The sequence below is a fragment of the Mobula birostris genome, chromosome 30 (assembly GCF_030028105.1).
Source record: "Mobula birostris isolate sMobBir1 chromosome 30, sMobBir1.hap1, whole genome shotgun sequence".
Lineage (NCBI taxonomy): Eukaryota > Metazoa > Chordata > Chondrichthyes > Myliobatiformes > Myliobatidae > Mobula > Mobula birostris.
This window is the reverse complement of record NC_092399.1, coordinates 2,513,571-2,580,919: the sequence shown is the minus strand read 5'-3', so window position 1 is coordinate 2,580,919 and position 67,349 is coordinate 2,513,571. Positions and strand designations below refer to the sequence as shown.

General features: G+C 44.4%; 1 protein-coding gene and 1 long non-coding RNA gene across 5 annotated transcripts; one reads left to right on the top strand and one right to left on the bottom strand.

Moving 5' to 3' along the window:
• Positions 1–6,902: 6,902 nt before the first annotated feature.
• On the bottom strand, positions 6,903–35,565 carry LOC140190414 (regulator of G-protein signaling rgs-2-like). Of its 4 annotated transcripts, none has more exons than XM_072246975.1 (5): positions 35,186–35,565; positions 26,268–26,395; positions 23,916–24,005; positions 16,620–16,854; positions 6,903–7,718 (listed from the first exon to the last, which is right to left on the bottom strand). In XM_072246975.1, the coding sequence occupies exons 2-5, from the start codon at positions 26,390–26,392 to the stop codon at positions 7,680–7,682; spliced, it is 489 nt and encodes a 162-aa protein (XP_072103076.1). In that variant the 5' UTR covers positions 26,393–26,395; positions 35,186–35,565; the 3' UTR covers positions 6,903–7,679. The 4 variants fall into 4 exon arrangements, with proteins under 4 accessions (XP_072103076.1, XP_072103074.1, XP_072103075.1 ...); XM_072246973.1 differs by lacking the exon at positions 6,903–7,718 and adding an exon at positions 7,725–10,666; XM_072246974.1 differs by lacking the exon at positions 6,903–7,718 and adding an exon at positions 7,725–10,666 and having other exon boundaries at positions 26,268–26,397; positions 35,225–35,565.
• Positions 34,372–45,258, top strand: LOC140190416 (uncharacterized). The gene is made up of 3 exons (XR_011883604.1): positions 34,372–34,419; positions 43,120–43,195; positions 45,069–45,258. It is a non-coding gene; the product is annotated as an uncharacterized lncRNA (long non-coding RNA).
• The last annotated feature ends 22,091 nt before the right edge of the window (positions 45,259–67,349 follow it).

The window sequence follows — 67,349 nt, the reverse complement described above, 5'->3', positions numbered from 1 at the left end:
AAAATTAGATAAGTAGTGCAAAAAAAGAGGAAAATAATACTGAGGTACTGAGTTAGTGTTCATGAGTTCACTATCCATTCAGAAATCTGACAGCGGAGGGGAAGAAACAGTTCCTGAAACATTGAGTGTGTGTCTTAGTCTCTTGTACCTCTTCCATGATGGTAACAATGAGAAGAGGGCACGTCCTGGGTAATGGGGATCCTTAATGATCGATGCCACCTTTTTGAGGCATTGCTTTTTAAAGGTATCTTCGATGCTGGGGAGGCTAATGCCTACGATGGAGCTGGCTTAATTTGCGATTTTCTGCAGCTTATTCCGATCCATTGCGGTGGTCCCTCTATACCAGATGGTCTTACCGATGTTGAGTGCAAAGGCAAAGTCATTGCTGTGACGCTACTCAACCAGCCGATCCATCTTGCTCCTGTACGCCTCCTCGTCACCATCTGAAACTCTGCCAACTATAGTTGTGTCATTGGCAAAGTTATAGATGGCGTTTGTGCTGTGCCTGGCCAAACAATTGTGGGTATAGAATTTAATTGAATTGACTTTGAGCAGTGGGCTAATCATTGCATACTTGAGGTGCACCAGTGTTAACTGACAGTGAGGAGGAGATGATATTTCCAGTTTGCACAAACTGTGAGGAAATCAAGGATCCAGTTGCAGAGGGAGGTACAGAGTCCCAGTTTTTGGAACTGAGGGTGTGTGATGGTGTTGAATACTGAGCCATAATCAATAAACAGCAGCCTGGTGTAGGTACTGCTATTGTCCAGGTAATCCAAGGCTGAGTGGAGGGCCAGTGAGACTGCATTCACGTCAGATCAATTATGGTGATAGGCAAATTGCAGCGGGTCCAGGTCCTTGCTTAGCGCTAAGTTTATTCTAGACATGACCAACCTCTCAAAGCACTTCATGAGCATAGATGTGAGTGCAATTGGGTGATAGTCATTAAGGCAGCTCACCTTGATCTTCTTAGACACTGGTATGATTTGCTGCCCTTTTGGAGATGGGAACCTCCAACTGCAGCAGTAAGAGAAGATGTTTTTGAACTTTCCTGCTAGTTGATTGGCATGCGTTTTCAGAGCCCTACCAGGTACACCTTCAGGCCTCGACACCTTGTGAGGGTTCACCCACTTGAGAGATGTTCTAACACTGACCTCGGGACAGACATCACGAGGTCACCAGATACTGCAGGAATTTGTATAGATGTAGTTTTACTCTCCCTTTCAAAACAAGCATAAAAGGCATTGAGCTTAGCTGGGAGTGAAGCATCACAGACTTTCATGGTATTAGGTTTCACTTTGTAAGAAGTAATGGCCTGCAAACCCTGCCCAAGCTGACGTGCATCTGATTCAGTCTTTAACCTCAATCAGAATTGCATTTTCATGCTTAAAATTGCCTGCCGTAGTTCTTAGCTGGACTTCTGGCATAGCTCTAGATGCGTGGTCTTAGTTCGTAGTTCTTAGCTGGACTTCTAGCATAGTTCTAGATCCGTGGTCTTGAATGCCACAGATTCAGCCCTCAGCAGACTATGCTTTTCCTGGTTCATCCACAACCTTTGGTTTGGGTATGTCCTGTACGTTCTCGAAGGCACAGACTCATCCACACAGGTCTTGATGAAGTCGGTGACAACTGTGGCTTCCTCCAGACTGAGGTTTCTTTCAGATGTTCCAGTTTCCCATATTGCAAAGGTAGTTGGGTTGGCAGGGGTTGTTGGTGCCAGTCAATTATCCCTAGTGGATGGTAGAATCTGGGATTAGTGTGAGTAGGGGGTTGGTCATTTGCATGGAGCGATGGGCTGAAGGGCCTGTTTCTGTGTTTTGTGACTCTGACATGTCCTCACACCATGGCCAAGTGTTGATATATGGCAAAGGGTGGCCATTTGACCCATCTTATGTATGTTGGTGTTTATGTTCCATGAGTTTCTTACAATTCTGTTTCATTTTACCTTCCAGAATAAACCTCCATTCTCTTCTTCCTTATCTAATTTACCATTTTAACACATTTAAAAAGTTTGTCAACAGAATTACCCCTCATCCATAATGTTGACAAGCAACGTGACAGATTGCAACATCAAAACAGCGAGCTGCTGGTCTCCCGCTCCCATTCGTTGAAGGAGTGATATCGCTCACTCCCTCGCTAGTGAGAGTCAGTGAGTCTGAGTGTTGGGATGGACAGTAGTTTTCTGATGGACTCTAGATCATGATCTCTTTGGGGGCTTTACTGTTGCTTTCATGGAGGGGGGTGGGAGGTCAGTGCTTTGCTGGAGCAAGTGGAGGGGGGGGAGAGTTGTTCTTTTCGCTGCTGCTTATGTGTGAGGGGAGGAGGGGTCTTTGAGGTTCTAACATTTCTGTTATCCATTCTCTTTTTTTCCTATTTTGTGTATGTCTGTGAAGAGTAAGAGTTTCAGATTGTATACTATATACATCCTCTGATATTAAATTGAACCATTTGAACCATTTAAATTCATTCCTGAATGGTCAAGTGTTGATTTTGTGCTAATGGTTCCAGACGTTTCATCCTCAGGGTGTCTACAAGCCTTATTAGAATTCTGTACAGTTCTTTTGTGCTTAATGGAATATAAATATCAGCATGTGCTGGGTGGAAAGATAAATTCATGCAATCTATATTCCATGAGCTAATCCACTCAAAGAGTATAGATCTACCTGACATGTCATCATTCTTGTCCCAAACATCAATCCATTCAAACCTTTGTTAAAGCCTCTAACAGAGATGAGTACTTCTTCTTTGGGCACATGTCTAAACTGTTATGATTTAAACATCTTCATAAAGGATGTGGAAATAAAGAACGGAGACATTTGAGAAGAAAATGTTTTAGATTGGAGTCCAGCCAGCTAACAACCTGGAGGCGTTTAAATGTGCAAGACTCCAGGATTGAAAGAGTACAGCGTTTGAGGAATTGTATTGCGTATATCATGTATTGTGTAAACCTATCATGATGATAAATGAGACAAGTAAGAATTTGAAAGCAACTACCACCACCCCCCACTCTCTGTTTTCTGCAGGGATCACTCCCTCCATGTTTCCCTTGTCCATTCATCCCTCCCTACTAATCATCCTCCTGGTATGTATCCCTGCAAGTGAGAGAAGTACTACACCTGTCCTTTCACCTCCTCTCTCACCTCCATTCAGGGCTCCAAACAGTCCTTCCAGCTGAGAAAACACTTCACGGGCAAATCTGCTGGGATTGCCTATTGCGTCCAGTGCTCATGATGTGGCCTTCTCTACATTGGTGAGACTCTACGTAAATTGGGAGACTGCTTTGTCGAGCACCTCCACTCCAGCTGCCAAAAGCAGAACTTCCCGGTAGCCAACCATTTTAATTCCTATCCCCATTCCTGTTCCAACATGTCAGTCCATGTCTTTCTCTCTTGTGCCATGATGAGGCACCCTCAGGGTGGAGCAGCAACACCTTATATTCCATCTGGGTAGCCTCCAACCTGTTGGCATGAACATTGATTTCTCTTTCCAGTAATTTTTTTTCTATTTTTTATTTTTTTCTTTACCCATTTGCCTTCCCTCTTCAATGGTTCAATGGTTCCATTTAATATTAGATAATATATGCAATACACAACCTGAAGTTCTTACTCTCCGCAGACATCCTTGAAACAGAAGAAAACCAACAAAGAATGAACGACAGAAAAAAATGTAAGAACCCCAAAGCCCCAGGTCCCCTCCCACACACAAGCAGCATAAAACCTTCTCTCTCTCCCTCCCCCCCCCCAGTTAATCTAGCATAAAGCATCAGCATACTCACCACCTACCATGCAATCAACAGCAAAGCCCCCAAAAAGAGACCATGGTCTACAGTACATCAACTGTTCACTCCAATATTTTCCACATCCCACAGGAACTATCTCCCACTAACAGGGGAGAGACAGGTAGTGCTCCTTCCACAGCGAGAGAGGAGACAACAGTTGGTATTTCAATGTTACGGTCAGTTTGAAGTGTTTCTTTTAGTTTCTAGTTACCCAACTTGAGAATCTTCTTCTATTCCCTGCACAGGCCTCTTGCTTTTTCTCCTCACCAGCCTATCACCTCCCCCTGATGCCCCTCCTTCTTCCCTTTCTCCCATGGTTTACCCTCATCCCTTATCAGAGTCTAACTTCTCCAGCCCTTTACCTTTCCCACCCACTTGGCTTCACCTATCACCTTTAAGCTATCTTCCTCCCCCTCCCCCAACCTTTCTATTATGGCATGCTTGTTCTTCCTTTCCTGATGAAGGGTCTCAGCCCTTACCTCAAACAATCTAACAAGAGGGGGTCATCACTTCCCTGGCTATAAGTTGACTCATTATAGAGCCTAAAGACCGAGGGTAAGAATGACCTTATATAGCGCTCCTTGGAGCAGCTCGGTTGTCTCATTCTATTACTAGAAGTGCTCCTCTGTTCAGCCAAAATGGCACACAGAGGGTGAGAAACATTGCCTAGAATTGCCAGGATTTTCTGTAGGATCCGTTGTTCTACCACAATCTCCAGCGTGTCCAATTTGACTCCAATAACAGAACCAACCTTTCTTGTCAGTTTATCGAGCCTGTTGACATCACCTGTGTTGATGCCATTGCCCCAGCAGACCACCGCATAGAAGATTGTACTGGTGGCTACAGACTGTTGGAACATGTGAAGGAGAGGCCTGCATATTCCAATGGACCTCTGTCTCCTCAGGAAGTAAATATGACTCTGGCCTTCTTCTACACAACCTCTGTGTTGGTGCTCCACTCAAGCCTGTCATACAGGTCCACTCCAAGGTACTTGTAGGTCCTCACCATCAATAGTAACAGGGAACTGTGCAGACATAGTCTTCCTAAAGTCCAGCACCATTTCCTTTCTCTTACTGATGCTGAGCTGCAGATGATTCAGCTTGCACCATTTGACAAAGCCTTCCCTTAGGGCCCTGTTTGCATCCTCCCATCCTCCCTTTATACACCCAACTATTGCTGAGTTATCAGAGAATTTCTGCAGATGACCTGACTCTAAAGTCCAACGTATACAGGGCAAACTGGAAGGGAGCCAATGCAGTTCCCTGTGGGGGCCCCAGTGCAGCTTATAGCCATGTCTGACACACAGTTCTGAAGCCGCACAAACTGTGGTCTGTCAGTCAGCTCGTCCGTTATCCAGGATACAATGGAAGTGCCAACCTGCATTGAATGGCGCTTTTCCCCCAGTGACGAGGGTTGTATGGTATTGAAGGCATTAGAAAAATCAGAAAATTTGATCCTCACAGTGCTGCTCTGCTTATCCAAATGGGAGTAGGCTCTGTTCAGCGGGTAGATGACAACATCATTGACTCCAATGTGCTCCTGGTAGGCAAACTGCAGGGGATCAAGGGCTGACCTGACCAGTGTCTGAGTTTTCCCAGAGCCCTTCTCACCTGCGCAGCACACCCCTTCAGGACTCTGGGGTTCACACCACCCAGTCCCAATGCTTTGCCATGTCTGAGTTTTCCCAGAGCCCTTCCCACCTGTGCAGCACACTCCTTCAGGACGCTGGGGTTCACACCATCCAGTCCCAATGCTTTGTCCCAGAGCCCTTCTCACCTGCTCAGTGGTGAAGGTGAGTCTATGATGACTGGGGAGTTGGTAGAAGGTGGGGCCTGGGGGGAGGTTAGGATCAGGGTGATAGCAGTTGGTATGTGGAGCCATGGGTGGAAGGTGCTGGGCAAGGAGGGGGTGTAGACAGTGGTAGCCGGTGTTGTTCATCCAAATACTCAACTGGAAAGGGGAGAGGGGAGGAAGGGAGGTGTTGGTGTTGAGGGAGCATTGGGTGCCTTGGCATCTAGACTGGTGTGCTGAGGGGTTGTGAACAGGAGGGAAATTGTCAAACCTATTGAAGAATTGGTTTAACTCGTTAGCCCATTCAGGGCTGCATCCCAAGTCTCTACAGCTAAGCTGATTAAAGCCAGTGATGTTCTTCATGGCTCTCCACACCTCCCGTGTGCTACTCAGCCCAAGCTTGTTCTCCAGCTCTCTCCTGTATTCCTCTTTAGCCACTTTGATCTCCTCCTTTAGCTCCCTCTGAACATGTTCCAGTTCCTCTGCCTCCTGTTCTAAAGGCAAACAAGAGAAAATCTGCAGATGCTGGAAATCCTGCCGAAGGGTTTCGGCTCGAAACATGGACTGTACTTTTTTTCCATAGATGCTGCCTGGCCGGCTGAGTTCCTCCAGCATTTTGTGGGTGTTGCTGCTGAGCTAAAGGCTCTCTTTTTGTGGTTAAGAAGAGCCTTTAGGTCACTGGTGACCCATGGTTTGTGTTAGGGAAGCAGCGAACAGTCCTTGATGGTATTGCAGTGTCCACACAGAAGATGATGTAGCCAGTGATGCAATCAGTAAGTCCATTAATGTCCTCCCCATATGGTTCACAAAGCACATTCCAGTCAGTAACCGCAAAGCAGCCCTTCAAGGCCTCGATATTCTCTGGAGACCGTTTGGTGATTCCTAGCTGTTGCTGTACTTTGGGCTTATACAGGGGCATGAGGTGAACCAGGTTATGATCTGATCTTCCAAGTGGGGGCAGGTGCTGCCTAAGCTGCTGAGTTCCTCCAGCATTTTGTGTGAGCTGCTCTGGATTTCCAGCATCCACATTCTCTTGCATTTATGATTTGAAAACAATGTACTTTTTAACTGAGGGTGTTGCTGGATGTAGTGATCATGCTCCAATCTACTGGAGGAACTCAGGAGTTGCACAGCATCTGTGAGAGGAAAGGTTTCCGACCCCTGAGTTCCTCCAATAGATTGTATGTTACTCCAGATTCCAGCATCTGTAGACTCTTGTCTCTAATAATCTTGCAAATTTGCCTTGGTCCTGAGTGTCCAAGGACAGACAGGAGTGGAGGACCTTCACTGCTGCCCTATATGCCAACGGCGTAACAAGCAGTAAGTAAGTAAGTCAAAATATTTAATACAAAGATTTGCACATCGATAGTACAATGGGTGCAGATGTTTCTCTATTCAAATGTACAAAATCTTCACACCGTTGCAGCCATTAGTTAATATAACTCTGTATCTGTAATCAGTAGACGTAGAGTCATAGAGTAGTACAGCACAGAAACAGGCCCTTCAGCCCATCCAGTCTGTGCCAAACTGTTACTCTGCTAGTCCCGTTGACCCACACCTGAACCACAGCCATTTTTACCCCTCCCATCCATGTACTTACCCAAACTTCTCTTCAATGTTTAGTTCCTCACTCTCTCCACCCTCTAAGTGAAGAAGTTCCTCATCAGGTTCTCCTTCAATATTTCATTTCTCACCCTTAACCCATGGCCTCTGGTTGTACTCCCACGCAACCTCGGTGGAAAAAGCCTGATTATATTCACACTATCTGTACCCCTAATAACTTTGTATACCCTTAGTGCTCTTTTAGAAATGTTTTAGCTTTTTCTCTTCCCTGTACAGTCCATTTATTTTTGTCCGCCCAGCATGCTTTTTGTATATATCCTGCTTTGTTGCATTTTCTGCAAGTTTCACCTTTAAACCTGCATTTGTTTTATGTATGTGGGCCCCTGCCACAATGGTAACACAATTTGTTTTGCCAGGCCAGCTTCTGTTTAGATGCAGCAATTTTATTCATGCTCACTTTCATTCCTGACTGCAACTCAATTGGTCTCTGTCTGCTGTTTCCATTGATACAGCGATTCCAACTGCATTTTTAAATGTAAGTTGTGCTTCAGTTGAGATCCATTTTCGAATGTTTAGTTTGTGGAATCTGAAAAGAGAACAATTTCTTAGTGTATCATTAAGACCATGACCGAACTGACAATGCTCAGACAATCTCTTCAATTCAGTCACATACACTGAAATGGACTCCTCTTCCTTTTGATTCCACTTACGAAATCTAAAGCATTCTGCAATCTACAATAGCTTTCCAAATGTTCCTGCATTACTTTTACAAAGCTCATTTCTGATGGAGCAATCAAACTTCGAAGCACACGGTTTGCCTTTAAACCCAATGAACACAGCAAAATTGGCACTCGCTTCTCATTGCTTATTTCACTTGCTTCAAAATACCATTCCTATAGTTCAGTATACATGAGCCAATTACCCATTGTGTAATAAAACTCGTCAATCTTTCCGATGTAGCCAGCATTTCTGCTTATTTAATGATTGTTATCATCCAGTACTCACTCTTTATGAACCCTGAGTTCTTCCTTTTTCTAACTTTTTATAAACTCAATCATGTCTTCCCTTCTGAAGAACATATGCTTTTTGTAACTTGGCTGTTCCTCGCTGTGTTGTATTTTAGTTTGAACGTCTCACTGCTCCTTAACAGATCAGTAGTTGTGTTGGGTTAGTTTTAAAAATACCTCATCACCAATGTTATGCTTTGTAAATTAAAAACATTAAATTAATTCAAAAGAAGGTCAGGAGTTTGAAGTGCAAGTGTAATCTCGTATTTACTTTAAGCGAAGTGCGCACATGAAATGTGATGTTGTATGCATTTAACGTATTTTTACATATAACTTGCAATCAATTATTTAAACAAACAAGACTGCTTAATTGACCAATATATATACAGGATTACTCAAATGTAACTGAAATATTAAGTACACAACAATATTGAAAGTGATTCATTTTTCCCAGACTCTTTTTGAGGATTGGTAAGTAGGTGTGATCGAGGCAGGTTGACACTGGATCATGGTCTATGGATGATTCATGTCATCTTCTTGTATGTTTCAGTAAACGAGTCACCGTTGTAGCTTCAGTGAGAATCATCATTCACTACTGAAGACTGAAGCAGAGATGGGAGCGGAGAGAGGGAAGGGGAGGCAAGGAAGGCCTGGAAATATGAGGTTGTGTTCAAAGAGCTAACACTAAGCCCAGGCTGCAAGCTGAGAGAATGCATCTTCTGGGGCAGCACCATAGTGAATTGGTTAGCATAATGTTACACAGTGCCAGTAAGCACCGATCAACGCTTGTTTCCCATTGCTGCCCAGCACAACCTTCGCTGATTTGATTTAATGCAAGTGACACATTTCATTGTGTATGTTTCAATTTATGTGTGATGAATAACGATAATCCCTAATCTCATCTCTTCTGTTCCTGGTTGCCATCTCCCTCCTGTCTCTGCTGCTGGGCTGAGGGTCTGGTCAGATCTCAGGCTGGAGGAGAGCCAGAGATGCAAATATTCTCCTCTGCCCCACTGTGGATCTGTGAATAAGGGAACTTAAGGAGCACAAGGTGGTTGAAAGCTTAGGTAGAGTAGATAGCCAGAGACTTTTTTCCCAGGGCAGAAACATTAAGATGATCAGAGGAAAGTATAGATAGATAGATAGATATACTTCCCAAGGGATATGGGGGATATTAGAGGTAGGTTCCTTACACAGAGACTGTATGGAACGCTCTCCAGGGATGGTGGTAGAGACAGTTGCAATAGAGACATTTAAGAAAGTCTTGGATAGAAAAGTGGCAGGTTATGTAGGAAGGAAGGGTTAGATTGATCTAAGCATAGATTTAATGTTGGCACAACATCGTGGGCTGAAGGGGAAATTCTAAGATTGTGTTGGTGAACCATGGTGATGTGTTGCAGGCCTGTACTGTGCTGTAATGTTCTATGTTCTATGTCTTTATATCAATAAGCACTACCCATTCCAGTTGCTATCGATAACAGATAATACCTCAGCATTCAAAGTCATTCATTGTGCCAGGGATTTTAGGAAATTGGGGTTTCTCTTCTCCTGTGGGTGGTACCATTTCATGTCCTTTATGTATCCGCAAACAAAAAGAACCAATCAGCAGTCTGCACGCAGTATCTGCATTTTGAAAGCATATTCTTGAAGCAAAATACAGGGTTGATTGATAAACTATGTTGGCAATCCAGTATTCAGTGTAAAAAGAAATAAACAAATTCTATCAGCAGGTTTTCTGGAATGATTTTTCAGCTATTATTGATTAAAGATGAAATATGCAACCTTTGTTATAATTCAGTGAGGTACTGGGTGAAGGATGATGAAGTGGCGATATGTTCCTACAAAAGGAGGTTTAAGGCACTCCTTCCCTCTGCTAGCCTGTAGGTCACCCTTGGGCAAGGCGTAACACCTGCTTGGCCCTCTGATCAGGGTCATGTGAAACAATGGCAGCCGGTGATGGATGGTCATATGAACACCTGGTTCAAGTCCTGGTTATGGCCTGATGCCAGGCAATCTCTGAACAGTATTGGTAATGGTGGAGGTCACTTGTCTTGTGAAGACACTGCCCAGAAGAAGACAATGGCAAATAACTCCTGTAGAATAACTTGCCAACAAAGACCATGGTCGCCTGCATTATACGATACGGCATGTAATGATGACGATGAATGAATGGACAGTTTGGTATGAATGTGCTCGTCTCTTTCTGCATCTGGAGTACTGAGACAGATCCCAACAGGAGACCTGAGGGTTTGATTTCCCCAGAGTCCTTGGTTAGGTCAGAAATTAGCTCAGTTGCTTGGTGTTGGACATATTATTAAAGTGATTATTACAGATCGGAGTCCATTTCATTGCCTGAGGGAGATAGTTCTTCCAGAAGTGACTTGTACATTGGCGAATTCAGGAACCTGGGGTAAGAGTCCCTGTGCATAAGTGCGTACACATGCATCTGTGCTTCGTCAAAGATGTCTGTTGTTGGTGTTGCCATGTTTTTGTTGATTGCTTCTCGCACGCTGGCATCAATGCTGATCTAGAAAAGAAATTCTTCAGTGAGCAAAGAAACCCTGGAGGAACTCAGCAGCATTGATGCAAAGGAACAAGCTGTTGATGTTTTGGGCCGAGACCCTTTTTTGGGACTGGAAAGGTGGAGGGAAGATGTCAGAATTAAAAGGTGGGAGGAGGAGGAGGAGGAGGAGGAGGAGAAGGAGGTCTAGCTAGAACAATGTTCCCTACCTGGGGTCCAAAGCCCCCTTGGTCCATGGCATAAAAAAGATTGGGAACCCCTGAGTTAGAAGGTGATAGCTGAGGCCAGCTGGGTGGGAAAGATAAAGGGCTGGGGAAGAAGGAATCCGATAGGAAAGGAGAGTGGACCATAGGAGAAAGGGAAGAAGGAGGGGCACTGGGGGAGGTGATAGGCAGGTGAGGAGAATAAGAGGTCAGACTGGGGCATTGACGAGGGCAGGAGCTGGGGAAGGCTGGAGGCTACTCAAACGGAATATAAGGTGTTGCTCCTTCACCTTGAGAGAGGCCTCATCGTGGTAAAGGAAGAGGCCATGGACCAACATGTTGGAACGGGAATGGGAATCAGAATTAAAATGTTTGGCCACTGGGATTTTTCGCTTTTGGTGGGTGGAGTGCTGATGCTCAACAAAGTGGTTATTAGAGAAATTTTTTTAACATTGGCAATGTCTGGTTATTTCAAAAGATGCCCACTACCAGCGAGGTGACAGACGAGACTGTAAATGCTTTAACCTGTAGTGACAAACCATTAGCTGGAGGAACTCAGCAGGTTGAACAGAATCTGTGGATGGAAAGGAATTGTCAGTATTTCAAGTCTGATATCAAGCCTGATATTAGAGACTCACTTTAAAGAATATTTAAAGCCATAAAGCATTTTCATTAATCTTGCTAATGAGGGAGTGATCTGATTTTCATTTCCTTCAAAGAAAAACCTTGTAAACTATTTCCTTTGAGGTATAGTACTGTGCAAAGTCTTAGGCACATAGAACATTACAGTACAGGAACAGGCCCTTCGGCCCACAATGTTGTGCTGACCCAGCTAAAAAGTAAATCAAAAGAACTCCAAACACTAATCCCTCCTACCTACACAATGTCCACATCCCTCCATCTTCCTCATATCCATGTGCCTATCTAAACGTCTTTTAAAAGCCTCTAATGTATTTGGCTCTACCACCATGCAGGCAGTGCATTCCAGGCATCCACCAGTCTCTGAGTAAAAAATATACCCTCAAGTCCCCTTTGAACCTACGCCCTGTCACCTTAAATGCATGCCCTCTGGTATTAGACATTTCAACCCTGGGAACAGATACTCCCTGTGTACTCTATCTTTGCCTCCCATAACCTTATAATCTCTCCTCAGCCTCCACTGCTCCAAAGGAAACAACCCAAGTTTGTCCAGCCTTTCATGATAGCACATGCGTTCTAAACCAGGCAGCCTGCTGGTAAACCTCTTCTGCACCCTCTCCAAAGCTTCGACATCCTTCCTATAGTGAGGTGACCAGAGTTGTATGCAATACTCCAGATGTAGCTTAACCAGAGTTTTATGAAGTTGCAGCATAACCTCTTGACTTCTAAATTCACTGCCGCGTCTAAAAGCAAGCATTCCGGAAGCCTCCTTAACCAGCTTATTGACCTGTGTAGCTGCTTTCAGTGAGATATGAGCATGTAAAAAAAACTCTGTAAATCAAAAATAATGAAATGAAAAGTTTCTAAATGTCAAAAATTACCACGAAGAGCAGTAAACAGTAAAACACTAAATCAAATCAATATTTGGCCTTTAAAACTGCATCAGTTCTCTCAGGTATATTGTATTGGGAATCTTGCCACAATTCAGGTAGAATTGTGTTGAAAGGCATGGATAGAGTGGATGTGGCAAAGTTGTTTCCCACGATGGGGGAGTCTAGTATGAGAGGTCGTGACTTAAGGATTGAAGGGCGCCCATTCAGAACAGAAATGCGAAGAATTTTTTTTTTAGTCAGAGGGTGGTGAATCTATGGAATTTGTTGCCACAGGCAGCAGTGGAGGCCAAGTCATTGGGTGTATTTAAGGCAGAGATTGATAGGTATCTGAGTAGCCAGGGCATCAAAGGTTATGGTGAGAAGGCGGGGGAGTGGGACTAAATGGGTGAATGGATCAGCTCATGATAAAATGGCAGAGCAGACTTGATGGGCTGAATGGCTGCCTTCTGCTCCTTTGTCTTATGGTCTAGAATCTGGCTGTCTCACTTGCTTCTATCTTTCCAGGTAATCCCGGACAGCCCCATTAATGTTGAGATCAGGGCTCTGTGGAGGCCATACCATCTGAAACCATATAAAACATTCAGTGTGCTTGAGAACTTTGCAAGGTCCTGTAGGAATATGTACTGCATTTTAAAGAGGGATGTGATATTAAACTGCATGAGTATATAAACATACTTAACAAGACAAGGAGTAGGTTATTTGACCTCTGGAGTCAAATCCACCATGTTGGGAGATTACGGCTGACCTGAATGTTTATTTACTTATTTTTATTTAGAGATACAGCACAGCAATGGGCTGTTCCAGCCCAACGAGCCTGCGTCACCCGATCACATCCATGTGACTAGTTAACCCACTAAGCTGTACATCATTGGAACGTGGGAGGAAACCAGAGCACCCAGAGGAAACCCACACAGTCACTGGGAGAATGTACAAACTTCTTATGGGCAGTGGTGGGAATTGAATTTCATTAGACGAGGAATTTATTTCAAGAGTTGCAAGGTTGTGTTGCATTTCTGACATGAGGCCCTCCATCGGTCAGGATCAACAATAAATGTTGCGTCTCTGCTGTCTACGTGATACGCAAGCCAGAGCAGTACCAAATGGGGAGCAAGCTGCTGCCCATGTTGCAATCTCCCCCTCTGCATGCAGCTGATGAACCCAAAGGAACGGCAGAGACCCACACAGTTTGGCACCAGTGGCGGCACAGGAGTTTCCAGTCAGCGTTGAACTCAACGCAGGACTGCCTCAGGGACTCCAGCTCTGGATTTTTCCTCGGGGTTTACTCCAAAGACTTCCCCAACCGTGAGTATAGCTGCAAGGCAGCAGAGGTTTGAGATCAGAGTTTTTCTTCTCCGAGATGAGCTGTCAACCATGGCTGAGGTGACTGGTTTTAAGCTGACTGTAACCTATCTTGGCCCCTTTTCCTGTCCTTCACTTGCGGGCTAGTTACTCAGCCTGACGGAACTGTTCCTACTGACAGGAGAATGCACCATTACTCACACAGTATTTCCATCTGTGTGTATGACATCTTTCTGGCTGATAACAATGAACTCCATTGTATATATCTCTTAACTCACTGGGTTCACTGCATCTCATAGCCAGTGTCAGCGTGGTCTTGTTCATCAACAACACCACCGTTGCTTTTAACTGCACCAACTCAAGACTGATGGATTGGGAATAATTCGGAAGATGTGTAGCTCTTATACAAGGAGGCAACATCAATTCACTGTTACTTGCAGTGTGTCCTCCGAATGCTTGGCCTTTGTATACTTTTCAATCAGCTGAAACGACTGCTCCAGGAACACAGAATTTCGGTCATGCACAGCCCAATAGCAATGTTGAGGAGAGTACTTTGCAGACCACAAGAATGAACCAAGCTATTAGACAAGACCAATGTGGTCTACAAAATCCAGTGCAAGGACTGCAGCAAGTATAATGTCAGCCAGACTGGCAGAAAACTCAGCCCAACCACCGATGGTTTTTCTTTGAGTTATGCTGAGATGTTACTGTTGTCCTCGCACTGCCACCTCAGTATAATTATTCCCCTGTGTGTTCTTTCTGCAGAAGTGGCCACAGGTATATATATCTAACTCATTCTGAATCTGACTCTGACTCTGTCTCTGTCTCATCTCCACCCCCTGGACATTTCAATGCCCCCTTCGTAGTGCACCGTTTGTGGCAGTAATTTCTGATTCACACTGCTCACTCTGTTTCCCATACCAAGAGCATTTCTTTCTCAGCCATTCATCTTACAGTCTGCAACACCTGAGCCAATCTTCCCCATGTCTATCTTCTTAGCCTTTATTCATGCTTCAGGATTTCCAAGTGGCCACCCATTTCAATTCTACTTCCCATTCCCATTCGGACATTTCAGTCCATAGCCTCCTCTGCTGCCACGATGAGGCCACGCTCAGATTGGAGGAGCAACACCTCATATTCCAACTGGGTAGCCTTCACCCTGATGGCATAAACATTCATTTCTCAAACTTCCAGTCATTGCCCGCCCCTCTTCACCATTCCCCATTCCTGTTTCCCTCTCTCACCTTCTCCTTACCTGCCCATCACCTCCCTCTGGTGCTCCTCCCCTTCCCCTTCTTCAATGGAATTCTACCCTCTCCTATCAGCTTCCCCCTTCTCCAGCCCTTCATCTCTTTCACTAATCAACTTCCCAGCTCTTTACTTCACCCCGCCCCTCTCCTGGTTTCCCCGATCACCCACCACCCGTACTTCTTCCTCCCCTCCCCCACTTTCTTACTCCGACATTTCCCCTTTCTTTCCAGTCCTGATGAAGGGTCTCGGCCCAAAACGTCGACTGTTTACCCTTTTCCATAGATGCTGCCTGGCCTGCTGAGTTCCTCCAGCATTTTGTGCTTGTTACTGTAGTAATTTTTTGTATTGCACTGTACTGCTGATGCAAAAAAAAAAACAAATTTCATAATGTGTGTGATGATAAACCTGATTCTGATATGGGTCTCTATAGTGGACTGAGAGTGGGAAGGGGGCAGGGAGAGGGGAATCATCGTTGGGAAAAGAGGAAGGGAGCGGGTAACACCAGAGAGACAATCTGTAATGATTGATAAACTAATTGTTTGGAATCAAGTGACTTGGCCTGGTGTCTCAGGGCTGGGTGTGTCTGCACCAGAGTCACCCCCTGCCCCAGGACTCCTCCTCAGCCACCTGTCCCATGCCCTTTCCATGGCACTCTGCCCTCACCTTTCCCAACATCCTTTGCTCCCACCAGATTTACAATCTTGCTCCCTGCTCCATGTTGACAAATACAGTACTTTTTTGCACAGAAGTCTTAGGCACCCTAGCTATATATATGTGCCTAAGACTTCTTCACAGTTCTGTACATTAGGAGCAATATATGGTGGCCAGTCTGGCATGTTGTGAGAGGACATGAACGGCAGGGTATATTCACAAGGACACAGGGAGAACACGTAAACTCCATTTAGATAGGAAGGCAGGACTGAAACTGGGTCCCAGTGGTAGGAGACAGTAGCATTTGGAAAATCTGGATGGTGGGAAGGTGAAAAGACAGATGTTGCATCTCTTGCCACTTGCTGCTCACTGTCTTGGCTCAAGCACAAAGAATGTTGAAAAGAACTAAAGGTGTTCCAGCTATCAATGTGTTTATCACCGCTGTCTACATTCCCCTCTCAGCTCTCGAGTGTTAATGCCAAGGATGCGCTGGGAGATCTTTACAGTATTATTGGCTCTGTACAAAACAAGCATCTAAGTGGTCTCTTCATAATTGCAGGAAACTGAAATCTGTTATGTATTGTGGGTTTTATGGTACTTTTTAAAGTTGTGTTCTTTATGCTTAATGTATTTTTTGTGCTGCATCAGATCTGGAGTAGCAATCATTTTGTTCTCCTTTACATTTGTGTACTGAAGAATGACAACAAACAATCTAGACTCTTGAATACAGAAAGGAAGTAAACTTAGAAAAAACTTAAGAATGATGGGGTGGAAGGAAAAGAGACTTATGATAGCATGCCATCTGTGGGCCAGGGAATCATATTAGGGCGAGTCATAGAGCTGTGTATTCAAATCTCTCTTAAGAACCTTGATCAAAAAATATAGACCAACACTGAGGAAATATTACATTGACACATAAAAAGCAGCAGGAAAGTTTACAAAATATTAAGTCGTTAAAGACACTGTGTGAATACAAATATTTTCTTTCCTATTTTGTGTCCATGGCTCTCCTGGTTTACTCACCTCCTTTGGAGACAGAACTGAAATATAATCAAAATATATTGATTTTGCCTTTTCAACAATTGAGGTTTTTTGATCTTCCTGCTTGAATTCTTCACAGGCAAGCCAGAAAAGAATGTTTTCATCGCTATGCTCACTCTGTAAAAACTTTAATAAGAATTTCCTCCCATTTGGACCCTTTAGGAGGTGTTCAAAGGACTTGGACCAAGATATGACTTCATCCAGATTCACACTCAATCTGTTGAGCAGAGATGGAGAGAGAAGTCATTAGAAGCTTAAAGATTTTTTTCCCCTTCCTTCCCAGTACTGAGGATGGGTCTTGGCCTGAAATGTCAACTCTTCATTCTTCTCCATGGATGCTACCTGACCTGCTGAGTTCCTCCAGCATTTTGAGTGTGTGTTACTCTGGATTTTCAGCATCTGCAGAATCTCTTGTCTTTATGGGTTCTGTTTGTTTTCTATCAGAATGAACAATTCTTGAATTTGTGAGAGAACAGTGGTTAAGTTTATCAGTGAATACTGGACTTGCTGGAAAAGAGTTCAAATATTCTGGGACATGAGGCAAATCCTGGGCAGAACAAAATAAGATGTCCAGTGGTAACAATAGAAAATGGTGGAGATACTAAGCAGGTCAGGCAGCATCTGAGAAGCAATAATGTTCAAGTTAATTTACAGTTGGATAACTTTTCATCAGAACTTTGTGAAATGCCGACCTTATCCCCCTCTGCCTGCAGATATCCTTTGATCTGCTGGGTTGAGCTTGCAATCCCTGTAAGAAGGGAAACATAACGGGCCTTTAACTGCCGACCCTTCTCTCCCACCAACTAGAAGGGTGTTGATCATAAGTAAAACGGGGAGCCTCTGAGACAGACACCAGGACAGGTCAAAGAGTCAATTGGATGAGCTCCATAGAACAAAGAATGGTTCCGCTCCGGAACACACCCTTTAAACCACAACATTATGCCAAAAATAATTAACTTAGTAATTAAATGCCCAACGAAACTAATCCCTTCTGCCTATACAATGCCCATATCCAACCATTTCCTGCATATTCATGTACTTATCAAACTTCAAAGTACATAAATGTCACAATATACAACCCTGGGGTTCATTTTCTTGTGGGCATACTCAATAAAGCTATAGAATAATAACCATTTAACAGAATCAATGAAAGACCGCACCTCTAAGATCTTCTTGAAAATCTGTACTGTATTTGCCACCATCCCTGGCAGCGCATTCCAGGTAACTACCACACTTAGCGCAAAAAAATCTGTGCCTTGTAGTGCAAATCCTTTTCATTTACACCTAATCCCTCTCACCTTAAATGCATACCCTTTGGTATTAGACATTGCGACCCTGGGAAAGGATTTGAGTGAATGAATAGTCATCAAATTTAGTAAAAGGATTTTGATAACAATCAATTGGTAAAGACTCTTTGGGGGAAACTTCTTGATTATAAGTGGAAGAATGGACAGACGAGTTAGTAGAAAATCAAAAATGTGAGAAATTCTGCAGATGCCAGAAATCCAGAGCAACACGCACAAAATGCTGGAGGAACTCAGCTGGTCTGGCAGCATCGATAGAAATGAATAAACAGTCGATGCTTTGGGCCGACCTTTCTTCAGGACTGGAAAAGAAGTTGGGGGCGGGGGGAGGTGGGAAAGACACCAGAATAAAAAGGTGGGGGGAGGGGTTGGAGGATAGTTCGAAGGTGATAGGTGAGCCGGGTGGATGGGGAAGGTAAAGGGATGGAGAAGAAGAAATCTGATAAGAGAAAGAGAAGGAGGAGAGGCACCAAGGGGAGATGATAGGCAGGTGAGAAGAATAAATTTCTTACACAGAGAATTGTTGGGTCATGCACTGCTCCACCGTAAATAGCTGTGTATATAGAATTCATAGCAGCTTCTAAAAGGGAAATGCATAACAATTTGAAAATAAAAACTTAAAACAAAAGATATGGGGAAAGGGTTGTAAAATGGGAGTAACTCACAAAGGTTGAGTGCAGACACAATGGTGTAAATAGGGAGGGGCCTGGATAGCACTCTAAAGGGCCTCTGTCTCTGCCACAATCATCTGTGACATGAGAAAGAATGACTGGCTGTGAACAAATAAAAAAAACCTTCCCCTTTTTAATCGAATTATCTTTTTCTGGACAAACATTTTTCATTGCATCTTGGGTATGTGTTTCGAAATCTAGCTCTGGTTTCTAAAAGTTACTTCCTTGATGTTATCAATATATGAGCTCCAGAACAATTTTTCCGATGAAGAAACAAGCCAGAAGTACAAGATAGACACTAGTGTTCAGAAATAAATGCTTTGCCCAGATAATGAGAAACTCACAACCACAGAGAACTGTTAAAGTGAGTAAGAGAGTTGTACTTAAGGAGAAGCTAAGGAAACTCAGGCTGGCACACAGTGGGAAGATGTGCTGGCAACGCACACAAAATGTTGGAAGAAATCAGCAGGCCAGGCAGCAACTATAGAAAAGAGTGAACAGTTAACGTTTCAGGCCGAGACCCTTCATCAGATCTGGGAAAAATGATGAGAAGTTAGAACAAGAAGATTGGTGGGGGGGGGGGAGGGGAGGAAGAAGTACAAAGTGGTAAGTGATCGGTGAAACTGGGAGGGGTGAAGTAAAGAGCTGGAAAGTTGATTAGTGAAGGAAATAAAGGGCTGGAGAAGGGGGTATCTGATAGGAGAAGAGAAGACCATGGAAGGAAGGGAAGGGGGAGGAGCACCAGGGAGAGGTGATGGGCAGTAGATAAGATGTGCGAGGGAAATGGGAATGGTGAAGGTGCGGGGGGGGGGGGTGCAGAGATTTTGCCAGAAGTTCGAGATATCGATTTTCTGTTCCAGGAAAGATGTGTTGATTTGTTGGTTTGAATTCTGCTGAGAGGATACTCTTACAAAAAAAACCCACTGTTGAAAGGCCTGTTTCTGTTCTAGACTATCTTAGTACTTCCTCTTTTGTTTGGTATTAATGCTGAATTTAGATCCTCTTGTAACAAATTTACCAAAAAAAAAAGAAAAATATAAATCTCTACAGCTTCCATTTTCTCTGCTTTGTGCCCAGTGGAAAAATACTTTGGATGACAGGTTGTGTTTCAGAGTCCTGTCATTTATAAAGATATATTGGCTTGCATTTTACAAAGGTTGCCTGGTGATCATTGAAGATATAAATGAATATTAGAATAATTTCTTAAACAATTTGAACCTGCCAACAACCAATACCTTTATTCAATATATCTGAGCAAGGAGTTGTTCGCAACATGCTGAGATAATTACTTTCTCACTCTTCCACGTGTATCACAATGAGATCTTTCCCATCGAGAGTCATAGAGTCGTAGAGCAGTACACTGCAGAAACGGACACTTCGGCCCATCAGTCTATGCAGAATCATTTAACCTGAATTTTTTTTGGCACTTTCTTTTTTGCTGGCAGTTTGATGTTTATCTTTAGAAGCTTTATGTATGATGCATGGCTCTGGGATTGAACACCTAATGGGATTTTTCTTTTTGCCCACCTTTCTTGCTTAGTAGGGTTTTTTTTCAATCACAAAATTTTTTCAATCTGGATATAATGTTTCTTTTCTTGAGACATTGTATGTATTGTTTACTTCAATGTATTCACGTTTATTTTGGAAAAAAAATAATAAAAAGATTTGAAAAGAAAGAACCATTTAACCTGCCTCTGCACCAGGACCATAGCCCTCCATAGCCCTACCATAGAAACCATAGAAACCACAGAAACTACAGCACAGAAACAGGCCCTTTGGCCCTTCTTGGCTGTGCCGAACCATTTTCTGCCTAGTCCCACTGACCTGCACACGGACCATATCCCTCCATACACCTCCCATCCATGTATCTGTCCAATTTATTCTTAAGTGTTAAAAAAGAACCCGCATTTACCACCTCGTCTGGCAGCTCATTCCATACTCCCACCACTCTCTGTGTGAAGAAGAGTGGTGGGAGTATGGAACCACTAATGTTCCCTTTAAACTTTCCCCCCTCACCCTTAACCCATGTCCTCTGGTTTTTTTCTCCCCTTGCCTCAGTGGAAAAAGCCTGCTTGCATTCACTCTATCTATACCCATCATAATTTTATATACCTCTATCAAATCTCCCCTCATTCTTCTACGCTCCAGGGAATAAAGTCCTAACCTATTCAACCTTTCTCTGTAACTGAGTTTCTCAAGTCCCGGCAACATCCTTGTAAACCTTCTCTGCACTCTTTCAACCTTATTTATATCCTTCCTGTAATTTGGTGACCAAAACTGAACACAATACTCCAGATTCGGCCTCACCAATGCCTTATACAACCTCATCATAACATTCCAGCTCTTATACTCAATACTTCGATTAATAAAGGCCAATGTACCAAAAGCTCTTTTTACGACCCTATCTACCTGTGACGACATTTTTAGGGAATTTTGTATCTGTATTCCCAGATCCCTCTGTTCCACTGCACTCCTCAGTGCCTTACCATTAACCCTGTATGTTCTACGTTGGTTTGTCCTTCCAACGTGCAATACCTCACACTTGTCAGTATCAAACTCCATCTGCCATTTTTCAGCCCATTTTTCCAGCTGGTCCAAGTCCCTCTGCAGGCTCTGAAAACCTTCCTCACTGTCTACTACACCTCCAATCTTTGTATCATCAGCAAACTTGCTGATCCAATTTACCACATTATCATCCAGATCATTGATATAGATGACAAATAACAATGGACCCAGCACTGATCCCTGTGGCACACCACTAGTCACAGGCCTCTACTCAGAGAAGCAATTCTCTACTACCAGTCTCTGGCTTCTTCCATCGAGCCAATGTCTAATCCAATTTACCACCTCTCTATGTATACCTAGCGACTGAATTTTCCTAACTAACCTCCCATGCGGGACCTCGTCAAAGGCCTTACTGAAGTCCATGTAGACAATATCCACTGCCTTCCCTTCATCCACTTTCCTGGTAACCTCCTCGAAAAACTCCAACAGATTGGTCAACCTACCACGCACAAAGCCATGTTGACTCTCCCTAATAAGCCCCTGTCTATCCAAATGCTTGTAGATTCTGTCTCTTAGTACTCCCTCCAATAACTTACCTACCATTGACGTTAAACTCACCGGCCTATAATTTCCCGGATTACTTTTCGATCCTTTTTTAAACAACGGAACAATATGAGCCACTCTCCAATCCTCCGGCACTTCACCCGTAGACAGCGACATTTTAAATATTTCTGCCAGGGCCCCTGCAATTTCAACACTAGTCTCCTTCAAGGTCCGAGGGAACACTCTGTCAGGTCCTGGGGATTTATCCACTTTAATTTTCCTCAAGACAGCAAGCACCTCCTCCTTTTCAATCTGTACAGTTTCCATGGTCTCACTACTTGATTCCCTCAATTCCACAGATTTCATGCCAGCTTCCTTAGTAAATACAGACGCAAAAAACCTATTTAAGATCTCCCCCATTTCCTTTGGTTCCGCACAAAGCCGACCACTCTGATCTTCAAGAGGACCAATTTTATCCCTTACAATCCTTTTGCTCTTAATATACTTGTAAAAGCTCTTTGGATTATCCTTCACTTTGACCGCCAAGGCAACCTCATGTCTTCTTTTAGCCCTCCTGATTTCCTTCTTAAGTATTTTCTTGCACTTCTTATACTCCTCAAGCACCTGATTTACCCCCTGTTTCCTATACATTTCATACAACTCCCTCTTCTTTTTTATCAGAGTTGCAATATCTCTTGAGAACCAAGGTTCCTTATTCCTATTCAATTTGCCTTCCAGGTACCTATCCAAACTTGCTTTGAGAGGCTGGTCAAGGACTACATCTGCAGCTTGCTACCACCCACAATGGACCTCCTACAATTTGCGACACAACCGATCGACAGATGACACAATAGCCACAGCTCAACACACCGTCCTTACACATCTGGAGAAGAGGGATGCTTATGTGAGAATGCTGTTCTTGGACTACAGTTCAGTATTCAACACCATAATTGACCTCGGCCTTCACCCTGCATTGCGTAGCTGGATCCTAGACTTCCCGTCTGATCGCCAGCAGGTGCTAAGAGTGGGCTCCCTCACCTCTGTCCCTCTGACCCTCAACACAGGTGCCCCTCAGGGCTGTGTCCTAAGCCCCCCCTTTACTCTCTGTACACCCACGACTGTGTTGCCACCCACAGCCCCAATCTGCTAATTAAATTTGCTTACGACACTACACTAATTGGCCTAATCTCAAATAATAATGAGGCAGCTTACTAACAAGAAGTCACCACCCTGACACAGTAGTGTCAGGAAAGCAACCTCTCCCTCAACATTGTGGAAACAAAGGAGCTGGTAGTGGACTACAGGAGGAATGGAGACAGGCTAATCCCTATGGACATCAATGGATCTGGGGTTGAGAGGGTGAACAGCTTTAAGTTCCTTGGCATAAACATCACCGAGGATCTCACGTGGTCTGTACATACCAGCTGTGTAGTGGAAAGGGCACAACAGCGCCTCTTTCACCTCAGATGGTTGAAGAAGTTTGGTATGGGCCCTCAAATTCTAAGGACTTTCTACAGGGGCACAGTTGAGAGCATCCTGACTGGCTGCATCACTGCCTGGTATGGGAACTGTACCTCCCTCAATTGTAGGGCTCTGCAGAGTGTGGTCGGACAGCCCAGCACATCTGTAGATGTGAAATTCCCACTATTCAGGACATTTACAAAGAAAAGAATGTAAAAAGGGCTCGAAGGATCATTGGAGACGCAAGTCACCCTGACCACAAACTGTTCCAGCTGCTACCATCTTGGAAATGGTACTGCAGCATAAAAGCCAGGACCAACAGGCTCCGAGACAGCTTCTTCCACCAGACTGATGAACTCACGTTGGCACAACTGTTATGTTGACTATCCTGTTGTACATAATATTTATTACAGATTACTATAATTGCATATTGCACATTTGAACGGAGCAGTAACGTAAAGATTTATGCTCCCCATGTATATGAAGGATGTAAGTAATAAAGTCAATCCAATTCAATTCAAACTTCTCTTAACCATTGAAATTGAGATCATGTGCAGCATCTACTTGTAGATTTTTATGTCTGATTTTTCCCATGGGCATCTACTTGTCCTAGCAACTTCAACAATAACATCTGGAAGTTCATGATTCATGAACTCTGAATCATGATGTGATACTGATTTAGAAGCAATGAGTAACACCAACTCAGTTAAACTTATAATCAATAAATTATGCAATAGTTTTTAAAAGTAGCACTTAAATGGAGGAGTTTTAAGTCTCAGTAGTGAGATATTTACCTTTCTCCTTGTTTCTGAAGAGTATCCTGTTTGGAAATCATAGAAAATTTTTGACTGCGGTCATCTATATCCTCGTTCCTGACTGTTAAACTGGAAAGAGATGGAGAGTTATTTCTTGCAGCTTATTGTCAGCTTAATAGATCAGTATTTCTTCCACCTCCCCCTCTTTCTTCATTATTTTGTTCCTTCCTTATTAAATAACAATTTGTAATTACGGAGTACCCAGTAAAAAGCCATAAGATATTGCACAAACTGATAGTTAAATTATACATACAGTAGGTATTGCTGGAATAGATCATAGTCTGAGATGAAAGAGGGGATTGGTTGCTTGGATTGGCTGCTTCTTTGTAGGGTTGTTCGGTGAGCCTGGGGGTTAGGTCACAAACGTTTCGTCACCAGTCGAGGTGATATCATCAGTGCACGTTGCGTGCTGTTTCTGCCGAATGCTTGCATTTATATCGGTCCGACTCATTGTTTGAATTATTTGGCTGTTGCACTGGCTCCTAGTCATAGAATTCATAGAAAAATACAGCACAGAAACAGGCTCTTCAGCCCATCTAGTCTGGACCGAACCCTTTAAACTACCTCCTCCCATCAACCTACACAGGACCACTTCCCTCCATACCCCTATCATCCACTTACCTATCCAAACTTCACTTGAATATTGAAAGCAAGCTTACATCCACCACTTGTACTGGCTGCTTGTTCGACACACTCACGACCCTCTGAGTGAAGAAGTTTTCCCTCATGTTTGCCTTAAACTTTTCACCTTTCACCATAACCCATGACCTCTGGTTTTAGACCCACCCGACCTCAGTGGTAAAAGCCTGCTTTAATTTACCTTATCTATACCTCTCATAATTTTGTATACCTCTATCAAACTCCTCTCATTCTTCTACATTCCAAGGAATAAAGTCCTAACTTGTTTAATCTGTCTTTATAACTCAGATCTTCCAGTCCCGGAAACATCCTTGTAAGTTTTCTCTGTACCCTTTCAATCTTATTTACATCTTTCCTGTAGATAGATGACCAAAACTGCACACAATACTCCAAATTAGGCCTCGCCAACATTTTATACAACTTCAATATAACATCCCATCTCTTATACTCAGTACTTTGACTTATGAAGGTCAATGTGTCACAAGCTTTCTTCATGACCCTGCTACCTCTGACGCCATTTTCAATAAATTATGGACGTGTATTTCCAGATCCCTTTGTTCTACCACACTCCTCAGAGCCCTACAGTTCACTGTGTAAGACCGACCCTGACTGGTCCCACCAAAGTGTAACAGCTCGCACATGTCCACCTTAAATTCCATCTGCCATTTTTTGGTCCATTCGGCCCATGGTCCTTGCTGGGCTCCAGCCAGCTGGATAGTCAACATCCCTGGCTACCTGTCACTGTGAGAGATGGTTCCTTGGGTGTCTATGGCTCACCCCTCGGCCCTCATCCCACAGACACATGGGTTTGTAAATCGCATCCATTTCAGTATGCTTGTTAATAGATACCTCCGTTGAGAACCAAGCTTCGAAGAATTCTCTTGATTTCTTGTTTCTCTTTGCTAGTTCAGGAGAGAACAGGAAGATGGTGTCGCAGGTAGGCAGGCTGCTGAAGAATGCTTCTGGCATGCTGGCCTTTGTCATTTAGAGCTTTGAGCGTAGGAGTGGGATGTTACGTTGCAGTTGTACAAGATGGTGATGAGACTTCATTTAGAATATTTATTTGTTGTCAACTTACTACAGCTGGAAAGAGTACAGAAAATAATAACATGGATATTGCCAGGATTCAAGCGACTGAGCATCGCGGAGGGGTTCCCATCTGGGGTCCACAGGCCCCTTGGGCAATGGTAAGGCTCCATGGCATAAACAAGGTTGGGAACCCCTGGATGAACAGGATGGAACTTGATTCATTGGAGCAAAAGAGAATGGGTGGTGAGGTAGGTGGGTGATTGAAAGAAATGATCAAGGAAACAACTATAGATGTTGGTTAAGGGGACACATAGTAGTCAAACTCTTGGAGAACTCTCATGTTCTTCTTCAAAATGGTGGCCTTGAAAGATACATATCTGCCTGGGAGGACAGAGGGTGCATTCTGTAACCACTTTCCCCTTGACCTACCTCGATATACTGATGTAATGAAATGATCTGTATGGATGGCAGGCACAGCAAAGCTTTTTGGTGCATGTGACAGTAATAAACTGATTTAACAATTCAGCAGTGTTCTGGTAAACCACTTATCAGACGGACAGCATCTCTGGCAGTCTTGGATGCCCTCAGGACTAGCACTGAACCTGTGAGAACATCTGCTGAACCTTTACGTAACGTATCGTCAACGCGTGTCCATTTCCCTACCAGGAGCAGCAGCAGCACCAGCAGAAACAGCAAGTATTGGGTTGTGTCCTGCACCGGGAGGAAGCCTGGGAGCTGGTGTTCGACTGTGATGTCTGTGTTCTAATCTGTATCTCTTCAGAATCCATAGCCTGGAATGGAGAAGACAAGACAACGTTTGCTACCTTATAGATAGGAGAAAGCATAGAGTAAACAACTCTTAGTACCAATGTACTGATGGCAACCCACTCTTTCTCCAGGGTAATGAATGTATCAGACCACAAGTGGTGTGCTGACATTTACAGATCCTCAGCAAATTTGCCACTCTGTTTTTCTTTTCAATTCTTCCTCTTGTTGACATTAAACAAGAGAGGTTCTGCAGATGTAGAGGCATACAAAAATAAGAGGGGTGTAGATGGGGTAAGTGCAGACAAACACTTTCCATTGAGGGTGGGTGGGACTACAACCAGAGGCACAGTTTAAGAGTGAAAGGTGAAAGGTTTAAGGGGAACATGAGGGGAAACTTCTTCTCGTCGAGGGTGGTGAGAGTGTGGAACGATCCGCCAGTGCAAGCGGTGCATGTGTGCTCAATTGCAATGTTTAAGAGAAGTTTGGATAGGTACATGGACGGTAGGGTCGATGGGAGCAGGCAGCCTAAATGGCTGGGCACAGACTAGATGGGCCAAAGAGCCCGTTTCTGTGCTGCATGTGACCCTGTGCCTCAATGCTGGAACTCCAGAGCATGTCCTGATGAAGGGTATTGGCCTGAGACATCAGCTGTTTATGCCTCTCCATAGATGCTGCCTGAACTGCTTAGTCCCTCGTCATTGATAGTACAGTACTGGCTCTTCCAGGAGTGCAGCTGAATAGAGTACAATCCTGGGAATTGGGGACATCATCACAAACAAACAGAAGATGTTGAAAGGGGGTGGGATTGAACTGGTGGTGGTGTTTTAAAGTTTAAGAGCTATGACTGGCATTTCCTCGCCCGGTGGCAGCAGAGATTAATTATTGCCTCATACAAGTTTCTAAGGTTATGAGAGGCGTGGATAGGGAGGTCACAGAGAATCTGTTTCCTACAGCAGGAATATCAAATACTAGAGAATATGCAGTTAATGTGAGAGGATGGAAGTACAAAGGAGATGTGTAGGTGAAGTTTTTTGGTAGTTGTCTGAACACAATGCCAAGGGGAGTGGTGGAAGCAGGCAGATATAACAGTGGTCTTTAAGAGGCTGTTAGGTAGACCATGGACATGTAGGGACCAGAGCAGGGGTTCCCAACCTGGGGTTCAGGTGCAGCTTGCTTAATGGTGAGGCTCTATAGGTTGGGTACTCCTGGACTAGAGGGATATGGATCATCTATAGGCAGAATGGTGGTGTGGTAGCGTCGTGGTTAGTACGACTCTTTTCCATAGATGCTGCCTGACTTGCTGAGTTCTTGGAGCGTTTTGTTTGTGTTGCTGTGCTGTACTCTTCGATATTTGATCCTTTTTCTACATCTCAGTTTGCTCCTCAGTATCAGGTGAGGCTGATTATTTACTGCATGTCATCAGTAGGCATTATTTCAGCTAGCAGGAGCTCTCTGCCTTTTTTATGCCACTGACCCCTACCGTTAGTCGAGGGGTCCGTGCACCCCAGCTCGGGAACCCCTGAGCTAGAGCAAATGGAGAGACACGCGGAGAGAGGAATGATTGTAATACCATTCCGTCTGATGTTCCCAATGAATTACGGACAGGAAAGGAATGGAGGGTTATAGGTTGAGTGCAGGTTGGTGGGAATAGGATAGGGTAAAGGTTCGGCATGGACTAGAAGGGCCGAGATGGCCTGTTTCCGTGCTGTAATTGTTATATGGTTATATGAATTCCCACTCCAGAATCAGCCCAATGTTCTAACTACAGTGTAGCATCAGCACAAAACTGGATTTAGCTCAGACTGACATGAAGCAGGTGAGCCACTTGTGGCTCTGCTTGACTGATAATCTAGAGTATTTCATTGAAGGTGACAAAAACTAATTAATCCATACAAACATTCCTCTAGATGAGCTTTGGCTAATTGGATGGAGAAGCAGTGTCTGCTGGCATGATATTTGCTAATTCAAGTACAGAGAATTAACACAGAGTGATGGTGGAAGGGCGTGGGGAGGTTGTGGAGGGAGGAACTTTAGGTATTGGTTCTTGACTTAACCCTAATGCCCTTGAATACACCCTGTAAACTGGTGGAGATCAGGGGTGTAGAGGGTATTTTTGAAGAATCTCTGTAGAGCTGATTTAGTAGAGAATTAGAAAAATATTTGAGAAGGAAACAACTCTGGGAGTTCAGGGAAGAAGAAAAGAAGGACTAATGTTTTCCTCTTCCAGTACAGATGCAAACAGACAAATATCCTCCAGTGTGTCGACAGCACTATGCGAAAGTCCTAGACATGTACGTATAGCTAGGGCGTGCCTAAGACTACTGCACAGAACTATATTTGTCAGCGTGGAGTGGAGAGCAAGTTTATAAATCTGGTGGGATGTTGGAATTGAGGAGGGTGGAGTGCTGTGAGTGGTGAGGGACGGGTGGGATTGAGGAGGGTGGAGTGCTGTGAGAGGGATGAGGGACGGGTGGGATTGAGGAGGGTGGAGTGCTGTGAGAGGGATGAGAGACGGGTGGGATTGAGGAGGGTGGAGTGCTGTGAGAGGGATGAGAGACGGGTGGGATTGAGGAGGGTGGAGTGCTGTGAGAGGGATGAGAGACGGGTGGGATTGAGGAGGGTGGAGTGCTGTATGAGGGGTGAGGGACGGGTGGGATTGAGGAGGGTGGAGTGTTGTGAGGCGGTGAGGGATGGGTGGGATTGAGGAGGGTGGAGTGCTGTGTGAGGGATGAGGGACGGGTGGGATTGAGGAGGGTGGAGTTCTGTGGGGCGGTGAGGGACGGGTGGGATTGAGGAGGGTGGAGTGCTGTGAGGCGGTGAGGGATGGGTGGGATTGAGGAGGGTGTTCTGTGAGGGGGATGAGGGACGGGTGGGATTGAGGAGGGTGGAGTGCTGTGAGGGGGATGAGGGACGGGTGGGATTGAGGAGGGTGGAGTGCTGGGGGGGATGAGGGATGGGTGGGATTGAGGAAGGTGGAGTGCTGTGAGGGGTGAGGGACGGGTGGGATTGAGGAGGGTGGAGTGCTGTGAGGGGGATGAGGGACGGGTGGGATTGAGGAGGGTGGAGTGCTGTGAGAGGGATGAGGGACGGGTGGGATTGAGGAGGGTGGAGTGCTGTGAGAGGGATGAGGGACAGGTGGGATTGAGGAGGGTGGAGTGCTGTGAGAGGGATGAGGGACAGGTGGGATTGAGGAGGGTGGAGTGCTGTGTGAGGGTGAGGGACGGGTGGGATTGAGGAGGGTGGAGTGCTGTGAGAGGGATGAGGGACAGGTGGGATTGAGGAGGGTGGATTGCTGTGAGAGGGATGAGGGACGGGTGGGATTGAGGAGGGTGGAGTGCTGTGTGAGGGTGAGGGACGGGTGGGATTGAGGAGGGTGGAGTGCTGTGAGGGTGAGGGATGGGTGGGATTGAGGAGGGTGGAGTTCTGTGAGAGGGTGAGGGATGGGTGGGATTGAGGAGGGTGGAGTTCTGTGAGAGGGTGAGGGACGGGTGGGATTGAGGAGGGTGGAGTGCTGTGAGGCGGTGAGGGATGGGTGGGATTGAGGAGGGTGGAGTGCTGTGAGAGGGATGAGGGACGGGTGGGATTGAGGAGGGTGGAGTGCTGTGAGGGGGATGAGGGACGGGTGGGATTGAGGAGGGTGGAGTTCTGTGAGAGGGATGAGGGATGGGTGGGATTGAGGAGGGTGGATTGCTGTATGAGGGGTGAGGGACGGGTGGGATTGAGGAGGCTGGATTTCTGTATGGGGGTGAGGGATGGGTGGGATTGAGGAGGGCGGAGTGCTGTATGAGGGGTGAGGGACGGGTGGGATTGAGGAGGGTGGAGTGCTGTGAGGGGGATGAGGGACGGGTGGGATTGAGGAGGGTGGAGTTCTGTGAGAGGGATGAGGGATGGGTGGGATTGAGGAGGGTGGAGTGCTGTGAGGGGGATGAGGGACGGGTGGGATTGAGGAGGGTGGAGTTCTGTGAGAGGGATGAGGGATGGGTGGGATTGAGGAGGGTGGATTGCTGTATGAGGGGTGAGGGACGGGTGGGATTGAGGAGGCTGGATTTCTGTATGGGGGTGAGGGATGGGTGGGATTGAGGAGGGCGGAGTGCTGTATGAGGGGTGAGGGACGGGTGGGATTGAGGAGGGTGGAGTGCTGTGAGGGGGATGAGAGACGGGTGGGATTGAGGAGGGTGGAGTGCTGTGAGAGGGATGAGAGACGGGTGGGATTGAGGAGGGTGGAGTGCTGTATGAGGGGTGAGGGACGGGTGGGATTGAGGAGGGTGGAGTGTTGTGAGGCGGTGAGGGATGGGTGGGATTGAGGAGGGTGGAGTGCTGTGTGAGGGATGAGGGACGGGTGGGATTGAGGAGGGTGGAGTTCTGTGGGGCGGTGAGGGACGGGTGGGATTGAGGAGGGTGGAGTGCTGTGAGGCGGTGAGGGATGGGTGGGATTGAGGAGGGTGTTCTGTGAGGGGGATGAGGGACGGGTGGGATTGAGGAGGGTGGAGTGCTGTGAGGGGGATGAGGGACGGGTGGGATTGAGGAGGGTGGAGTGCTGGGGGGGATGAGGGATGGGTGGGATTGAGGAAGGTGGAGTGCTGTGAGGGGTGAGGGACGGGTGGGATTGAGGAGGGTGGAGTGCTGTGAGGGGGATGAGGGACGGGTGGGATTGAGGAGGGTGGAGTGCTGTGAGAGGGATGAGGGACGGGTGGGATTGAGGAGGGTGGAGTGCTGTGAGAGGGATGAGGGACAGGTGGGATTGAGGAGGGTGGAGTGCTGTGAGAGGGATGAGGGACAGGTGGGATTGAGGAGGGTGGAGTGCTGTGTGAGGGTGAGGGACGGGTGGGATTGAGGAGGGTGGAGTGCTGTGAGAGGGATGAGGGACAGGTGGGATTGAGGAGGGTGGATTGCTGTGAGAGGGATGAGGGACGGGTGGGATTGAGGAGGGTGGAGTGCTGTGTGAGGGTGAGGGACGGGTGGGATTGAGGAGGGTGGAGTGCTGTGAGGGTGAGGGATGGGTGGGATTGAGGAGGGTGGAGTTCTGTGAGAGGGTGAGGGATGGGTGGGATTGAGGAGGGTGGAGTTCTGTGAGAGGGTGAGGGACGGGTGGGATTGAGGAGGGTGGAGTGCTGTGAGGCGGTGAGGGATGGGTGGGATTGAGGAGGGTGGAGTGCTGTGAGAGGGATGAGGGACGGGTGGGATTGAGGAGGGTGGAGTGCTGTGAGGGGGATGAGGGACGGGTGGGATTGAGGAGGGTGGAGTTCTGTGAGAGGGATGAGGGATGGGTGGGATTGAGGAGGGTGGATTGCTGTATGAGGGGTGAGGGACGGGTGGGATTGAGGAGGCTGGATTTCTGTATGGGGGTGAGGGATGGGTGGGATTGAGGAGGGCGGAGTGCTGTATGAGGGGTGAGGGACGGGTGGGATTGAGGAGGGTGGAGTGCTGTGAGGGGGATGAGGGACGGGTGGGATTGAGGAGGGTGGAGTTCTGTGAGAGGGATGAGGGATGGGTGGGATTGAGGAGGGTGGAGTGCTGTGAGGGGGATGAGGGACGGGTGGGATTGAGGAGGGTGGAGTTCTGTGAGAGGGATGAGGGATGGGTGGGATTGAGGAGGGTGGATTGCTGTATGAGGGGTGAGGGACGGGTGGGATTGAGGAGGCTGGATTTCTGTATGGGGGTGAGGGATGGGTGGGATTGAGGAGGGCGGAGTGCTGTATGAGGGGTGAGGGACGGGTGGGATTGAGGAGGGTGGAGTGCTGTGAGGGGGATGAGGGACGGGTGGGATTGAGGAGGGTGGAGTTCTGTGAGAGGGATGAGGGATGGGTGGGATTGAGGAGGGTGGAGTTCTGTGCGATGGGTGAAGGATGGGTGGGATTGAGGAGGGTGGAGTGCTGTGAGAGGGATGAGGGACGGGTGGGATTGAGGAGGGTGGAGTGCTGTGAGAGGGATGAGGGACGGGTGGGATTGAGGAGGGTGGAGTGCTGTGAGAGGGATGAGGGACGAGTGGGATTGAGGAGGGTGGAGTGCTGTGAGGGGGATGAGAGACGGGTGGGATTGAGGAGGGTGGAGTTCTGTGAGAGGGTGAGGGACGGGTGGGATTGAGGAGGGTGGAGTGCTGTGAGGGTGAGGGACGGGTGGGATTGAGGAGGGTGGAGTGCTGTGTGAGGGATGACGGACAGGTGGGATTGAGGAGGGTGGAGTGCTGTGAGGGGGATGAGGGACGGGTGGGATTGAGGAGGGTGGAGTGCTGTGTGAGGATGAGGGACGGGTGGGATTGAGGAGGGTGGAGTGCTGTGTGAGGATGAGGGACGGGTGGGATTGAGTAGGGTGGAGTGCTGTGAGGGGGATGAGGGATGGGTGGGATTGAGGAGGGTGGAGTGCTTTGAGGGGTGAGGGACGGGTGGGATTGATGAGGGTGGAGTTCTGTATGGGGGTGAGGGACGGGTGGGATTGAGGAGGGTGGAGTTCTGTGAGAGGGATGAGGGACGGGTGGGATTGAGGAGGGTGGAGTGCTGTGAGGGGGTGAGGGACGGGTGGAATTGAGGAGTGTGGAGTGCTGTGTGAGGGATGAGGGATGGGTGGGATTGAGGAGGGTGGAGTGCTGTGAGGGGGATGAGGGATGGGTGGGATTGAGGAGGGTGGAGTTCTGTGAGAGGATGAGGGACAGATGGCAGATGAGGGACAGGGGTTGGGGGCATTTCCACAGGTGCAGCCACACTCTGCCCTCAGACACCAGACAAGGACATTTGGTTCCAAACAATTGGCTTATTGATCATTACAGAATGTCCCTCTGGTGCTTCCTGCTCCCTCCCCTCTCCCTTCCCCTTTCCCCAACCATGATTCCCCTCTCCCTGCCCCCTTCCCAGTCTCAGTCCGAGATAGAGACCCATATCAGAATCCGGTTTACCATCACTCACAGATGTCCATATGTCATGAAATTTATTTTTTATGTAGCAGTACAGTGCAATATATAAAATTACTGCAGTACTGTACAAAAGTCTTAGGCACACTAGCTGTTAAAGGGCAAAAGTTTAGGGGTAACATGAGGGGGAACTTCTTTACTCAGAGAGTGGTAGCTGTGTGGAATGAGCTTCCAGCAGAAGAGGTTGAGGCAGGTTCGATGTTGTCGTTTAAAGTTAAATTGGGTAGATATATGGACAGGAAAGGAATGGAGGGTTATGGACCGAGTGCAGATCAGTGGGACTAGGTGAGAGTAAGAGTTCGGCGTGGACTAGAAGGGCCAAGATGGCTTGTTTCTGTGCTGTAATTGTTATATGGTTATATGTACCTAAGACTTTTGCACAGTACTGTAATTCGATGAATTATGAGAAAAGTAGTGGCACAAAATATATTTTAAAAAATTAACTCTTGGCATAGGCCTGATTAGGACGTGTGGTGGAATTTCATTACTGCTGCTGTCAAAATCCTGGAAGGTCACTGAGGAATCACTGTCTCTGCAGGGAGCAGCAATTCAAGACAGTGGCTGACCACTGCCTGTGGAGAAGCTGATCTTCCAGGATTTTGGTGGCAATGGTGGTGAAATTGCACAGCGTGTCCTAGTCAGAATGATGGGTGACTCAGAAGTGAATCTGTAGGTGATGGCATTCCCATGTCCGAGTTGTCCTTGCCCTGTCAGAGAGTGGGTTTACAAGATGCTGCCAAGACTGCATAAGCAGAAGCTTTAAAAATTGCTTTGCTGTGATATGCTTGGCAAAGCTATTAATAAAATACTTCAGTAAATGAAGTACTGCGAACTGCAGAGTCAGTTTATGATGGACAGCGTGTGATAAGTGCATCCAAAGGAATTTACACACAATGCTGGAGGAACTCAGCAGGTCTGGCAGCATCTATGGAAATGAATAAACAGTCAACGTTTCGGGCTGACATATTCCTTCAGGACTGGAAAGGAAAGGGGAAGGCCTCAGAATAAAAAGATTGGGGGAGAGGAAGGGGAGAGCTAGAAGGTGATAGGCGAAGCCGGGTGGTGTGGGAAAGGTAATCATGGCTGCAGTAGCAAGGCTGGGTGAGTACCTGGTCGAAGAGTTGGAGGGCTGTAGAGATCCAGGTAGGGTACTCCTCCTCCCCTCACCTTTTTATTCTGACACCTTACTCCTTCTTTTCCAGTCCTGATGGCGGGTCTCAGCCCGAAACATCGACTGTTTATACTTTTCCATCGAGACTGCCTGACTTGCTGAGTTCCTCCAACATTTTGTGTGTGTGTGTGTGTGTGTGTGTGTTGCTCTGGATTTCCAGCATCTGCTGAATCTCTAGTGTTAGCAATAACGTCCTACCTTGCTTCTATTACTGGAATTGTGCCTTCAACATTTTAGATTCTACAAGCTGCTAATTCCTCTGCTAAACACAGTTGTGTAGAACCTTTAAATACTGCAAAGCGTCCCAAAGTACAGCACCAGAAGGAAACTGATTCTGAATCAGACTGTAATTCAACAAACTGCAGTGCTGGGTGTTTGAAACAAAAACCGGAACTGTTAGTTAGACAGTATATATGGAACGAGAAACAGAGTTAACATATTAAAACAATGAGTAATTTTTTCATCTTGAAAATTGACTATTTTGCTTTCCACAGATGCACAATTAACTTTCTGAATGTTTTCTGTTTTCTTAAAAAACTATTACAATGGATAATTGAAATCCTGATCAATTAGTCAGGTTTGCAAATGAAAAAGAAACATTTTAAGAATAAGGAGCAAGGGGCAGAGAGGGTTAATGAAGGAATATAAAAGCCTCAGCACTAGACATCTGAAAGCATAGCTACACTAGTGAAGCATTAAATTCAAAGATGTGCATGAAACCAGAAAGAACGCAGAGACCTTGGAGAGCTGTGGGGTTAGATGGGAAGATACTCAACTTCTGAGGCACATCAAAAGGCAGCGGACATCTGTCTCCCAGAGCTAACTGCTGTCCGAGCAATGTTAAGGCTGTGTAGCACTGACGCCCTGGTCAAGTCGGTCGGTCGGACGATTGAACAGGATATACAAAAGTCCAAAACAGCAAAGAAAAAGTTTCTGCGCAAGATCAAACTTCTCTTCAGTCAGAATCCATGTTGAAGCCCTAGATCCTCCAGATTGAGAAACACAAATTGATGTTTAAGTCAATTCTTGGACGGGTTTGCTAGACTGTAAAGCAATTTGAGGTCTTCCCATTTTTTTCTCTTGCACACAGCTTGATGTTTTGTGGAAGTACTTGTTGCATATTCAGGACTGCTTGCCTAATAGGAAATGTTATCTGTGTAATGTTGTACCTGCAGGATATTGCACAGGTCACATTTTCACACTATTGCAAAATATGTCATAACTTTCCCATGATTGTCCTTTTCTCGGGGCGTGATAACTAATTTCTGTCGAGTTTCAAATGCTTGTTTAAACTTGACAATTCATTCTACTGCCTTTGTGAAAATTCAAACAACAATGAGCCAACACCAGCAGCTTTAATGCAGTGAAATGTTTTGAGATATTTCTCAGGAGGGGAAATCAAAGCTGATTTAACACTGAGCTGCATGATGGGCTAATAGGGACTGATGGCTAAAAGCTTCGTCAGTGGGATAGATTGTCCCAAAGGAGAGACAGAGAGTCTCGCAGGTCACCCAGCACACATGTTCTGCATACCCTTTCTGAATATTGTCACCCACCCCCTAAACTCCCTTACTCACAGACACACTCTCAACCAACCCTGGTCACTTTTCATCTTCTATTGCTGCTGTTTGACATATTTATATGTACAATTGCTTGTTTTATTGTAATTGTGTCAGTAACATTATACTGTCTCACACCAACATGCACCTTATGTCAACCTGTCAGTCTTTAGGCCGTGCCATTCAGGGGCTTGTGTTAATTTCATGTTGTGCTGCCTGTGCTAGACCGTAACTGTATGTGCTGTATGTGACTACATCTACACCTTTTTCCAGAACGCTGTTTCGTTTGCCGGTGTACATGTGAATCTCTGAATGACAATAAACTTGAACTTCAACTCCGGGTCATGATACCTAAAGTTGAAGAAATAACAAGAGGCAGGAAACTTAGGACTGCAGCTGTCATCTGGGATAATTCTTCATCTCTTTATTATTAATAAGGAAAGAAAATTAGTTCTTTTCCAGTCCTCTGGAACTACTCCGTGCCCAATATCAGGTCCGGTTTCAGATGGCGTTGGTGATCTCCAGTGATTACTTACCAGAGAAAAAGTGCAAAACAAGGAAAACTATTAAATACCTTATTAATAGCAATCAATTCCATCAATGGGGAGGCGAGCAGAAGTGGAGGTGCAGGGAAGGCCTGTTCGAGGCCAGCGAATGCGGAGGCGGAGTTGAAGTAGAGCTAAGGCAGAGACGTGGCGTCCCCCAGAGCGAGGGAAGTCCCAAACTCTGATCAATTTAAGCGCTGGGCTGAATCATGGCACTGGGTTTCAGGCCCCTGCATGGTCCAAGAATAAGGAATGACTGATGTTCTGACCATTTAAGCCAGTGGTCCCCGACCTCTGGGCCGCAGACTGATACCGGGACCCGAAGCATGCAGGGCTGCAGCGGTAGTCAGGACGCACCCAGCACATCTTTAAGAAAAAAGCTGAAATAAACAAACTAAATAATTAGGTGCCATCCGGCACGTAAATGTCAGCCCAGGTCAGAGGCGATTGCCGATTCTCCACGCAATCGACAATTGCCTCTGGTCTGGGCCAACATTTATGTGCCCCACAGCACCTAATTAACTTGTTTATTTCGGCTTTTTTCTTAAAGATGTGCTGGGTATGTCCTGGCTACCACTGTGCCCCTGCGTGCTTTGCGGCCTCATATCGGTCCGCGGCCCGGAGATTGGGGACCACTGATTTAAGCACTGGGCCTGAATGAAGAGGAGAGGCTGTCGGGATCGGAGACGAGACGAGGGTCAGTCCTGTCCAGTTCTGCTTGCTGCTGTGTGACATTTCAGTACAGCGATGAACTGAGGCCATGGTCTGCACCAGCTGCAGTGATGCCTGGCTTCACGTCTGTGGTCCTGCGACATTTACTCAGTTCTGTGCTGAACTGAGGCTGTGGCCTGCACCAGCTGCAGTGGTGCCTGTCTTTCATAAAATTTCAGTTGTGAAGATGTTTGCTGACTTTTAATGTTTGCACAATTCATTTCTTTTCTCTGTGAGCATTGGGTGCTTGGCAGTCTTCTTTTTTAAATGGGTTCTTTTGAGGTTTATTTTGTTTTGTGACTGCCTGTAAGGAGACAAATCTCAATGTTGTACAATGTATACATACTTTGATATACCGAATGTTCGTTCCTACTTTTTCTTTGAGACTACTTATATCCTTCGAGGACACTTTGACATTCCCCTTTCTGTGAGTAGCCAGTCTTCTCCCATCTGCTTCTCTGTCTCTCATTTCTATTCTCACTTCCCCTTTTGATACTTCTGTAATCACCCTGGTGCTTGCTGGTATCTACAACCCAATACTTGTCGTAAGCAGCCTTGGCTTGCTTTCTCTTCCTCAATATTTCTTTTGCAATCAGGGAGCTCAAAATTTGTTTCTTTTTTCCTTGATTCTTGTTTTAATGGACCTGAACCATCTCTTCTATAAAGAATAAAGTCTCCACGGCTTTTTGAGTGAAGGCGTTCAAAATCTCACAATCCTTTTGGGAAACAAAGTTCTTCCTCATCTCAGGCCTTTCTCTGAGGCCTTGATCTCTGGCACTAGATTCTCCAGCAAACATATTCACCACATCCATGATATCAGCAACAAGCAGAGTGCCTGCCCTGAGGGGTGAGGGTCCCTGATTATGGATGCTGCTTTCCTGTGATAGCACTCTGAGCAGATGTAGTCAATGGTGGGGAGGGCTTTACCCAGGTTGGACTGGGCTGTATCCACTACTTTTTCTAGGATTTTCCATTCAAGGGTGTTGGTGTTTTCACACCAGGCTGTGATGCAGCCTGTCAATATACTCTCCACCACACACCTATAGAAGTTTGTCAAAGTTTTATTTGTCATGCCGAATCGTCACAAACTTCTAAGAAAGTAGAGGTGCTGCCCTGCTTTCTTTGTAATGGCATTTACGTGTTGGGCCCAGGACAGATCCACGGAAGTGATAGTGTCAAGGAATTTTTATTTGGATAGGTATGAAGTGTTGTATTTTAGTGAGTCTTGAAGCCTATCAGAAGAGTTCCACAGGTGACTTATTTAGAAGAGGTTCAGGTTTAGGATTAGACTGTTCATACAACATAGCGGCACTGAATGGAATCGCCAATGTGGAGCTCAACTGTGTCTAAAATTCTGGCTCCACTGTGTTTGCAACTTTGCCAGGAGTTGTTCTAATAGCCTAGATGACAGCAAAAGGTGATCCTTTGGTGGAAGTTGGGAAAGTATAGGAACGTTGCAGGAGATTATTTTGGATCAGAATATTACTGGTCTGAACACTCAGGTGTATCTAATTGTTATTTTTCTCAGCTCAAATCCATTTGCCTTTGGGGATGACTAAAAGTACAAGATGGTATACTGTATATTACAACAGAGTGTCTGGGACTCCAGTGAAAAGTAGGACCAGAAGTTCTTCCCTTAGTTCCAAGATTTAAGGAAAAATGAATTAGTGGAATGATTGAGAATTAAATGAAGAAAACTGGGCTCAAAAAAAAAAGAAATTAATGGAGGGAAAGAAAGATTAAACTGAGAAAAAAATGAAAAGTAAATTTTTAGCACTTTGTATTATAAAAAAAACCTCTGACAGCTTCTTAAAGGTGTCCAGTTGCACGATCTCTGAATCTTTACAGTTCAGCATAAATCTTGTATTTAAAGCATCTGCTGGTTGATTCGAATGAGTTCAGCTCTTTGAAGTTTCATCTATCTACCTATCTATTTATTTATTGAGATGAATTGCGGAATAGGCCCTTCTTTCCAGCCCTTTGAGCTGTGTTGCCCGGCAACCCCTGATTTAACCCTAGCCTAACTACGGGATAACTTACAAATGCCAGTTAACTTACCAACTGGTGTGTCTTTGGATGACGGAGCACCCAGAGGAAACCCACATGGTCACGGGGAGAACGTACAGGCCCCCTACACACAGCGGTGCGAATTGAACCCAGGTTCCTGGCACTGTAAAACATTGAGCTAACCACTACACCACCGTGTTGTCCTGTGGTCAGTGGTTAGTGTAAGTTCAATAACTGCATCACCTCATAGCAACCTCCTGTTCCCACGAGGCAAAATGATACTTTATACTTTATACTTATACTGTATACTTTATTGTTGCCAAACAATTGGTACTAGAACGTACAATCATCACAGCGATATTTGATTCTGTGCTTCACACTCCCTGGATTACAAATATTAAATATTAAAAATATTAAAAGTAGTTAAAATTAGTAAATATTAAAAATTTAAATTATAAATCATAAATAGAAAATAGAAAAATGGGAAGTAAGGTAGTGCAAAAAAACCGAGAGGCAGGTCTGGATATTTGCAGGGTACGGCCCAGATCCGGGTCAGGGTCCATTCAGCAGTCTTATCACAGTTGGAAAGAAGCTGTTCCCAGATCTGGCCGTACGAGTCTTTAAGCTCCTGATCCTTCTCCTGGAGGGAAGAGGGACGAAAAGTGTGTTGGCTGGGTGGGTCGTGTCCTTGATTATCCTGGCAGCACTGCTCCGACAGCGTGCGGTGTAAAGTGAGTCCACGGACGGAAGATTGGTTTGTGTGATGTGCTGTGCCATGTTCACGATCTTCTGCAGCTTCTTTCGGTCTTGGACAGGACAACTTCCATACCAGGTTGTGATGCACCCTAGAAGAATGCTTTCTACGGTGCATCTATAAAAATTAGTGAGGGTTTTAGGGGACAGGCCAAATTTCTTTAGTTTTCTCAGGAAGTAAAGGCGCTGGTGGGCCTTCTTGGCAGTGAATGATGGGAAGGTGTCCACCAGGTTTGCAGGTTTTGCCCACATATTCTTGGCTCACTTACGTTCTATTGCATGAGGGACTAGTACCCGAAACAGGTTGTTACTTTCCCAGTAAATTCTGGCAAAATGTAGATACTGTGAACACTCTGACTACGTGTAACTGGTGTCATTGCTTTCGTACCTCTGTACTGACATAACCCTAGAACAATTAACCCACGAACACCACTGGAATGTCGACTGTCCATTTCCCTCCACAGATGCTGCCTGACCCACTGAGTTCCTCCTGTATCTTGTAAGTTTCTCCAGATACAGCAGCTGCAGTCTCTTGTATCCACACAAACAATTACTTCATGAGTTCCGTCTTTCTGTGACACAAGAAATGACACAGGCAGCCCATTGCCACCATTGAAGTGCCTCATTGTTTTGTGATTAGATGGGACTCACTGGTTCAGGACAAGGGCCCACTGTGATCGTTTACACACTGTATTGTTTTTGCCTCTGAACCTAGAGTTGTGGTTTGCTCCAGAAAATGAACTCAAAATCTAGACTGATATTGCAGTACAGTACAGTGTATAATTGAAGAGGAACTGTCCTATTAGAGGTTTTACAGACAAGATTTTAAACCAGATCATATCTGTCCTGTGAGGTGGATGTGAAAACTGCTCTGTGATCTAATCCTGCTACCTTGGCATATAGTTATCCTCCACCATCATCACTAGGGTGCCATTGCTGATGGTTAAAATCAGCTCAAACACGAGGAAATCTGCAGATGCTGGAATTTCAAGCAACACACATCAAAGTTGCTGGTGAATGCAGCAGGCCAGGCAGCATCTCTAGGAAGAGGTACAGTCGACGTTTCGGGCCGAGACCCTTCGTCAGGACTAACGTCTTGGCCTGAAACGTCGACAGTACCTCTTCCTAGAGATGCTGCCCGGCCTGCTGCGTTCACCAGCAACTTTTATGTGTGTTGGTTAAAATCAGCTGCTGTTTTCTCTAGATTATAAAAGTGATGACATATAATTCACTGATTTTGCAATGCCTTCAGATATCATGAAAAATACTTCCTGTGCAGTTCCATGCATCCTCTGGTTATGAACACCTGGCTTATGGACATCTGTCCATATCTGCAAGGTCCTATAATACTCACGACTCCTAAGAACAGCAGAACTAGATTTCTCTCTCTCCCTTTCTCCTTTTCTCTCTCTCCCTTGCTCCCCTTCTCTCTCTCTACCAGCTGTCTTCTCTCCTCTTTCTCTCCCCCACCCTCCCTCTCAATCTCTCCTTTTTCTCCCCCCACTCACTCTCAGTTGCTCTTCCTCGCTCTCCCTCCCTTTGCCTTCTTGCTCTGTCCAGCTCTCTCCATTCTTCTCAATCTCTTTCTTGCAATCTCTCTCTCCATCCTCTCGCCCTCTCTCTCTTCCCCACCTCCTTCTCAATCTCCCTCTCCCCTCAGCCTCTGTCAACCCCTCCTCCGTCCCAATCTCTTGTTCTGTCTCTCCCTCCTTCCCCTCTCCCTACTTCTCCTCCCTCCCTCTCACTTAATTTCTCCTTTCCTCCCTATCCCTCTCTTCATTCCTATCCCTCTCTCTATCCCTAATCCCATCTCTCTCTCTATCCCTAACCCCATCTCTCTCTCTCTCTATCCCTAACCTTATTCCTTAAATAGAAGACACCTCTGCCATTTTATTTGTGAAAATCTACATCCCCCTCTCTCTCTCTCATAATTCTCTCATTTCAGTCTTATGTGTTTTTAATGCTATTCATTACAAAATTATTCTGGGGTTGCAGTAGTAGGTGAATCAACTTCATTATGTGGACTGGGACGTCAGTGCAGGCGGTGCAGACAGAGCAGATTTTTTTGACATCGCATCCGGGAGGATTTCTTAAATCAACACGCAGAGAATCCAACAAAAGAAGTGACCGTTCTGTGCCCGATGTTGGGTAATGTGACTGGTCATGTGACTGACCTTTCAGTGGGTGAGTTGTTAGGGAACAGTGATCGCAACTCCTTAAGTTTTAAGATAGCTGTGTTTTAAGGATACGTATAGACTTTGAGAGAGAGTATTCGATTGGTGCAGGGCAAATTATGAGAGTATTAGGCAGGGACTAGGGAGAGTTAATTGTGTTTTTGGGCAAGTCCATGTCTGACATGTGGAGGGTATTTAAGAACCAACTGCGTGGAGTATGGTACAAATACGTTCAGGCAAGGAGATACGACATGTGCCATAAGGAGGTGTACAAGCTTGGTTTGTTTTCTCTGGAGTGGTAAGATGTGATAGGAGTTTATACAATTGTGAGAGGCATAGACAAAGTAGACAGCATTAAAATGTCTAATACTAGAGGGCATTCATTTCAGATGACGGGGGCAAGTTTTTTTTACCGTAAGTACTAGGAATGCACTGCCTATGGTTGTGATGAAGTCAGATAAAATAGGGACATCCCAGAGGCTCTAACACAGGGGTTCCCAACCTTGTTTATGCCATGGACCCCCACCTCTAAATGAGGGGTCTGTGGACTGCAGGTTGGGAACTCCTGCTCTAAGGTATACAAGTGATGTTCAAGAAAATGGAAGGATTTGGGCATTGTGTAGGCAAAGGGGATTCATTTAGTTGAGGATTTGATTATTAATTTAATTAAACACTCAGCATTGAGAGCTGAATAGCCTGTTCCTTTGCTTCATTATACAGACAAAATCAACTTATGGACATTTATAAAAATGAAAACCATTTATTACCCAGCTTATAACTTTTGTTCTTGTTTTCAAAGCAGTTTACGAGGGCAAGAAGCACAGGCTTTGTTGGTAATGCCCACTTGCTGAGTGTGAATTACATAAATGAAGTTTGTGCGTGATGGGCATTCTCTAAATGTGATATTAATGTTGTAATTGCAGCTCCTGTACAGAGGGGTGCGCTGTTGGGACAGTGAACACACTCACGATTGCTGCTGGCCAGTGATTGTTAATAAAGGTAGGCAGGCAGTTTTTGTACATCTGTTACACACAGACACACACTCACATAGGCCAAGCAACTGCTGAGGCTGGATAGATGACACGGTTTGTCAGTGTTTGTCTGCATTTGTCAGTGAATATGCTGATACACTCATCACTAACTGGGGATTCGAAAGCGGACCCTCAGTTCCTTTTCTAGGGAGGATAACGTGCAGTCCCCAGCTGTTGCTTTCCTGGGATTTTGTCAAAGCAGTTTCTAGTTTTCTCCAGAAAGTTGTTTTGCATTCTTACAAAGGATGGAAGCTGCGAGAACCACAATTAGAAAAGATGTGAAGGAATTATAGATAGTATGGAAGAGAATGGCAGATTGTTTGCATCATGGTCTGTTATGGCAGGGTTGCAAGAAGCTGCAGAAAAGAGTGGATTCGACCCGATGTATTATTTTAAATTTTATTGAGATACAGCACGATTGAGATTGAGCTGTGCTGCCCAACAACCCCCCAATATAATCCTGGTTTAATCACAGGACAATTTACAGTGACCCAATTAACGTACCAACTGGTACATTTTTGGACTGTGGGAGGAAACCGAAGCACGTGGAGGAAACCCACAAAGTCAAGAGGAAAATACACAAACTCCTTTATGGTCAGCATGAGAATTGAACCGGGGCTGCTGGTATTGTAAAGCATCGTGCTAGCCACTACACTACTGTGCCATCTTAATACATCATGGACACTTCTGTCCCCATCATTGGCAGTATCTACAGGAGGTGCTGCTCCAAGAAGGCAAAATCCATTTTCAAAGATTCCTGGCATCCGGGCTACGCTATCCATTTGCAGCTACTGACAGGCAGGAGGCTCAGAGGCCTGAAGTTCCCCACCGCCATGCTCAAGGGCAGCTCTTTCCCTTCAACCACTCAGTTCTTGAACCAGCTGGCACACCTGAAAGATTCTGCGGATACTAGAAATCCAGGGCAACGCACACAAAGTGCTGGAGGAACTCGGGAGTATCTCTGAAAATGAATAAATAATTGATTAGATTAGATTAGATTATGAGGACACGCAGTCCTCTTTTATTGTCATTTAGTAATGCATGCATTAAGAAATGATACAATATTCCTCTGGTGTGATATCACAGAAACACAGGACAGACCAAGACTGAAAAACTAACAAAAACCACATAATTATAACATATAGTTACAACAGTGCAACAATACCATAACTTGATGAAGAACAGCACATGGGCACAGTAAAAAAGTTCAAAGTCTCTCGAAAGTCCCACATCTCACACAGACGGGAGAAGGAAGAAAATTCTCCCTGCCATTCCTGACCACAGTCCGACTCTGAATTGTCTGAAAACTTTGAGCCTCCGACCAGCCCTCCGACACCAAGCACTAAGCACCATCTCTGCCGAACACTTCGACCCCAGCCTCGGCAGCAGCAGGCAAAGCCAAGGATTTGGGGCCTTCCCTCCAGGGATTCTTGATCGCACAGTAGCAGCAGCAGCGAACTGGGCATTTCAGAAGTTTCTCCAGATATTCCCCTGTGCTTCTCATGTCTGTCTCCATCAAATCAGAATTATGCATGGCATCCTGCTTACAAATACGATATCACTTCACCGGAGAGCTGCGCGCGCTGCATCGCGCCGCCATCTTCTCCTCCAACCTCTCAAGAATTGATGTTTGCGGCTGAGACCTTTCATCAGGACTGGAAAAGAAGGGGGATAAATCAAAATAAGAAGGTTGGGGAAAGGTGGGGGGCAAGCTAGTCTGGGTGATCACATGGTCATAGAGTTGAAGGGTGGCTGATTCAAAGATTCATGACATGAAGTACAGTACATTTATTCTGAAAGTATGTTCATAGAATACAACTCTGAGATTTGTCTTCCTGCAGGCAGCCACAAAACAAGGAAACACCATGAGACCCTCTGAAGAAAACATCAAACACTCAAAAATGCAAAAAAAGGAACAAATTGCACAAACTGCAAAAAGCAAGTGAATTATCAAACATCGAACCCAGAGCCCAATGGTATTTGGTTTAGTTCAGTTCAGTATCACGGCATTAGCCCACTGCAGGCCAGAGAGCAGAGATAAGTTTCGCAACACCATAACAACATTGATTACTTTGAACTAAAATGAACTTCATTTTTTTTTGTTCTAATTAAGTTCTAACTCTGTTTTGTATAATCTTGTTCTAATAATTATTCTAATTTTGTTCTAATTCTTGTAAAAATTGTGTATCATTTATTGTTCTATTCTGAACACTACTCATCTGATTCTTTGCGCCTGTGATGTCCTTGCAAGTAAGTTTTTATTATACCTGTGTAGACATATACTTGCCAGATGGCAATAAACTTGACTTTGCCTTTGACTGATTCCAGGGAAGATGGACTGTGGTACATGGATAGATTGGAGATCCTGGGCGTATTATCCTTTGCAGAGAGGAGATTTAAAGTAAATCTGATAGAAAACCATGAAAGATATAGGCAGAGTCAATAGTGATAGACTGTTCCGAATGGAAGAAGAATCAAGAACCAGAATAAGGGTGAATGGTTAGAGAATTTTTTAAGCATTTCAAGTTCGAGTTCAAGTTTATTCTTATTCCACTGTACACGTGCATACTATCAAACGAGAAAATGTTCCTCCAGAGCAAGGACAACAACACAGTGCATTCACGTAACACATGAAGTAATATTACCTCATAATAATTAACAAAGAAATGGGTGCATTACAACACAAGTTTACAGTACAACACTGCTGATGCTTCATATGGGAAGAGACCTGAGTGGTGACAGGGAGTTTGGAACTCTCACAGCCCGGGGGGAGGAAGCTGTTTCCCATTCTAATAGTTCTTTTCCTAATGCTATGTTACTTCAAACCTGATGGTGAACTGCAAGCAGTTTGAAGCTTAGAATCAGAATCAGAATCAGGTTTAATATCACCGGCATTATATTGTGAAATTTGTTGTCTTTGCAGCAGCAATGCAATGCAATACATGATAATCGGGGAAATAGTGGATCACTGTAAGTAAATATATATAATAGTTAAATTAAAAAGTAGTGAGGCAGTGCTCCTGGGTTCAATGTCCATTCAGAAATCGGATGGGTGAGGGGAAGAAGCTGTTCCTGAGTTGGTGAGTGTGTGCCTTCAGGTTTCTGTACCTCGTTCTTGATGGTAGCAATGAGAAGAGGGCATGCCCTGGGTGATGGGGGTCCTGAGTGAAGGACCGACTAAGTTTACAACTCCCTGCAGCTTACTTCAACCCTCTGCAGTAGCCCCCCTCCCCCACAATATCAGTTGGTGATGCAGCCAGTTAGAAAGCTCTCCACCATACACCTGTAGATATTTGTGAGTGTCTTTGTGACATAACAGATCTCCTCAAACTTCTGCTGAAAAATGGCCACTGCTGTGCCATCTTTGTTAGCTGCATCGACATGTTGGCTCCAGGATCGATCCTCAGAGGCATGGACGCCCAGGAACTTGGAATTGCTCACCTTTTCCACTTCTGATCCCTCAATGAGGACTGCTGGGTGTTCCCTCGTCTTACCCTTTCTGAATTCCACAATCAGCTCTTTGGTCTTACTGTCACTGAGTGCAGGTTGTCGCTGTGACACCACTCAACTCGCTCCTCTCATCACCATCCGAAGTTCTGCCAACAATAGTTGTATCAACAGCAAATTTACAGAGTACTAACTTGGAGTAGAGTAGTGAATTGAGTTTAGAGTTTAGTATGCAGGAAGGAACATAAAAATGGTTGAAAGAGGGGACGAGAAAACTACAGGGCTGTAAAGAGCAGGTTGGGCCTGGCTGGATTGTTCTTGCGTCGAACCAACGTGGACCGAAGAGACAACCAATTTCTTTCTGTGTGGTTACCTATGCGTGATTCTGTGGAGCATTTTGTTAATCCTTTGACTGACAGGGCAAGGTGCAATGATTGCTAATCAACCTGATTGTACTTCATATTGATTTAGCTCCCTCTGCTGGCTGATCTGATATTGTACATCGTGCAGTATTTACTGCTCAGTCTTTATACTCTGTGACCTGGGTAATTTTTAATCTGGCCACTTGGTGGCATCCAAAAGCAGCCAGGTGTCATTCATTTCCCAGAATCCTCTCCTGCCTTAAACACCAAGGTTTCTCCCAGAAAACAAATATGGTTGGGAATTGACATCAGCTGATACAGGACCTGGTAAAGGTGATCAAACAGTATGTTTCAATCTCCTGCGGTATCCAAAACCAGGGGCTGTCAAAATAATCTAGAGATATATTAAAGATTTGGAAGAAACATCTTTTATTATTATCCACAGAATGGTTAAAATGTGAAATTCAACACCATATTGAGTAGTTAAGATGATTTGTACAAATGCATTTAAGGTCAGGTTAGATATGTACGTAAGTGAGGAAAGAGTAGAAGGATATGCTGCTTTGTTACGATGAGGAGTATTGGAAGGAAATTTGAGTGGAGTGTCAATTCTGGTATGGGGTAGTTGATTGGCCTGTGTTACATTGTATAGTCAGAGTAGGTCTCCATGCAGGTTGTGATGTTGGTACGTATTTTGAAGATTCTATACTAGGTCATGTCCATTTTGTGACGAGCTTGGTTGTAATTAAACTTAGGTCAGTCAGAGGAAAGTCTGATGTTGGAATTGGTTGTTTTTTATGCTTTTAATATGATACTAGTTGAATTAATGCAAGACTAAAATCGTAGTTTTAACTGACACACAATCTGTATTTTTAACAAACTTTTTTTTCACAATATGTGGTGTTTTGCCTCCACCTACCGGCAGAAAAGCAGTACAGCAGTTACATAATGGTTTATCATCTTTTTCATTTTCATTGGCTAAGTGTGAGCACATGACAAATGTCCTTTGACTGTGTGTCTTAATTGGTTATTTCTTATTACAAGAATTTGCTTTAGCTCAAGTATAAGAGAGCCAGTTTTTGCAAAGGCACCATCTTTTTTCCATGTTCTCTGTCTGTTCCTCTAGTCCATATGTTCTGTGTATGTTTCTTTGTTTAAACTTTAAAATAAACAATTGTTGAAGCAACAATGTTTTCACTCACACTTGGATTCCTAAAAGAACTCTGGATTCAGAAAAATTACTGAGATCCCATACTGGATATGTTGGGCTTGCTTTGCTTGGAGTAGCGGAGACTGGGTGGGATCTGATGGAGATGCACAAAGTCTTGAGCGGCACAGATAGGGAAATGGTTGGAAACTTTTCCCCATAGCAGAAATGTCTAAATTCAGAAGGCGCAGGTTTAAGGTAAGGAGTGTGAAGATAGGTAGGGATCTGTAGAGGCTCTCTTCATCCACAGTTTGACTGGAATCTGGAAGACAACACAGTACGTGAATGGGTATATTTACCCATGACTGTCCATTGGGCACAAACTTCATTTATGTAAGTCATACTCAACAAGTGGGTATCACTAACAAAGCTCATGGTTCTTGCCCTTGTAAACTGCTCTGAAAACAAGAACAAAAATTATAGACTGGGTAATAAATGGATTTCATTTTTCTAAATGTCCATAAATTGATTTTGCCTGTACAATTTAAAACAAAACAAAAATCACTCAATATCATAAGGGCTACTCAGCCCTCAATGTGTAATAAATTAATTAAATTAGCAATCAGATGCTCAACTAAACGAACCCTCTTTGCCTACACAATGTCTAAATCTTTCCATTTCTGAACCGTCATGTGCATATCTTAGAGCCTCAGGAATGCCCCTATTGCAGTTGTCTTCATCACAATCCCAGCACTCATAGTAAAAAACTTACCCCTCTCATCTTAAATGAATGCCCTCTAGTATTAATAAGCACTTCAGTCGGCATTACATAGAAGGGTACTGCTGAGATGCTGGTAAATGTGATTGATATGGATTTGGTGAGCCAAAGGCCTGTATCTGAGCTGTGTGCCATGAGTCTGTGAGTCTATAAGAATCCTAACATCGCTAGTCCCATTAGTGGTATAACCATTTAATCAACAAAGGATTGGTGAGGTTCCCGCTGTTCAGAGTTTGAAGTACATATATATCACCATATACAAACCTGAGATGCGTTTTCTTGCAGGCATACTCAATAAATCCAATAACCATAATAGAATCAATGAAAGTCTGAACCATCAGGGTGGACAATCAGTGTGAAAAAGATAACAAACTCTGCAAATACAAAGAGAAATAGTAATAATAATAAATAAGCAATACTCTATGACTTAATAACTATCGAGAACACACAATGAAGAGTCCTTGTGAGTGAGTCTACAGGTTGTGGGAACAGATCAGTGATGGGGCAAGTGAAGTTACCTCCTCAGGTTCAAGAGCCTGATGGCTGAGGGGTACTAATTGTTTTCGCCACCAAAAACCCTAATCAGGATAAAAGATCAGGTAGCCTTGTTTTCATTAATCTTTATTTTCTGTCATATAACTTACACTGAGGTTTTCTTTCAATCAGCGCCATTAAGGGCATTTCATTTCAGGGACCTTAATTTGCCAAGTCCCTAACATCCTGTGTTCCTTCCTTAGACTTCACTACCTCTCTAAATCTTTCCTCCTGTAGACACCCCTTAAAACTGTCTCTTTGACCACGACAAGCAGTACTTCCCATTGGCCAGATATTTTAGTTCCAATTCCCATTCCTGTTCTGACATGTCAGTCCGTAGCCTCCTCTTGTGCCAAGATGAGGTCACCCTCAGCAACACCTTATATTCTCTCTGGGTGGCCTCCAACCTGATGGGATGAATATTGATTTCTCCTTCTGGTAAAAAAAACTCCCTCCCCCTCACCTCTTCTTCTAATTCCCCATGCCGGCCTCTTACCTCTCCTCACCTGCCTATCACTGCCCTCTCCCCCCCCCACCCCCGGGTTCCCTCCTCCTTCCCTTTCTCCTGTGATCCCCTCTCCTCTCCATCAGATTCCTTCTTCTCCAGCCCTTGACCTTTCCCACCCACCAAGCTTCACCTATCATCTTCCAGCTTGTCCTTCTTTCCCTCCCCTAGCTTTTTATTCCAGCATCATCCCCCTTCCTTCTCAGTCCTGAAGAAGGGTCTTGGCCCGAATTGTCACCTGTTTATTCATTTCCATCGACACTGTCTGACCTGCTGAGTTCCTCCAGCATTTTGTGTGTGTGTGTTGCTCCGGATTTCCAGCATCTGCAGATTTTCTTGTGTATATTATCACCCTAGTTTAATTTCAAAATTAAATTTACTAATGCTCCTGTGAAATATCTTGAGCTATTAAAGGTGATGTACAAATTGAAGTTATTAATGTTGAGTATTGGATTTACCAATTTTCACTCCAAGATTATTAACTATTTGGGATATATGATTTTGACTTACAGAGCAATTTACTTCTACAAGAAATAGTGCTGCGTTCCCTGTGCAGAGGATTACATTGCACCGAATGTAACATCATACAGCCAGTTTTTCATTTTGCAACATTTCACTTAATAAGATGTTTTCCAGGAATACACCTTCATAAATAAAGAAGTGGCTTTAATTCCAAATACATAATAACATTTAACAGGGGAGCAAACCAGCGTTTGAATTGAAACTGGAAAGTGAGATTAACATAGTCATAGTCATACTTTATTGATCCCGGGAGAAATTGGTTTTCGTTACAGTTGCACCATAAATAATTAAATAGTAATAAAACCATAAATAGTTAAATAGTAATATGTAAATTATGCCAGGAAATAAGTCCAGGACCAGCCTATTGGCTCAGGGTGTCTGACCCTCCAAGGGAGGAGTTGTAAAGTTTGATGGCCACAGGCAGGAATGACTTCCTATGACACTCTGTGTTGCATCTCGGTGGAATGAGTCTCTGGCTGAATGTACTCCCGTTCATGGGCCAGATGCTGGAAAGTGAGATTAACTTGAATGTCTATTGACCAGCATGGATATAGCGGGCCAAATGGCCTATTTTACATTCTGTATAACTCTGATATATTAAGAGACAAAAGTCTTTAAAATGGTAAAAATATAATGTTGGTGCATGTTGTGAGTGTGAACTAAAGATTAATAGATTGGGTTATTAGCGAGAGTTGCCAACCCTTCCAGAATGTCTTGATGGGTTTAAGAACTTGAGGTTAGTTATCAAAACCTTGCTGCAAGCAACACTCATGAGAAAACAGACAGAGGGGTGTGAAAAGAAAATTTCTCTTTGATTTGTAAAGCAAAATATTCATGAAGAAAATTATTGGGAGAATTGGGTAGCTATGGCAAAGAGCAAGCACATTCTTGATGGGCTGAATAGACAGCTGTCTCCTTCATACTGATTCTATCTTATTATAATTTGTGGGGGCTCCTTGGGCCAAAAATGAGTGTTATGCTGGTGTTAAAAAGTGAAATTTCTTCAAAATAATATGAGTAAAGTTAATTTGCGATTTTGCAAATATCTGTAAATTTGAAATTACAACTCTTTTAACTTCAGAAGGTCCAGATCCTTTCTAGAGACTCCAAACTTCCGGTCAAGATGACACCTGCATACAATGCTCCCTCGGTTGACATCTTCTGGATAGATCATGAACCCATATATTTCACTTCTTTTATGACTTTTACGTATGCTTTTCGTCTTGGATGTGATTCTGGAACTGTTGCAGCCTGTGGTTTGGTGTTTGGAAATTGTTTGGGTTGTTCCAGCACTCTGCATTCTCCAAGAGGATTTCGGGAGGCAGAGGCAGTGTGTGGGAACCTCATGGCAGGCAGGCTGTGGGACAGGGCACGAGCCCATGTTTGACTCTATTTCCCCTATTAAAGCTTCCATTGTTTGCCAATTAAAGGGACGAGGGAGATCAAAACATCAAGGCGAGTGTGGAAGTTTGAGATCATTTGGATGTTTTAGTGCTCTGCAGTCTCCGAGAGGATACTGGGAGACAGGCAGCATGCACAAACCTTGTGGCGAGCAAGCTGTGGGATAGGGTGCGAGCTGATGTTTGACTCCATTGCACCAATTAAAGTGATGAGGGAGATTGAAATATTGAGGAGAATGTGGAGGGTGAGTGGTGGCTGCCTGCCTTTAAATGGCTCCCCAGAGAGGCGAGGGGCTGCCTCTGTACCTGGAGAATGTTACCCAGATTTTCAGCGTTTTCAATATGGACTTGGATTAGATGTTTTTACAGTTTTATAGTTTTTTAACATTCTGTGGTTTTCACCCCATCTTCCTTGTTTTTTTTGTGCGGGGGGAGGGAATTGGAGGTCGATGTGCCAGTTCCGTTTTTTTGGTTTTTTTTGTGCAGGGAGGAAGGATTTGGAGGTTGATGTATCTGTTCTGTTTTTGTTAATTTTTTTGTGCAGAGAGGTGGGATTTGGGGGTTGATAATCATGCTGCCTTTCTTTTCTTTCATGGTTACCCAGAGAAGAAGAATTTCAGGTAATACCTTTGAAAGTAGATAACTATTTATACTATATGAAAAGCTGTGTTTTATTTCCCCTAATATTAATTTGGCTTGCATTTTTGTGAACTTGTTCTGTATGTTTGAATGTCTTCTACCCCTCAGGCAATGGAGTATTTGTCACTGTGTGTATTCTATTTGGTAGGTGGTGTCTACATCTGGACTGAGTTGAAACCTATGAAGGTAGACTGATTATTCTTTGAGGCAGTGGAATGTGTCCCTTGTACAAATCCGGCTTGCCTTCCATAAACACAAGAGGTACTGCAGATCTTGGAGATCTCGAGCAACATGCACAAAGTGCTGGAGGAACTCAGCAGGTCAGGCAGCATCTTTGGAAAAGAATTGATAGTTGACGTTTTGGGCTGAGACCCTTCATCAGGACTGAGAAGGAAGGGCGAAGATGCCAGAATAAAAAGATGGGGGGAGGGGAAGGAGGCTGGAAAGTGATAGGTGAAGCCAGGTGGGCAGGAAGAGTAAAGGGATGGAGAAGAAAGTATCTGATAAAGGAGGAGAGTAGACCATAGGAGAAAGGGAAGGAGAAGGGACCCAGTGGGAATTAATAGATAGGTGAGAATATGTCAGAATGGTGAATAGACGAAGAAGAAGGGTGGGGGGGGGGCAGAATATTTTTTTCCGGATATATAAATCGATATTCCTGTCATCGGGATAGTGGCCACCCAGATGGAATATAAGGTGTTGGTCCTCCTCCCTGAGGGTGGCCTCATCTGGGCAGAAGAGGAGGCTGTGAATCGACATGACCTGAAGTATTACTTCCTTTGCTTTGTACACAGATGATTCCTGGCTTGCTGATTATCTCCTGCCTTTTATATATGACTTCTGACTTTTGGCATGTGCCATGTTTTGCTTTTCGTGTGCTCCTTCATGTCTGTAATCTCTTTTGTTACATACGCTCAATGGTGAGAGTTGTAAGATCGTTGCTTTCTCATCTTGCCCCCTCCAGATTCTTTAGGTGAACTGTTCTGGTGACATGAGTCATTGTAAGGCAAAGGCAGAAATTTAGGAAGTGAGTGGCAGGCTGGACAGATGATGGAAATCAAAATGCATTATGCTGTCTGATTGAAAACGTCTCACTGATCCAATCTACAACAGTTTATCTTTCAGACTTTCTTATCTTCATTATTCAGCATTGGAAAGAAATGTCCACTGACTTCAACAGCTCAATGATCTTTTATGGATAATAGAAGATATTCTAAACGCTATTGATTTACCATGACGTTCATATAGGTTTAACTGGTGCAAGTTCACCCATACTCAATGTGTAGTGTTCCACAATCTAATCATTGTTGATTACTTCCAACCAGACAAGCAAGTTGACTTACTGGTGGGACTTACCTTGACTCTTCAGCTGTATTAACTGCAGGCTACTGTCTAAGTCAGGAAAGGATATGATTCAGTGGAAATATTCTTAATCAAATTGAACTTTTGGGAAATTGATGTACTGCAGTTAAAAGCTTTAGTATTGACTTATCAAAAAGCGTATCACATTGAGGCAGGAGACTCTTGTACTCTTGGCATTAATTACAATGCAAGTATTAGAAAAAGAGCAACACACATAAAAGTTGCTGGTGAACGCAACAGGCCAGGCAGCATCTCTAGGAAGAGGTACAGTCGACGTTTCAGGCCGAGACCCTTCGTCAGGACTAACTGAAGGAAGAGTGAGTAAGAGATTTGAAAGTTGGAGGGGGAGGGGGAGATCCAAAATGATAGGAGAAGACAGGAGGGGGAGGGATGGAGCCAAGAGCTGGACAGGTGATAGGCAAAAAGGGATACGAGAGGATCATTGGGCAGGAGGTCTGGGAAGAAAGACAAGGAGCGGGGGTGGGGGGGGACCCAGAGGATGAGCAAGAGGTATATTCAGAGGGACAGAGGGAGAAAAAGGAGAGTGAGAGAAAGAATGTGTGCATAAAAATAAGTAACAGATGGGGTACGAGGGGGAGGTGGGGCCTTAGCGGAAGTCGATGTTCATGCCATCAGGTTGGAGGCTACCCAGACGGAATATAAGGTGTTGTTCCTCCAACCTGAGTGTGGCTTCATCTTTACAGTAGAGGAGGCCGTGGATAGACATATCAGAATGGGAATGGGATGTGGAATTAAAATGTGTGGCCAGTGGGAGATCCTGCTTTCTCTGGCGGACAGAGCGTAGATGTTCAGCAAAGCGGTCTCCCAGTCTGCGTCGGGTCTCGCCAATATATAAAAGGCCACATTGGGAGCACCGGACGCAGTATATCACCCCAGTCGACTCACAGGTGAAGTGTTGCTTCACCTGGAAGGACTGTTTGGAGCCCTGAATGGTGGTAAGGGAGGAAGTGTAAGGGCATGTGTAGCACTTGTTCCGCTTACACGGATAAGTGCCAGGAGGGAGATCAGTGGGGAGGGATGGGGGGGACGAATGGACAAGGGAGTTGCATAGGGAGCGATCCCTGCAGAATGCAGAGAGAGGGGTTAGTTACTTCTTAAACGCATCTCCCCCATTTCACGTACATCTACTCTCACTCCATCCTCCCACCACCCCACTAGGAGTAGGGTTCCCCTGGTCCTCACCTACCACCCCACCAGCCTCCGGGTCCAACATATTATTCTCCGTAACTTCCGCCACCTCCAATGGGATCCCACCACTAAGCACATCTTTCCCTCCCCCCCTCTCTCTGCATTCCGCAGGGATCGCTCCCTACGCAACTCCCTTGTCCATTCGTCCCCCCCATCCCTCCCCACTGATCTCCCTCCTGGCACTTATCCGTGTAAGCGGAACAAGTGCTACACATGCCCTTACACTTCCTCCCTTACCACCATTCAGGGCCCCAAACAGTCCTTCCGGGTGAGGCAAAACTTCACCTGTGAGTCGACTGGGGTGATATACTGCATCCGGTGCTCCCGATGTGGCCTTTTATATATTGGCGAGACCCGACGCAGACTGGGAAACCGCTTTGCTGAACATCTACACTCTGTCCGCCAGAGAAAGCAGGATCTCCCAGTGGCCACACATTTTAATTCCACATCCCATTCCCATTCTGACATGTCTATCCACGGCCTCCTCTACTGTAAAGATGAAGCCACACTCAGGTTGGAGGAACAACACCTTATATTCCGTCTGGGTAGCCTCCAACCTGATGGCATGAACATCGACTTCTCTAACCTCCGCAAATGCCCCACCTCCCCCTCGTACCCCATCTGTTACTTATTTTCATACACACATTCTTTCTCTCACTCTCCTTTTTCTCCCTCTGTCCCTCTGAATATACCTCTTGCTCATCCTCTGGGTCCCCCCCCCCCCCCACCCTTGTCTTTCTTCCCGGACCTCCTGTCCCATGATCCTCTCGTATCCCCTTTTGCCTATCACCTGTCCAGCTCTTGGCTCCATCCCTCCCCCTCCTGTCTTCTCCTATCATTTTGGATGTCCCCCTCCCCCTCCAACTTTCAAATCCCTTACTAACTCTTCCTTCAGTTAGTCCTGACGAAGGGTCTCGGCCTGAAACGTCGACTGCACCTCTTCCTACAGATGCTGTCTGGCCTGCTGCGTTCACCTGCAACTTTTATGTGTGTTGCTTGTATTTCCAGCATCTGCAGAACTCCTGTTGTTTGGTATTAGAAAAAGAGGTTTTATTTGTGGATGAAAATGCTGCCATTGTCCTCAAAGTTACATTTCTTCACTCATCCTGATTAGAGATAAAATGGATTTCTTGCTTGCAAGTCTTTGTGTGCAGTTTTTTCATTGATTCTATTCTATTTTTTATTCTACTGTGAATCCCTACAAGAAACTGAATCTGAGGGAAATATATGGCGACATAAATAAGTTTACTTTGAACCTTGACGAAGTAGGATTGAAGGTGACACAGCCTGGTCCGTCATGGGCACGGCCCTCCTATTACTGATACCATCTACAGGACGCATTGTCTCAAGAATGTGCGATCCGTCATGAAGGATTCCCACCATCCAGGCCACAGACACGTCTTGCTGCTACGGTTGGGCAGCAGGTACAGATACCAGAAGTCCCACATCACCAGCTACTTATTACTTGAACCGACCTGCAGAACACTATTCCTACTCCACCAGCAGTACGGACCACTTCTTGCACTACCATGGACTTGCTTCTAACTGCGTTCCTACACCAATATTTTGTTTTGTACAGTTTTCTTTGCTGTCTTGCATAATTTATGTTCTATGCCTTGCTGGAATCTACTTGCAATATCAGTCTAGATTTTGTGTTCATTTTCTGGAGCAAACCACAACTCTAGGTTCAGAGTCTATACAGTGTGTAAATCATCACAGTGGGCCTCTGTCCTGAATCACTGCTTCCCATCTAATCACAAAACAATAAGACATTTTAATGGTGGCAATGGGCTGCCTGTGTCATTTCTTTCGTTGTCACAGAAAGACAGACAACAAAATACTGGCAGAGCTCAGTATGGTTCTTTCTCCAAGATTAAACTATCCTTGCAGGGCTTTGCTGCGAGAGATTCTGCTGGTATCACAAATATTTGCACAACTGAAGAATAATCTACACATTTTTGCCTTTCAGTTATATTTCGGCAAATATGCCAACCGCATGATTTTTGAAACCATTTAAATTGATGTGATATTAGAATGGATTCAGTCCTGGGACTTGCTTGCTTTGTGTGACTCATTATTCACTGATCCATTATTTACCAAACCTTCAGATAGCTTGGCTTAGGATTTCCACTGATTCTGTCTAACTTAATCAAATATTACATCAACAAAGCAAAGAGAATGAATAACTTCCAAAAAGGAATATTTGAAGAGAGAAAAAACCTACGAAGTTTAGAGCCAGAGTAGAGAATGAGGGTCATTGGACTTTGTCCTAGGCATGAGAATGCAGATAGACTCCACTGAATCTTCCAGAAGCAGAGCCTTTTCAATACTAGAACAAGCAATTCCCTGTGAGTTTTAAGAAGAATCTAGAAAGCAGGTAGCATAGTGGTTAGTACAACACTTTTACAGCTTGGGCCATCGGAGTTCAATGCCAGTGTCATCCGTAAGGACTCTGCATATCCTCCCCGTGGGGTGTGTCGGTTTTCTCCAGGTCCTCTGCTTTCCTCCTTCACTCTAAAGATGTACTGGTTAGTAGCTTATTGCTCATTGTATATTGTCCTGTGGTTAGTTTAGGGTTAACTTGTGGTTGCTGGGTGGTGTGGCTCGAAGGACCGAGAGGGCCTATTCTGCACTATATCTCCAAATCAAATAAGTAAATATTAAAGAAATTTAAAAAGGGGTATTTCTGTGCTTGGTGCTTGAACAAACAGATGCATTGAAAATTGGGTTTGTGCAAGGTGCCAGAAATGGAGGAAGTGAATTGTGTCTATTCTGTTACTCCCATACCACAGAGATTTTATTGGTAATTGATGACAGACTTCCTGTTGAACCTCCGCTAAAGGTACACTGACAGAATTAGTGTAACACTGTTACAACGTCAGCAGTTTTCACCACAGTCTGCGAGGAGTTTGTATGTTCTGCACGTGATCGCACGAGTTCCCTCCCACACTGCAAAGACGTACTGCTTGCTGGGTTAATTGGTGGGTAAGTGGGTGGTGTGGGCTTGCTGGGAGGGAAGGGCCAGATACTGTGCCATCTCTGATTTTAAAAAATAAACAAAAATATGAGAATCCTGAATAAAATCCCAGCTTACTATGAAAGACAAATGGTTGCAGCACCAGAAGGACAGGGTATTTAATATTTTTGGGATGTGATCCTTGGCTTAACAGCATGGATTGTGTGATATTTCTATATTTGTAAGAGAGAATACTGGTCTCTAGAATTTTAGAACGAAGACCATAAGGCATAGCAGCAGAATTAGGCCGTTTGGCCCATCGAGTCTGCTCTGGCATTCCATCATGGCTGATCCATTTCCTCTCAGTCCAGATGAAGGCTCTCGACCCTGTCCATTTCCCTCCCTGGATGCTGCCTGACCTGCTGAGTTCCTCCAACATCCTGTGCCTTGTTTTGAATTTCTTTTACGTGATCCATGAAACATCTACTATCTTAGCATTTGATTCAATAACCTTACATCCCTTTGCCAACTGGCCGGACCCCCCTGACGCAAGTGATCACTTGGCAGCCAGAACAACTCTATATTCTGCTGAGGGAGGTTGTGCCGCATTCTCTAGTTATTTCTTAAATCAAATTTGTTATTCTTCCCTTTTCTTCCCACACATCTGCACCCTCCAGATATTTTAAAAGTTATTGCTTGCCTTCCCTCTGTGCATGAATTGCATCCTAAATAAGGACTAGCGTTCTTTTGTGTCTGTACATGATCACTGTGTTTAGAGGCCCAAATTTGGAGGAAAGGATTTACATTAAGCTCAGTTAGATAAGAGATTAAGAGTCCATTTGCCATTTGTAGCGAGTGAACAGTAATAAGAGTCACTTAAATTACAAATCACTTTTAACATGAAATATTAAAAATCAGACAAATTTTATATTGCGACAGTCCTGAAGGCTTCTGATGAAAAATTTCAAATCTCACTCCATGAGCATTTAACAGTCTAAAAACTCCTTTTATTTACTTGTTTGTTTGTCTGTCTGTCTGTTTATTTATTTAGAGCAGATGTTCCCAAGTTGGGGTTCATGGATCCCTGCTTAATGATATTGGTTCACGGCATAAAGAAGGTTTGGAAGCCGTGATTTAGAGATACAACATGGGACAGGCCTCTTCCTGCCTACCAAGCCATGTTACCCAGCAACCCTCCGGTTTTTAACCCTGGGCTAATCACAGGACAATTTACAACGACCAATTAACCTACCAGCCGGTACGTCTTTGAACCGTGTGAGGAAACCAGAGCACCTGGAGGAAACCCACAGGCAGACGGGAAGGAATGTACAAACTTGCTTACAGAGGACACTGGAGATGACTTCTGAACTCCAAAACCCTGAGCTCAGGTAGTGTCACGCTACCACGGCGACTTGTAATGCAATCTTTCTGCAGTAACATTTTAGATAATGATTTCACTTACCTCTATGTGTTAAACATGCATTGCTAGTATCCAATCACATCCACTGCTAATATCCAATCAGATACCTGCAATAAGAAATCAATAAATTGTCCAAATATGTTTTTTAAAGTGGTGGCTTACTTGTAGAACAAGACATGAAAACAGGATCTGTATGGTCTCCAGTGGGTTACATGTGGATTAGCTGCACGTTACTGAAGAACTATTAGGAACTGTCTCCATGTTAGCCACAAAACAGCTGCACAAACAGCTTACATGAAGGTGAGGAAGACCACAGCAATCTCTTGAGTGTGTTCGTGTTTGTTTGTTTGCTTGTGTGTGTGCGTGCCTATCCCATGAGATCATCAGCCCTTGGTGTTGGTGACTATTTGTCATTTCAAGGTGCATGATGATGGGATTGCTAAGACCACACTATAAAAAGGCTGTAATCAGTGATAGAGTAAAGTGCAACTCACTTTCAACCTTCCTCTGCATTCATCTCTGAAGCTGGCAGGTGCCAAATAGTCCCTGATGTCAGAATAGAGAAAGTTTAATTGATGGTGACCTCAGCATCAGCTGTGCTGTTTCTTTGTGACTTTTTAAACGAAGTTAAGTTTCACCTAAAAGCTCCACAACTTTTTGGTTCACTTATCTAAAAAAGTTTTCATCATACCCCTTTTATGGCTTTAAGGTAAGGGGTGGGAAGTTCAAGGGGGATATTAGAGGAAGGTTTTTCACTCAGAGAGTGGTTGGTTCGTGGAATGCACTGCCTGAGTCAGTGGTGGAGGCTGATACACTAGTGAAGTTTAAGAGACTACTAGACAGGTATATGGAGGAATTTAAGGTGGGGGCTTATATGGGAGGCAGGAGTTGAGGGTCAGCACAACATTGTGGGCCGAAGGTCCTGTAATGTGCTGTACTATTCTACGTTCTATGTTCTATGTTCTATACTGATGCTGGCAAAAAAGCAGAAACATTAAGGTGGATTGTGCATTGGAAGAGGCCAAGCTAATTTCCCAAAGTAATGATTATTCCTGCGTTACACTGACAAATTCATTGGTGCTGCTTCATGCACCCACACTGAGTTCATCAATTTTATCAACTTTGCGCTTCAATTCTGACACCTCTCTCTGTCTGTGTCTCTGGAGATGAACAGTCTACTGGCATCTTTTATAAATCTATCCATTCCCATGGTTATCTTGACTATTTCTCTTCCCACCTGGTCTCCTGCAAAAATGTTATTCTCTTTTCTCAGTTCCTTTGTCTCCGCTGCATCTGTTCCCAGAATGCAGTTTTCCTTTCCAGGACATCAGAGATGTTCTCCTTCTTCGAAGAGTGGGGTTTCCCTTTCTTCACTATTGATGCAACTCTCACCTGCTTCTCCTCCATTTCCTGAACATCCGCACCCACGCCATCTTCCTGCTGCCTTAATAGTGATAGAGTTCCCTTAGACCACAGCCCATGAGTCTCCATATCCAACACATAATTCTCCTCAACTTTTGCCACCCTACCACTAAACACATCTTTTCCGCACCCCCCCCCGCGGCTTTCTGCGGGGATTACTCCGTACATGATTCCTTTGCTCATTCGCCCCTCCTAACTAACTTCCCTCCCAGCACGTACCCCTACACCTGTCCGCTCACCTCCTCCCTCACCACCACTCAGAGCTCCAGGCGGTCTTCCAGGTGAGGCGACACTTCAACTGCCAATCTGCTGGGGTCATCTAATGTACCTGGTACTCCCGATGCAGCCTCCTCCTCATTGGTGAGACCTGACATAAATTGGTGGACTGCTTTGTCGAGCACCTCTGCTCCATCAGCCAAAAGTGGAACTTCCCATTGGTCAACCAGTTTAATTCCCATTCCCATTCCAGCTCTGACATGTTTGTCCATGGCCTCCTCTTCTGCCATGGTTAGGCCATTCTCAGAGTGGAGGAGCAACACCTTATGTTCTGTCTGGGTAGCCTCCAACCTGATGGCATGAACATTAATTTCTCCTTCCAGTAAAAAAAATTCCTTCACCCTCCCCCTTTTTTCTATTCCCACTCTGGCCTCTTCCCTCTTCTCTTCACCTGCCCATCACCACCTCTGGTGCCCTTCTTCCTTCCCCTTGTCTGATGATCTCGCTTCTCTCCTATCAGATTCCTTCCTCTCCAGCCCTTTGCCTTTCGCACCCACGTGGCTTCACCTATTATCTTCTAGCTGTTCTCCTTCCCCTCCACCGACCTTCTTATTCTGGCTCCTTCAGTTCTTCAGTTCAGTCCAAAACATCGACTTCTTATTAATTTCCATAGTTGTTGCCTGATCTGCTGAGTTCTCCAGCATTTTGTGTGTGTTGCTCTTGATTTCCAGTATCTGCAGAATCTCTCGTGTTTATGATTGCTGTCATTCACCTTTAGTTAAATTGCTTTTATGTGTGCATGCGAGGTAATGATAGATCCATTTTTTAGGTTGCTACTTTCTTTATTGCTACACCCAAGATATTGGATAATTTTCAGACTTAGAGAAGATATGTCCGTATTTTAAAAGAGAAATGTGAGAACATGGGAAAACAACAAAACATCACAACTAGAGAGATCATTATCGAAATATTAATGTTGGGTTGTTGGTGATTTTGGCAGGTAGCTTATGTAATGTAATTGAGTTTTCAATAGCATTATTTTTAAAGCTTAATCTCTGTAACATTTAGAATAAATTATATTAGAATTCAATTGTAGAGATTGCGAGGTTCTAAATCATGCTGGTTTTCCACATAACACTGATTTAATAGGAATAAAACTATTCTTATTTATTATATTATATGTGAAAATCTTTAAAAATACTGTCTTTATTTCTTTTCATATGCAGTACATGTGCGAAACTTCATTACGGTGAAATAATTATGGCCCTTCTCTGCCTGATTTATCATTTGGAAGCTATAAATGATCTTCTTGCTTGATGCTGCTTTACTTGTTGAGTTCCTCCAACATACTGGTTATTGCTTCTACTCTGCTTTATCATTTTTTTTTGTGGCCACTGTTAATTCTTTGTACCTGTCAGCTAAGAGTCAAGAGATTTGAGAGAAAAAACTTAAACTGATTCTGAAAGTTTGTGCTATGGGAATTGTCATCTTCCAGATGAAACGTTAAAGTGAGAGACCCTGACCATTCTCTCAGCTGGATGAAAATGACCCATTTTGAAGAAATGCAGGAGTCTGTAAAATGAAAATTGACTAGCAAGTTTCCTAAATTACTCCAGAGACCACCCATTGAAAGTACAGACCCTAATTGGCTGTAAATCACTTTGGGACAACTAAAAGGAGTTGAGATAGGTATTATATTAGAATGAAAATCAGAATCAAGTTTAATAACACCAGAATATGTCATAAAATTTCTTGTCTTTGCAACAGCAGTACATTACAATACATAATAATAGAGAAAAATGTTAATTACAGAAAGCATATGCATATGAAATAGTTAAATGAGCAGGTAAAAATAAAAATAACCAAGTAGTGAGGTAGTGAGTGTCCATGGGTTCAATGTCCATTCAGAAGACGCTGTTCCTGAATCACTGAGTGTGTGTCCTCTGACTTCTGTAGCAACGAGAGCAGGGCACGTCCTGGGTGATGGATGCTGCCTTGAAGAAGTCCTGCGTACTACAGAGGACAGTGACACTACCCATGGCCAAGTTTACAAGTCCCTGCAGCTTGTTTGGATTCTGTGCCGTAGCCCCCCACCTCCGTCCCAGACAGTGGTGCAGCTAGTTAGAATCCTCTCCATGGTACTTCAGTAGAAACTTGAGCGTGTCTTTGATGACATACTAAATCTCCTCCAAGTCCTAATGAAATATAGCCACTGTCATGCCTTCTTTGTAGATTTTTCTTAAATATTTAAGTGCAATCGTGAACAATAACCAGATCAGAAATGCTGATCAAGTCAACTAGTTCCCAAAGAGAACTCTGATAGGCCAATCAGATGGTTCACTGCTGCTCAGTGATAGAACACAAAAAAATCATGTGTACAATTAAGAATAGTAGAAATACTGGAGTCATGATGAAGTCTGCTGGAGAGACATTTATACACATGCTGCCCTCCATAATTCAAAGAGATTGAAGGATAAGGTTGCAGGGTGACAAAACATGGCAGGAGCACTTGGAACTAAAAGCTAATCCCTACTGGGAGAAAACAGTACCTGTTCTTTCCACACTGTTTTCCAGCTGTTTAAGGACTAAGTCCAGCCGGAATATAACTCACAAGTGCTCTTGAAAGTCAGGTATATGAATTGTTATATTGGGTTCAGGATAGATCCTTAGAGATCTTGACAGCCAGGAACTTGAAACTGCTCATCTTTTCCACTGCTGATTCCTTGACGAGGACTGGTGTGTGTTCCCTCATCTTCCCCTTTCAGAAACATGTCTCAGTTTTTTAGTCAATGGTATTAAAGCAGTGTTTAGTTTATCTCATAGTTATGGTGAGTTTGGTCTGCCATATATCCAACAGTTCATCAAACAACAATTTCATTAGCCATTATTTATATAGAATGATTATGAGATTGTATTCTTTGTAAATTATATACAAGTTCTTTTTGCTGTCTTAAACACAAGATTTTACAGATACTGGAAACCCAGAGTAACACACGGTAGCATAACAGTTCATGCAACACTATCACAGCTCAGGGCTTTGGAGTTTGGCATTCGCTGTAAGAAAGTTTGTATGTTCTTCCCGCAGGCACGTGGGTTTTCTCTGGGTGCTTCCGTTTCCTCCCACAGTCCAAAGACATAATGGCTAGTAGATTACTGGTCATTATAAATTGTCCTGTAATTAAAAACTCCTAACTTTCGGTCAAGATGGCGTCTGCATGCAATGCTCCCTCGGTTGACATCTTCTGGATAGCTCATGAAACCATATATTTCACCTCTTTTATGTCATTTACATTTGCTTTTCATCTTGGATGTGACAGTGTATATGAATGAGTCCTTTTGGTGACAGTGTATATGAATGAGTCCATATGGTGACAGTGTATATGAATGAGATCACATGGTGACAGTGTATATGAATGAGTCCATATGGTGACAGTGTATATGAATGAGATCACATGGTGACAGTGTATATGAATGAGTCCATATGGTGACAGTGTAAATGAATGAGTGCACATGGTGACAGTGTATATGAACGAGTGCACATGGTGACAGTGTATATGAATGAGACCACATGATGGTGACAGTGTATATGAACGAGTGCACATGGTGACAGTGTATATGAATGAGACCACGTGGTGGCAGTGTATATGAATGAGACCACGTGGTGACAGTGTATATGAACGAGTCCATGTGGTGACAGTGTATATGAATGAATGCCCATGATGGTGACAGTATATATGAATGAGTCCACATGGTGACAGTGTATATGAATGAGTGCCCATGATGGTGACAGTGTATATGAATGAGTGCCCATGATGATGACAGAATAAAGCTTCGCCCAAGTACTATGTAACATTGATAATGATTATTTGAGAGTACGTAAGGTACCAAAGGAGAAATTCGATAAGTAAAGAAATGGACAGAGAATGACTGTTTCTTTTTAATGATGCCATTTTTTGATTTCAAGGTGCTTTGTAACAAAACTCATTTTAAGAAAGAAATACACTTAATGGCCACTCTATTAATTACGCACATCTGAACACCTGCTTCTATTTAGCCAATCATGTGTGGCATTCAATGCACAAAAGTGAATGCAGGTCAAAAGTTCAGTTGTTGTTCTGACCAATCATTGCAATGGGGGAGAAATGTTACCTCAGTGACTTTGACCGCCGAATGATTATTGGTGCCAGACAGGGTGGTTTGAGCATCTCAGAAACTGCTGATCTCCTGGACATGCATAAAAGTCTCCAGAGTTTATAGGGAATGGTGCAATAACCAAAAATCACTCAGTGAGCAGTAGTTCTGTGGGTGAAAATGCCTTGTTAATGTGAGAGGTCTGAGGAGAATGGTCTGACTGGTTCAAGCTGACAGGAAGGTGACAGTAACTCATGTTACGTACCCAGTAACTGGGTTGCCAAACCAGCAGAAATGGAACGCTCGTTGGAGTCTGTGATTACTAGGAACCAATAAAGTTTTATTAAAGAAATAAGTAATACAGTACACTAATCGCAAGGATATAAATGTAACAGGTTAGCAATGATAATACACACATATACACGGCAATAGGGTAATAGGAATCAACCAAGCTCTATCACAGTCTAGGGGTAAAATGATCAGTCTTAAGTGAAGCAGAGTTCAGTTCAGTTTAGTGCAGTTCGAAGTAATCGCTGTTGTTGTACCGTTGGGGGGGGGGGAGAGAGAGAGAGAGAGAGAGAGAGAGAGAGAGAGAGAGAGAGAGAGAGAGAGAGTGAGTGAGACATGCAGCTGGTTTCAGGCAGACCTTTTGATGTCTTCTAATCCCGCTGCGGTCACTGACTGTGACCCCTCCGTTCTGGATATAATTGTTCTTCTGCGGTGAACCCAGCACCCAGGCAAGGGTGGACACACACCCCAGGTTCCCACCGATCGTACCTTTACACCTTGTGAGCCTCTGATCGGTTCCCGCGAACCGGTCCTCCAAACTCTCACCAACTTGTGGGGGCACACTGCTCTTTCCAGGGTCTTGCAGCGTGTCATGCCTTAGCAAACCTGCTCTTTTTATCCCCCTGCTGGGCTATCACCTGTCCATCAAACTTCAAACAGTTCAGTTTCAAAGCAAACGGTCTGTCAATATCTGAATTGTGTTTCTTTCTCGTTAATCTCTCTCTTCTCTCTTATTAGCATTTTGAATGTTTCTCCATTGTCTTCCATTATCTCTCTCATTAGCATCATCCGTCCGGTAGCTCTGCTTGGCGTCACACATGACACCCAAATAACCACGCATTACAACAGTGGTGTGCAGAAGAGCATCTCTGAATGCACAACACATTGAACCTTGAAGTGGATGGGCTACAGCAGCAGAAGACCACACCACCCTCCGCTCCTGTATCTAATAAAGTGGCCACCGAGTGTATGTTGCTTTATGTGTATATTTCAAAACTTGGGACATTCCAAGATGCTGTATGCACATTGAAGTTTTATTTGAAATGTAACCACTTTTCAAAAGCAACAATTCGTTTTCACACAGCAAAATCCCACAATTAGATCAAGCCAATGTCTATATGTGTGTTTTCTCAGTCATAGCTAAAGGATAAACTTTAACCAGTACACTACGGATAATCGTCCTACAATTCCTCAAAACAGTGGGATGAAATATCTACCAGACAAAATGAATAATATTATCTCCTCAGTGAATCCATTGTAGGATTTTACCTTTATCTGGCTACAGGATTCCTTCAAGTTGGTGGACTGGGCCATGTTTAAGGATTTCTCAAAGGACCTGAATAACTACACCACATTGTCATGGACTTTATAAAGACACTTGTCGACAAGTGCATCTCCACAAAATTTCTCACTGTGTTCCCCAAAGAGAAGCCCAAGAATAATCAAGAGATCTGCAATCGGCCAAGGGTTATATTGTTGGTGTTCCGGTCTAGAAACCAAGAAAAATAAAGAGGTCCAGTTATGACCTATGGAAAACTATCTCATATGTGAAGTCACAATTCCGGACCCAACTTGAATCACTAAAGGATGCTCGACAGCTGTGCAGGGACTGAACATTATCACCTCCGACAAAGTGAAACTAAGCAACATAGGTGACAATGAGATTTCTGCCCGAAGTTATCTCAATGTATTTTATGCTCACTATGATTAACTGAACATGCAGGCATCTGCATGAATTCTCACAGCCTCCAATGACCCTGTGATTTCAGTCTCTGAGACTGACA

What these genes read in the sequence shown, in the direction of transcription:
- LOC140190414 (XM_072246972.1), bottom strand. Translation starts at nt 26,542, where the DNA reads ATGTCAGCACACCACTTGTGGTCTGATACATTCATTACCCTGGAGAAA. An exon ending in CTTCAGAAACAAGGAGAAAG is followed by an intron (nt 16,855 to 23,915) that starts GTAAATATCTCA and finishes TCTGCTCAACAG; the next exon opens with ATTGAGTGTGAATCTGGATG. An exon ending in CAGTTCTGTCTCCAAAGGAG is followed by an intron (nt 10,667 to 16,619) that starts GTGAGTAAACCA and finishes TTTCTTTTCTAG; the next exon opens with ATCAGCATTGATGCCAGCGT.